Below are 72,089 nucleotides of genomic sequence, written 5' to 3' on the forward strand. Positions count from 1 at the left end.
TAAATAGACAAGACTCTAAGCTTTCTAAGAGTATATGGCATTGGGTGTACAGTCCAGCATGGTGGACTGTACACAACAAAGGGCAAGATACAACCTCTGTGAAAATGCACTGTGGGCCGTCCACACGGTAAGAGGTTAACTGTCAGCATACTGGTTAGAAACAATGATTCCTGTGAAACACTATACTGTGATGATATACCTTTGTAATTAAGCAATATACATATGTTATAAAGAGGTCAATGAGAGGTAACACAAAGAATGCCATAAGGTGAAGTGACCCTAATTATCCTGGTGCAGTACATCACCTTGTACATTAAGATTAAGATTTGCTGGCATGGAAAAAGTCAATCTGTCAGCAAGAACATGCAGGATCAAGATTCATCACTAATGAGAAGAGAACTTTTTCTATGTCACAGACCACATGACCTATTGCTTTGTTAATCTTGCCTGAGAATGGTCCTATAGGTCTAAATAAAATAAAGTGTAGATAGTTCATGAGATTTTGGTAAATATTTACTTATTCTTCCCATTCCTATACATGTCACTCAATTTAGTTTAATGCTGCACTAATCCTTATTTTATTACAAAAGATCAAATGACAACAGTATGTATAAGCTATATGGACTCTTTTAGCCTATATTTCTACAGAATAGTGAATATTGGATTTGCAGATGACCAACATATTCACTAACGGTTTGTAACTTCATAGGACTGACCTTACTGTCATGTTGATTAACATGTTCCCATCACTTGTGTTTTGTTGACAAAGGGAAAAAAAGCTGAATTGCAACTTCAGCTATACTCAACAGGGATGCACAGGATTCCATTTAGGACCAAACCAAACACTGTCATTCCTTTTAAAGGCAAGTTAAGGTATAACTAAACCAAGGAATTGGTTACAGTTCCTAAAAAACATTAATTAATAATTGTTAAGGTGGGCCCATCATTTTCTCAGATAGCTTTGATTTCTAAAAAATATTCTTTTGTAGTTACATTTTACTGCAGAATAAGGATGAGAATGCTTTGGCCTGCTGGAGTTCAGCTTGTTAGCCTTTTAATCATCGGGCCAGTCAATACTACAGGCCACAGTCATTTTGGTCCTTCGCCCCTCTACTGCTATTTGTTGTCATCTATATTGCACAAGCACACATACAGCACCCCTACTTTCTCCAGTACAGCCATAGAGTTCTATTGACAGTTCAGTTCTATGACACTCTGTCAACAACACAGCATAATGGCAGGTTTAAACGAGGATGTATTAATTTCAGGAGTGTTGTATTAAATTGCAATGCATTGTACTGTATTGTATTGCTTTGTGCTTTACTGATCAGCGTGTATTCTTATTTTCCTCAGCAGCTCTTAAGCAGACACCTGCTCATAAGAGGAAGCATCCTGGGTGAAGCTTGAATATATGGCAGCAGAGTTTATTCCTTTCCGTGTAAACTTGCATCCTCGTTATATTTAGCAGTCACCTTTCCTCCAGTTGATTTCATAACCTGGTTTCATTTTGCATAATTTATGCTCAAAAGGTGCATTACTGAATGTAGAGCAAAATGTCTAGCACAACTTTCTGTTGTATTGTGATGTATATTGTATTGTAAGGTGTTTATATATCTGTTCTATGAACTACAAGTCCTTACTATCATGAAAGCATGTTTGTGAGTGTGAGGATTTCAGTTTTGGAATCACGGCTGCACCTCAGCCTGTTAATGTGTATCAGGTGAGGATCATATTTCATGAATGTCACACTGGGCACGCCCCAACTCTACCTTACACCAAAGGGGGGAAAAAGAAAGAACCTCATACGTCTTTCTGAATCCAAAGGCCAGATTTGAAGTATATTTGCTTACCAGATGGACTCTCAGGCCAAAACAGGCAAGGTTTACCTCCAACCACACAGAGCTGGCAAAGTGAGTACATAACTAATTTGAACCTTGGATATGACATAGGATTGAATATACAGCCTTGTTTTCTAGCAGGGGATAATAATTGCTTTGTGGTATGATTACAGTTTTAAAAATAGAATCATATCAACCGCCAGAAAACTGACTTGACGCTTCGGTAAATAAGTAACTAAAAAGATAGATATGCTGATTATGTACCGTCATAATGGCTGAAAATGCTGCATGGCTCATTGCTTTGTGTACTGAACAGGTGAGACCTAATACCTGTACAAGTATTATTTTGTCCCAGGTTAGCTGAGGGAATGAAATTTGTCTTTTGGTAGAAAAAACTCTCAGCCTTTCTGTGTGTTGCTCAAAAGAGACTCCAGAGCAGGAATCCAAATCAACAAGTCGAAACACAACACAGTTTCCACGCTACACATTCCTGTGCAGCACTGACAGACAGCACACACTCTGCTACTTGGAATCACGGTAGAGGGTATTTGATTGAACCTCTGAACTTCAATCTTAAACTCAACCATCACACCTATAACCTGAAAATGGTATAGAAATGTAAAGTATCCATTACAAATCACTGTTAACCTGCTGTCAATGATCAGGGTTTAAGTGCATTACATAAAACATGAGACATATGTGACTTACGTATGCATTATATTTATATTTATATATATTTTTTTTCTTTTACATATATTTATATGTATATATATATATATATATATATATATATATATATATATATATATATTTATATATATATATATTTCTATATGTACACATATATATTATATTTCTATATATATATATATTATATATATATTATATATATATATATTATATATTATATATATATATATATATATTATATATATATAAATAAATAAAAAAAAAATATATATATTTATAAATATTTATATATATATATATATATTTATAAATATTTATTCATATATATACATATATATATATATATATATAAATATTTATGTATATATATTTATTTATATATATATGGGGATGTGGTGGTTTGACCTCAAATTCAGACTCTGCATTTGTCTAAATGGAGAACACAGTGAGGACATGTCTAATGTTTACCTGTCTGTGTCATATGAGGGAGAGTTGAAAGTAGCTGATGATCCCATTCACGGAGAAAATGTTTATTTGGGCGAAATGCATGTGTGTAGGAGTAAGAGGTGGACTTCATGTAGAGGAGGAAAGTATGTAACCCTTAAAAAATACTTGAACTTCTTTATGTGATGTAGAAATATTTACATGCTGGTGACATGGTTACGCTCGCAAGTGTAATCCTGTGCTGTCATAACCAGCATCTACTTTCTCTGTCCTCAACCATCTCTCGGACTCTTCTCTCAGAAATGGAAGCCAGTGTGGTTGTCTCTGTTTCCTCCCAGTACTGGAGTGGGTCGACTGGAGATCCAGGATATGGGAGGTACAGTTATCTTTCTTACACCTTATCCCTTTTTGTCCCAGTGTGGTGAAAGAATGTTCCCGGACATTGTACTCTCATTGTATAGCAGTTCTAGGATCTGGTGACATTGTGACATTGCTAAATACATACAAACAAATGATCAGAAACAGCTTTGAAGAGGCACCATTGATTTTACATATGAAGTTCAGTTCACTCATCATGGATAGTACTATTCAGTAGTAGGTTCTGGAGGAACTTTGAAAAAAGTCTTGAATATAATAATGATAATAAATAAACCTGATGATGACTTTTAGGGTTTAACAGAAAGTCCCAAACTGGGGTATGGAGTGTAAACTATTGTGTTACCAGACAGGGGAAATCTAATGAAAGATCCAATGAGTTGTATTATGGGAAATGTAGGATGCAGTATTTTTGGAGCCTGACCCATACTAGGGTCTAAAAGTCAGGATCTCAACCTCTGCTGCATTTGGTTTGACCATTCTTTTTTTAATTTATGTCTTGCGAACCTCCCAAATGTATGGAAGTGCAATGCAAAATTGCTGGAGAACCCTTTTAAACCAGCCTGATCTCCTTTTAAATTACGTTCTCATACAGTGAAACGGTATTGTCAACAAGGTTTCAAGGGAAACGTATTTTGTCCAGGATTGCGTTTGTTTTTGATGTATCACAAATATGTTTCTAATCCAAGTCTGTGCAAGGAGGGTGATGGGGTGACCCATGACCTATATTGTAATGGCCTGCACATTGGTTGCAAGGTGTCATAATATGGTACAGGGGAGGACCCAAATACAGCATGCCAGACAAAATGGGTTAACAAAAAGAGAGCTTTATTTAAGGGGCAAACAAGGCCAGGGAACTAAACTGGTCCAGGCAGGAAGTCAGGGGAGGCCAGGGAGCCGCTCTGGAGGCAGATGAGGTCGCTCTGCAGGACGGCAAGGCGGGTGGTGCTGCTTTGGAGGGCAGGCTGGAGGCGGGCGGTGCCGCTCAGGAGTCACTGGGGTCTCAAGAGGCCGGGTCGGAGTCACTGGGGTCTCGAGAGTCAGGAGGAACACTGGAACTGGGGTCTCGAGAGTCAGGGGGAACACTGGAACCGGGGTGGGAAGGGAGCGGAGGTTGGAGACAAGGCAGGCGATGTTGGAGATTCAAAAACCACTCAGGCAAAAGACTCTTTAGCCCGGGCTTCCTAGCCATTTCCTCTTGAGCCATGGAGAATGGAGATCATATATTTCAATGTCCAAAATATCTGCTGGGTCCATGCCTGGTTGGTTCGTTCTGTAACAATGTGGTACAGTGGAGGACCCAAATGCAGCAGGTCAGACAAAGAGGGTTAACAAAAAGAGAGCTTTATTTATAAAAGCTTAAAAATACAACACAAGCTAAAACATAAAATGAAAACACAAAGACACAAGGGAAGCACAGGGAACATGGGTGACGAACCAACAAGGAACACTGGGACAGACAGGAATATATACACACAGGCACTAAACGAGGGAACGAGACACAGCTGGGGGAGAAAGGCAAAGACACAAGGGCAGGGTAGATGGACACAGGAAGGTCAAATCAACAATCACAGGGGGAGGGAAAAAACACAAGGACAGCAAGTAAAACAAGACATGACACAAGGGGGAGTGAACATTTCAAAATAATACAGGAAGCAAGTACAACCAGATCGTGACAGCTAGGTAGGTTGTAATTTGATTAATAAGATAGGGCAGTAGAGATAATGTATGTTGTGCCCCCTAGCTGGTCACAGTTGCTCACAGTTACAAAAGGGGTTCCGCCAAATTATTGTTTGATAATGTTTTGAAAGTTTATGTTTGTTTTTTTCTAAATTTAAAATATCTTTGAGAATACACATTACAGGGGCATGAATCCAACATATAATTTGAAATATAAAACAAACTTTGTAAAGTTTGGTTTCTAAAAAGTTTCAAATAAAACAGAAACAAATACTTTTTGGTTAAACTGTTCACAACAGGAAGACATAAAACTTGTGGTAAAATGTTCATAAGAGGTTGCGTTGAAGAACTTTTTCATATCACTTCCTGGGAAGCTAAAAATAAAAAAGCCATACAAAACATGAGCAGGGAGAGATGAGGTCAGCCCCTGTCATATGGAATCATGAAAAAACAGCCCACAGGTGGATGCTGGGTGGTGGTGGTGAATGTGTGTGACATATAAACAGCAGTAGGGCGAGCAGCAGGAGCAGAACATGAGCAGCGAGTTTGACAGCTTAAATAGAGCCCAGAATTGTTGATGGTGTTATGTAAGCTCAGCATCCTGCACGATGTTATCTGTTTGATGTCACGTGCAGGCTTTAGTCGTGCACATATTGTATGGTGTGCACAACAAAAAATGTAAGAAACAAAGAGTAGCGTGACATTTAGTTTTAGGACGATAACTGTAACATACTTAAAATAGGGAAAACATGAATCAGCCATTAGAATGGAATGAAAGTCATGACACAGTATGTGTTGGAGAACACTGAATAACTGTAGACAGCTGCACAGTTATAGTCTGACAAGGCACTCAAGAATGTGTAGTGTGGTGTAGCACAGTTGATTCTAGACTGTCTCTGCTGTTATGAATGATGGCCTGTGTGTGTGGTGACCATGTGCCAGCTGAAGTGGGTCCCAGAGGACGTGATGAACATTGAGACAGGGTGTTCATGGGGACAGAAGGACTGCAGTCGATTTGGATGCTGACCTGAAAGTGTCTAAGTGACTGTCACAAGAAGAGCTGGTTGAATTAGGAAAGGAAACAAGGAAGTAGGTTCCATTTATTGTTTCCCTCTCCATCGTTTTTAGCCTAACACAGACAAACATCAAATAAGGTGTATGTTTTTAAAAGCCTTCGCTGAAGACATACAATTGAAAATGTTGACCTCTAGTGTCTGTTTATATGTTTGTAACTTTCCGACATCGGTTTGATTTTTCATTTGAGTACAACTTATTGAGGCCTATTAATGCATGCTTAATGTTTAATGTTTAAGATTTATTTTTTTCATTGTTATCTTTATAGATATTTGTAATATGTAATTCATTTACCAGATTGAACCTGAACAACATCTAATTTGTATCTCCTGATGTCAGCTCAGTTTCAGTCTCTTAGCACTGTGGACTTCTGGCACCTTATACATCTCTTAACATATTTTCCCAACCTAGAAATGTTTCTTATCAATGTCTGTGAGGAGCAATAAGGAAAAGATAAAACGAGGAGGTATAGCCCAGCAGGATTATCAACTCAATAGGATCTGACAGGCCTGAGGGCCAATCAAGATAAGCTACTGTGTTGGTTAGAGAGTTAATCCTGTCAAAACCTTTTAAGATACAGGTGTTGTTAAAACATATTCATGAGTGGTATGTGTGTCCAAAGTTCAAAGTATAACTTCAGACTTCAGAGTGTTTGTTATGTCGGGTTGTGAAGGTGCAATAATGTTCGAAGTTTCACTGGGAAAACACAACAGGATTGACTTTCTCCCAGATCTCAAAAATACAGTTATCATTATCAGTAAACATCAGCATTTTGAATGAAAAGAATTACAGTATACTTACTGTAAATTTGCACTTCAGATACAGTTAGTATATTAACCTAAATTCTCTCATGCTTCAGTGCTTTAAAGCAGGACCAAGCATGAAGTGTAAATCCACAGTAAATAACACAACAGAATATTATAAACTCTGTATATGCTGAAATAGGTGTGTTACACTAATAAAAAAAAAACAGTTATTGAATGTCAACAAATGTGAACATTTGAAAATGAAAAAATATTTATATATTTATAAAGACAAACCACGGACATTATGTTATGTTCATGTATGCAGAATCTATAGAAGGACAACAAAAATAATGGTCAAACATTACTTTACTGTGACACTGTTTACGGTGTGCTCACTTCATAGTCAGATTGCATTTTCATTCTAACATTCTTGATTAGATCAATAATTCTATTTAAATCAGTGAACAAATATGAGATGGGATCAGTGATTAATTTGTTTTCTTTTCGATTTTTCTTTTAAATTAATGACAGCTTTTTTGTGTTGAATTGTTTTAAGATTAAGTGTTTGTATTTAATATTCTTAATGTAATAATCCTGTGTCTGTTTGTCCATTATGTATCCTGCAGGTGGTGGTGCTGGAGGTGATCATGTGGCTGGGGTCAGGAGACACTACCAGCCTCACATGGACAGGAAGCTGAAGGTGGTCCAACTGTCCGAGCTTATCAGTGTCCTCAGACTCCCTCCAAACGCTGAGGCCTGTCCCATGGTCAGCCTTTCTGCCAGTGTATAATGTTTGCATGTATCAGTGTAAGTTAAATAAATACTACAAGCCACATTCTGTTTGCAGGACAATATGTCAGCATTTTGTGTGGAGACGCGGGACAGAACGATGGTGTTTTCTGCACTCAAGGACGACTGTGTGGAGTGGGTAGAAAAACTGTGTCACAGCACGTTTCAGGTGAGAGCGAAACAGAAATTACATCAATTGTTAGTAGCTTAATAATTGTTATTCCAGGCCATAAGTAGGCACCGTATTTTGCAGCTAGTATATAAATCAATTTGTATACATGGCCTCTTTTCTAATATACGGAATCGGTGTTTCCGGTGGAATCGCAATGCATGCTGGGGTGGCAAGACTAGAAGTGAGCACCAACTCCACAAGGGCTGCATATTGGATTTATTCTCTATGTGTTTACATTTTATTTAGCTTATTCTTCAAGCATGTTGTAAACAAATCTACTACTCTACAATGAGTTCTGAACTCCTTTCTTATGATGAGGTTCAGATGTGGAAAGACGAAGCTTTGAAAGTATTTTGCCGCAAGCGGAATTTAAAGGTTTCAGGAACAAAACTCGAGCTTATTGTCAGGGTGTTTGCTGCATCAGAGATGGGCATTGAGGAGCAATTAACAGCTAACGAAAGAAATTCAATCACAGAAAAAGAAAAGACTAAGCTTTTGGTTATGCCGTTTCAGTGCCTGATCCCTTGACATTGCAGGATGGCTGAGTCAATGAAAACAACAGCATGACTTCTTGGCCGCCGATATACCTCAGCGATATAACATTATTTTTAATGTCTGACCACCCAGGGAACGATGTCGAGTTTCATAAACGAACTTTGAACGAATACAAAGAAGGCAAAGCATTTAGACTGTTTGACTCTGGCTGGTTGAGACAAATATCTTTCAATCCTCTCGCAGATTCTGAAATTGTACTCATTCAATGAAAGTTTCCCATACGCCACATTCAGCATGGATCTGCGCAGTCAAGAAAACTGGCGATATCATAAGTGCTTATTGCAGTTATGTTGCAGGGTAAGCTATTATAAATATATACCTAACTTGTGTTTGTTAATTATTATAAAACTCAATATATAGAAAGTACATTTGTCAATATATAAATCAAGTAGATAGACTACATACCCCAGGTCGAGTTCAGGATCAGGGAATTCATTTGTTGGTTTTCCTTGCATGAAATGTTCACTGCAAATCCGCGAAGATTTCTTGGGCTTCTAAGACTTCCCATTGTAATCCTGCCTCTTTACAGCTTTGGTCTATGCTAGCCTTCTATCATTGTTCTTTAGTGTGGTTGGAAATGGAAATAGTTCGAACAGGGGCTTGCAGTCGCAATTTTTGCAATCGTGAAGCTCACAATGAGATTCTGCCCATTTATTTAGCTTTTTCCCACTGTTTAAACATCCTTTTACCACACAATTCCGGTGTCCAAATCCCATAACTAGAAGAGCGATGATTACACACTAAAAACTAGCCAAATAAAATGTAAAAACGCTTGAAGAATAAGCTAAATAAAATGTAAACACGTAGAGAATAAATCCAATATGGCAGCCATTGTGGAGTTGGTGCTCACTTTTCTAGTCTTGCCACCCCAGCATGCATTGCGATTCCACCGGATGCCCGAAACTCCGATTCCGTCTATTAGATTTAATACCTCTGTGCTTCTCTGTCCCTCTCTCAGAGAGGTGTTGACTCAGTTTCTAATCAGATTCAAATGGAGGAGAACCAGATGTATGCCTCAGTAGATGAAGGTAAATCTTCTTTTCTTATGCTTTTATCTTCTCTTCATAATTTTCCCTGTCTGGGTTTGATAACTGCTTCTCCCCTCCTTTCACTCAGTCATTGGTTACTCTTTGTTTTTGTAACACTTATCTTTTATCCCTTGAACTCTTTCTGTCCTGTATTGAATGGATTTGTTGTTCGAATGTGTTGTACTGTATATAAAAGCAAAGTAATTGAGCTCCACAAAATAATTTTATGAAATTGGTGTTAGGCCCCAGTGCGACAGTAAACACTTATAAAAACGTATTATTATTGATTTAAAATTATTATAAGATAGTAGAGTTATTTAGACCGACTCTCTGAGTTTCAGCAGTCTGCTCTAATGGACTTGTCTGTCTGTCTGTCTGTCTGTCTGTCTGTCTGTCTGTCTGTCTGTCTGTCTGGCTGGCTGGCTGGCTGGCTGGCTAGCTGGCAGACTGAAACAGGAGTAAGAAATACACAGTAAATATATCAACATTAGAAGAGAGCTGTAGAATACAATACACAATGTAAAAAATACATTAGAAGACTTTAAAACTTAGAATACAATAAAGAAGACAAACTACTACAACTAAAATATAAACAGGTTAACATACTCGAGTCTAGTTGTTTCCTTTAATAACTGATGGTTTTCATGATTGATGAATTTAGATCATATGGACCAGTTTACAGGGGAAATACTGCGCCCACATTGAAGCTTTTAAAGTACAATATTCCTTTAAACAACATGTTGTGTGCAAAGTTGATAATTTGACCTGACGATGGTGCTGTAGAAGAGCCCATGGAGTCACCAAAGGATTCATCCTATGGATCATGAATATCCACAGCAAATGACATGGTATGTCTTGTTCTAGATCAATATCTGTAACTCCTAAAGTAGATACTTCTGAGCAACCTTTTACTTGGTGTGCCACAACTGGGAACTTGAGAAAAACTTAAAGGTACCATCTGGAAAGACAGTCAGTATTTCTCTTTAACACTAGACATAAAATTACACAATATAATCTCATTCATAGAATATACTATACCCCTGAAATGGCTGTACGTGTCACCATGTCTAAATTCATACTGGACCTCTTTACTCAATGTGCTGAAATAACATGACAGGAATAACCATCCCTGCAGAACCAAGAGTTCTGCAGGGATGGTCGACACATCCATCATAAAAGTCAATAACAGAAAACCTAAATGTATTAGCCGTTATCACAGCCATGTATATCCATACAATAAAGATGAACATTCCCCTACATTCTCTTTCTTCTCTCCAGCCTCAGAGTTCTGGGTGATGGTTCAGAGGACTGACGCAGCGACACGTTGCGGCCTGAAGGGGTCTTACTGGCTGCAGGTGGGGCGAGAGGCGCTGCTGCTGAGAGAAACACAGAAGAAGAACATGGTTAAAGAATGGCCGTACGAACTACTGAGACGATATGGAAAAGACAAGGTAAGATTTTCAATTTCATAAACAATCCCAACTTTACCTTTAACTGCTCATAAGGTGTCAATTAAAACAGAATTATACAATTATACAAAGGCTAGGAAATAGAGCGTTGTATTGGATTGACTTTCATTCTTAGAATTGCTGGTTAAATGAAAATGCTTATGTGCTTCTGTGTGTTCTCTTACCAGCTGGCCTTAACCATTGAAGCAGGTAGACGCTGTAACTCTGGTCCTGGAACATTTACCTTTGAGACACAGCAGGCTGAGAAAATATTCTCCCTGATTCAGAGTACCATCAAACAGAAGACTTCAACTGTTACTTTAGGCAACCAAAACCAAGAGGGGGAGAAAGTTATCGTATCCCACATACAGGCTCATTCATCTCTCCCCAAAATACCAGATATGACCAGTATGGCTGCCATTCTGGTAAACAAACTGAGGACACAGGAAAGTAAATCTGCTGCTTTAGAAGAGAGTGCACATGCTATAGAAGATTTTGTTGGTTCATTAGAGAGCTTATCAGTGCAACCAGCTCCTATCACACTCATGCCTCTTCCACTGGTCCCCACACATGACAGTCGCTCTGGAGCTCATCTTGGTGGCCAATCAGAAGCTGTATATGCTGACCCAGCTGATTTCATCCAATCTGTACCAAAGGTGCAACCAACAATGGTCCTGTATGTAGACCCTGCATGTGTTCTCCCGCTCAAACCTCCCAACTCAAGAGGATCTGCAACTCCCTCTCCCAACTCATCTGCTCCACATCCCTGCTTTACCACCAATCATCCAGATTCTGTCTACTCGGAGGTGTACGACAAAATTGGTCCAGTCCAGAATACTGTCACTCATAGCAAAGGAAAAATTAAGTGTTTTGCAGATGATGAACCCATTTATACTGAGCCCATGAGAAAGAAGGAGGAAGTGTCTCATAAAAATGAAAGCAAACCAGACCCGTTTGCTCACCTTTATGCTCAAGTCTGCAAAACAAAACCATCATTTAGTCTTTCTTCATCCTCTAACACCATCCCTTCCTGCTCTGCTTCCTCTTCTTCTCTTACTGCCAGTATGAACACAACAAAGGCCACGGACCAGTCACTTGATGATGTCATCTATGAAAACCTGGGCATCATTTAATTTAGTTGTCTAGTGTAGCTTAATACTAAAATGCCTAAACCAAATCTATGTAGAGCCAGACATGTTTTTGTAAAATGACCACTGGAGACTGTGGGAGTTAATTGAGAAACGATATAACTTGTTAGCACTTAGTTGGACCACGAGACTAACCGTTCATGGGGGGGACATTTCTAAGCATTGTACATCTATAACATTGCTGTACTCATGGTGTACAGTATTAAAATTGCTGCAGAAGAACTAGATCGTTTTTCGGTTCAAACAGTCTTCTTCCTTGTCAAAACATGGGGCCTAAATTATCAACAATACAACTCGACTGCTGACAGTTCTGAGGGAGGTTTGTTTGCATAATACAAGTAGCCACTAATGTAGCCTCAAACATCTAGCATGCAGAAACAATGAGCAGCGGGCAACATAGGCTGGTAAGCTCATTTCTTTCTAATTCCACATCCCCAGATTTCTTTCATTTTCAACCTTGTAGTTTTCAGCACCAACCAATGGACTTTATACAACTTTTCCCAGATATTTTGCATTAATACTTCCCAACCGCCATAAAGAGACTTTACTGTGTACAATTGGTGAAATGCCGCATAAATAAATACACCACCAACTTAATAATATTGTTTTTAAATATTAACTAATATTTAAAAATAACAAGTTTTAGACTTCTGATATGTAAACCTAGTTTTTTTTAATGCTATACATGTTACAATATATTAAAATGTTTGTTGTTTTTCGTTAAACCGTATATAGTGCCGTATCTGTATAAATAATCACTTCCATAGAGTATTATTCAAAGTGTTAAAAGTTGTGCTCTCTAAGTCTTGTCCCCCTTTTCTATCTGAGTGACATAACTTGTACCACTAACACATACTGTAACTACTGTATATATATATATTTTATTTTAATGCATATTTTTACGTGTCAAAACAATTTCACACAATCAGACCCATTTTGTGCAGTGTATAACTAAACAAAGACTATGTAACTGAAAAAACTACTTTTTTCTTTTTTTAAATGAAAAGGTCACATGCAATAAAATTAACGGTTGGTCAATTCAATACACTCAGAATGGTGGTTTTTGTTACCCAATGTTTGCAAACTTCACAGATATTGCTGTTTTAAAGACATTTCTAAGTCAGTTCAGTAATTCCTACTTTTACCATAATTTGTATTTGCCATTATCACTTGTAGCTACAGAAAAAGTAACATAGTTTTTACAAGTTTGTAATAAAGTACAAAATATTAATATTTTAAATAACTGCTGGCAAATCTTCATTATTTCAAAGTCAATCTCTGAGTTCTTAACAGGATGAAATAGGATCAGTGCCAAATGATCTTGTGCATTGGCAACTGTTGCAGCATGTGAAGGTAATTATTAGTTTATTCTTTAAATACAAAATCTATGTGGACTTTTCTAATGACGTATTTACTTTTTCATATTACAATTTTTATTTCAGGCTATAAAAAAGCTCAGATTTTTGTATGTGCCCTCCCCAGAGTCCTGTGATGTTTTTACTTATTTCTACCAAATGCTTTTTGTCGTATGCTCATGTAAAATAATTACAGTACATACATGTTTTGTCATGATACGGTTTCCTTTAAGTGTCGATTTGCCTGCCATCTGTTTTTTACACTCCAAGTATGCAGTAGAGTATATGTACAGGGGGAGAAGACCATCATGTGATCGTTTTCACCTGTCCATGTTTAATTATTCATAGTTTTGATTAAACAATAATCTAAATTAGTTTAACTATTTTAGTGAAAATGTATCTTTTGAATTATCCACCAGATGGGGTTGTTTATTTGTAAAATCATGTCTATAGCAGGATAATGGCAGCACTAGAGGATATTTTGCTCACACTGCAAACTCTGTACCAGTGTTGTACTTGATAGTTTAAAATAAAATAAAAAGTTTTTCAAAATGTGGCACAGAGCAGCATTTCACTCCTCTCAGGGCACCGCAGCACCTGGATTAAATGTTGGATACATAGGATACACTTACCTTGTTAACTATTTGTTATAATTACATTAACCAATCAATTGAATTGTGTAAAATGTTAAAATGATCTACAAAGCCTTTTGGACAACAGCAAAAGGGTTATAACGTGAAATGAAGACGCAAACTCAAGATATTCCCTTATTAAGTACACAAGTGTATTATTTCATTTTATTTATTTATGCAAGCAAGTTTATGTCTTTACAAATAAAAAAGCCACTGTCTGCCCAAGCTGTTGGCACAGATATGTACAAAAAATGGAGGTGTGAATCAGATAAATGCTACTAAGCAACCAGAGTGAAATACAAAAAGTTCAGAATAATATGGTGACAAAGAAAAAATCTACTCCCAACGTCCAAAATGTCCAACCTGACATAATGCATGGATCTGCAATATGTGATGTTCCGTCTAAAGTCACAGACTGACATCATCAGCTTTTAGATCTGTGCTTCAGTTCATTGAAGACAGGAGCTGAATTTCTTCAGGCACAGAGGATCAGATTTTTCATCCTGTGATACAAAGCTGAGCTTTTATAGCTGCAAAAACATATCAAATCTTTTTCAAAGAGGGTAGAATTAGATTTCATGTTATTGAAATGCATGCTTTATTAGGCTGACATGGTCATTTTGCTGAATCCTGTCACAAATGCATGCGACCAGGATCATGGAATGGTAACGATAATCTTTGTTCAGCCGTGGTCAATGGGTAGACAAGAAGGACGCAGGATTAGTAGGTATCAGTACACATATTCATCTTTACAAGGAGGCGTGGGTTTAAGATAAATAAGGAGACTTAAACAAATGGAGAGCAAGTAGCTCACATCCTCTTACTGATTACAACAGTAGTCTTATATTTGTGGCAGTTAAAACTGTAAAAATCAGAGTTGAGGTGATTTGTCTTCATTTAGGTTACATTTACACCGCCTGGCAAAGATGACCTAATTTGATATCTTTGCTTAAATGAAAAATGACATGTTCTTTGATCTATTTTGGGCAATATCCATATGTAGAGATCTAATTCAAGAGGAATCTAATATATGCCAGTGTTCAGTTACTAACCAGGCTTAATTCTTCTTCACCTTGTGATCTCTAAATATGCTTTGGAAGTTATTTGCCTTGTTAGTGTCCATTACAGATGGTGATTTGGCTCTGTGAGCTGGCCTACTGCGCTTGTTGCTAGGATACATGGAGCTTTACTTATGCATCCATGACTCTTTACAAATGCAGGTTGTTTCAAGCACACGGAAAACAGATGGTTTACTTTTAAAGTCAAAGTTGGTCAAATAATCTGGATTTGACATGCAGAGCTGGGGTTTGATTTGAGCCTAAATCAGAATGAGCAAGAGGATATGAGCAGAGGGGGGAGCAGAATAATGGATGGCCAGAACAATACATTAAACCAAATCTGCAAATCCCCTTTATTAGGATCAACAATAAAGAACACCATGATCATATCACCTAAGACTTGCAATCATAGATTCATGCACTTGTTTGCCAGAAATTATGGATTTCTTTTTTACGTCTTGATTTTTGTCAAATTGCTACAATATATTGCTCTGGTGTTAAACAATTGAGCAAGTGAGCTAGCTTAGCAACACCATTAGCAACAGGAACCGCAATATTGCACACTGAAAAGTGGAAAACTAAACAAAAACAGCAGAACAGCGCCAGTGGAAAATAATGATTTTTTTTGTATTGTTTTAATCATTGAAATTATGACCATTGAATGCATAACCATGCCACAAACAACAACTAGATTCACTGTCTTTTTTTTCTTTTCTTTTTTACCAAGTATAAGATTATCTTCATTATTATGAATTCATTCATTTTCATCATTGTTATTTCTTCAGATTATAACCAATGCTGCAAGACTATACACAGATCCCACAAAGGAGACCTCAATGCACTTACACACCAAGAATAACAGAGAGGGGGAAAGAGAGAGAGGGTGGGGAGAGGGGGAAAGAGAGAGAGGGTGGGGAGGGAGAGAGAGGGAGAGGGTTGGAGAGAGAAAGGGGGGAGAGAGGGGGAGGGAAGGTGAGAGGGAGGGGAGAGAGTAAGAGAGGGGGAGAGAGAGAGGGGGGGGAGAGGGGGAGGGAAGGTGAGAGGGAGGGGAGAGAGTAAGAGAGGGGGAGAGAGAGAGAGAGAGAGAGAGAGAGAGAGAGAGAGAGAGAGAGAGAGAGAGAAAGAGGGGGTAGGGAAGGTTAGAGGGAGGGGCAGAGAGAAAGGGGGGAGAGGGGGAGAGAGAGGGTGGGAGAGCGGTCACAATGGTCAATAAGTGCACAAAAACGTATTTTTTTCATTTAAAAACACTGACAAGACATCCATTGTCAGGCAATGAAATGATAGAATACTGTTACTGTAAAACTAGACCCTTAAAAATACTGACTGTATGCAGCCGAGACACACCTGAACAGGAGACGAGTCTGGTGGAGTCTCCCTTAATTGACACTGATGGCTCTTTTTTTTATTCAGCTGCACAAAGAACAAAGAACCAGATTCAAACTCTGTTTTACCAAATGAACCCTGGAAGAAATTATATTCCACATGGTTTGGGAGAAAATCCCAGACAAGCAACATTTAGTGCCTGTATGGACACTCAGCCACTAAATGTGTTATTGCATGTGCACTGGCCATCTCCATCAGTCTACTATTTATAAGTGTGAAATCTCATAGGTTCTGCTTGACACATATTAACTTAAGTATCAAACATTTTTAAGAGTCACATAGTCTAACTTTGCTGCAATTAACATATTTTGTGTTGTATATTATTGCAGAACTTTTTCCACAGTGTAACATTAGTTTTATATATTTCAATGTTTATACTACCTTTAAATCAGCCAAAAATATACACTACCATGTCTATCTGATCTTGCAGTGACTTAGACTTTACTGTTTTGTGGCACACATCTGTTCTTTCATGTAAAAGTTTAATTCTCCAATTTCAGATAACCAGTGTGTTGCAAAGACTTGAAAATCTCATATCCTATCATATCATGTGTGTGTTAAAGCAGCTCTCTGAGGGAGTAGAGGCTCAGGACATTGGGACTGAGCCACCTCCTCCAGACTCTGTCACCAATAGGAAATCATTCTCCCGGTTGTTCACCTCAACTGTTTCACATATATGTATATCTTTTTACAGAGTTAATGTAGGTACAGTGCTTAATACTGCCCACAAAAAAGAAAAAGAAAAACACATTTACTTTTTTTCTAATAAAATGATTTCACATTTAAAAAGTCTTGAAGATTAAAAGTTGATAATAAAATAGTGAAATGTTATTGGTGAAAAGTAAAAAAGCAAATAATTATGGTTCAGAATAATGGCGGTGGTAGTGTGTGTGTGTGTGTGTGTGTGTGTATGTGTGTGTGTGTGTGTGTGTGTGTGTGTGTGTGTGTGTGTTGCTGGTAGTCTCATCAAATCAAACCCTTTATGACTGTCATCTCCACCATCTTCATCATCAGTATAGTAATCCTTCTGAATTCCCTCTCAGTCATCTCTACTGGCAGATAGAGAGTCATCACTTTCCTTTACTGCTGGCTGGCTCAACTAAACTTAAAATATAATATAAACATAACAGCCCTGCACACTGGTGATCAATAATCATTGATTATGCTGGAATAGAAAATCATAATTTCATGAATGAATGGTGATACTTTAGTTGCGCTCTTTTGAAAATCTAAATGTTAAGATCCCATCAAGCAGGTTACCTAAAGTTTAATTCCAGCAAGTGTAGTTCTGCCTATCAAAAATATATTCAGCCTTCAGTATAAAAGCAAATGAGGAGATAATTGAAAGACCAAATATGAACAAAACACCTATCCAGTAAAGCAAATCCCTCGTAAACCGTGAGCTCATTAGCTGGGACATCATTCATCTTGCTCTTCATTCCTAGTAACACTACTCAAGTTCATTCAATCCCTGCAGCCACTAATGGTGAGTTTTATCTTCCTTCTTGGTTCCTTTAGTGCCTCCAGGCCTTTTTTTCTTTTCTTTTTTTACAATTCAGTGTTACACCACTCCATCCCATGCATTTCAAACACCTCACAAACTCTTCATAAGAGGGAAACAACTCCACAACGTTTGCAACCTTCAATGATGCCACTCTTGCACCACCAACACAACACATACTTCACAGTAATCAGCTGTTCATATCACTAATGACACGTTGACTATTAGAATCAGTGATTTCTCAAATTCAACTTACAAATAAATGTTAGTTTTGGTCACATCAGGGCAAATATTTAAAAAAGAAAACAAGAAAATGAAAGAATTGAAACTCTCAATATGATTGGTGTATATCCATGTGTGTGTGTGTATCGTGTGTCTTTGTGTGTCGATGCAGAACCACTGAAATATATCATTATGAATCATTACATGAAAATGTGAAAGTGATATAACCCCCCCCCCCCCCCCCCCCCACACACATACACACACACATACCCCATTTAAATACCTCAAATGCTAAAATTACACATAAATAATACTGATAAAAATGTGGCAAAATTCCAAAAAGTGAGAAAAACATTATTTATCAGACTGATGAGAACATGACAGACTCATGTTAAAAAGACTTTATGCTGCTAAGATGTGCTGTTTCTGGTGACAAAGGGGGATGAAGGGGGAAGGACAAAAAGCCACTTTTCACTAGGTGTTAGACATGGTCTCATTTAAAATCCAAATCTTAAATGCTTTTACTCTGAAAGTTCAAGTGAGCTTAACGAGCCCGACATGAAATATAGAGTAAAATAAAGCAATATTAAGGGAATTGTGAAAATAAGATCATTAAGATAATGACATCACCTTCATCTGCGTCTTTTCTCAATCAACATATTGTTTCATTATTATTACAATGAACCTGGATTTATTTTCTTTGTTTACTCCCTGCGCAGCAAGGTTTCACATATAGGTCTGTATGTGGAACAAGAATATGTGGAACAACTAATGAAACTGGGCTCAAGATGAAGAGGTCACATAGTAGAGAAAGAGGATGGGTATTCAGCCACATCTATGTTTGTGTGTATGTAAGTAACTGTGTGGATGAATCTCGTGTGATGCAGGTATTTAGGCTGTTGGACGGGCCTCATTTAAAGGATGAGCTCATAGACACCAAACTCTGATTGTGTGTCTGCTGTAGATTGTTAACTTTAGTGTGCCATGCTAACAGCTCATAGCAGTTCTGCAGCAAGCTGTGGTGATCACCATATTATATTATATATATATATATATATATATATATATATATATATATATATATATATATATATATATATATATATGGTTTAGCATAATGACTGATGGTAAGCCAGTAAAACTGACACAAAGAAAAGTGTTCAAACCAACCTTTAGGAAGATGTTGGTATTTTTAAAAGAAAAAGCACAACTGGCCCAAACATAAGCAAACTAGATGCTTAAGGCCACAAACAATCAAATTAAAATAACATATTTCTTTGGGTTTTTCATTGTTTGTCTCAAAGTGTTATTATCTTGTATGTTTCTTGTGCTATGTTATAAATGGACTGACTTTCTTTGTTTTGCAAATCTTTTTGTACCTTTTCCATGCTTATTTTGGTTACTTTTTGTGATTTTAGTTTTAGTTGATTGTTCTGCACATTCACACACTGCAAAGCTACTTTGGGGAATTGGGCTTTGAAGGGGCTTAATTTAGCTTAGCTTAGCTTAGTTTAGCTTAGCTTAGCTTAGCCTAGTTTAGGGCCCAAAAGGTCTTAGGCCGACCTTGGTACATTTTGTCCTTAATATAAGCTTCAGAGTAAAATATCATGAACTCTTTAAAGTTGATGTAGCCAGATCCTTTTTTGGAACAATATTAATTGAGTAACAATGTGATCATGGAGTCTTCAGCAGCAGCAGCACTTTCTCTGAGGAGGGAAGTGGTTTTACTTTTAAGTTAAAGCGTAAGGCTTCCTTCCACTCAAAAGTCAAAGTCAGGGTGAATAAGTATGGAGCAAACCAACATGGCAGTTGCTAAAGTGTTAGCATAGATCACCTGAGCCAATGATCTACTGCATGGTGTCTGTGTTTTCATCATTTTTATGTTATCAACAAATTTCTGCTTACTCGTCATAATTTGTGTCTTTGAATGTATGTTTGTGTTGTTTTTTCAATCATGTATGTACTGTATGTTTAGGCTTGTGTGTGCGTGTGTGTGTGTGTGTGTGTGTGTGTGTGTGTGTGTGTGTGTGTGTGTGTGTGTGTGTGTGTGTGTGTGCATATATCAGCTTGTGCGTGTCTGTTAGGTTAGTGTGTGTTTATGTGTAGGCATTGAGACGTTCTTTGGAGCGTGTAGAGTGGATGTCATGCAGCTCCTGCTCCTCCTTTGACTTGATGTCCTCATACTTCTGCATCCGGCTGGCGTCCTTCAGATAGCCCCAGTTAGCAGCTAAAGCCATCAGGAAATGGACCTGAGGGAGGTGAAGAAAAGCCAGGGTTAATGAAAGTACATATGAAACAACCCAAATAACAAAACACTGGTTTGTTTTGCTGACAGCTTCAGTCCAGATGGTACCTGAATGAGACAGATAGAGCGTAGTTAAAGCCTGCTAAAGCAATAGATACAAGGTGTGTAGAGTGGATGATGAGTCTATCAAGTGCATGCAGTTATATTTATATTCAAACCCTTATTAAATGGTTTACAGTTGAATAAAATATCCGCCATTCTCTTTATAATGAATTCATTTAATTCATTAATTGTGTCGAAATTATGTGACTGTCAAGTTTCCCCCATTAGATGTGTAAGATGTGAATCTTCTGTTAGTCAGAGACTACTCCATTGATGATTATCGTGTAAGAGTCCTCTCGGTGGACACAAATAGAAAGAAACATGTAATACTTCACGGATACGTTGGTTTAGTCTTTTATGAAGAACCTAAAGCAGACAGAATATTTCAGCTCATCTTTTTGTTTTCTGGCGTGTTGCTGTGGCTCAGGAGGTAGAGTGTGTTGTCCACTAATTAATTAATTAATTAATCAGTGAATGAACATTAGATTACATGATAAGCAGTTTGGCACCATGTACAGCAGCTCTGAGATCAGTGTAGGAATGTGTGTGTGTGAATGGATTGGCATACACTGTTAAAGCGCTTTGAGCAATTGAAAGACTAGAAAAGCTCCATATTATATTAGTCCATTTACCATATTATAGTTTTCAGCCAGAGCAGGTAGCTGTTTTCAGTTAAAAAGCTCTAAAAGCCAACTGTACTGTATGCTAACCGCTTAGCACCAAACAGCAGACAGTCGAAGTCAGTGACTGGTGAACATAGTGCACAATTCAGCAGCTGAAGAGCCAGATAAAGTAATTGATGGAGAATACAACTGAGCTAAAAGGACTGAATATTGGACACTCATCAGGTAGGCACACTCACAACTCTCAATGAATGCTATGTTACTATGTATCTGCTAGATGTATAAATAAGCAACTCTTTGCTATTGAACGTTAATATGTCACAGATGCTGTTTCCAACTTGTTACTTCTGCCCAAAGTGGCCAAAACAATTCACAATAAAAAAATTGTATTACACACCCGTTTGAACAAACCTGCATTCTGAATGATTTCTCTTCCACAAATCAAACATGGAGACAGGTTAGTAAACATCCTCTGAATGAATACAGTGTGGAGAGAAAACATCCTCTCCACACCACTGGTACCTGAATTACTGTGGGTCTCTCTCTCTCTCTGTTTCCATCTATAGGTGGCTTTGAGAATGAGGCCTGTTTCTACCCTTTGCACTTCTAATGATAAAAACAACTGTTCCTCTCAACAACATGTTTGTTTTGTTGAGCACAAGAGGTGTTCCAGTTTCAATGTTTTCCTATTGTGAAGTTGACCCATAGGTTGGAGATCATACCAATCATGCCAAGTACTACTCCAGACCCATAACCAATCAGATATGAGAATAATGGTCCTCACCATGGCGATAACAGCAGCTCCTGCTCCTGCCAGTGTGCACACGAACAGATGGAAGGTCAAGTCCAGCTGTAACACACAACAAGTTTAGAATTTTCTGCTCTTGGTATTGACACAGGTCACAAATCATATTTGCTATCTGTATCATTCAAGTGTTTTCAAACTTATCTCCCTGTTTCTTCTTACCTCATTTGATTCACACATCTTGAAGAACTTCTCAGATCCTGTACACACCTTCCTCTCCTCAGAGATGGTCACCACTCCTGATAAACAACAATATTAAAAACACAAACTCTTCTTTACTCTGCACTGGACATTACATCGACTTCACACGTCCATATTTTGCAAGAATGCTGATGAATGAACTGAAGAACCTCTGGATATTAACGTCCTGCAGCTCTGAAAGAGCCTCTGTATGTATTTGATTAAAATTGTCTGAGATTAATGCTTCACTGGTACTGCACTGTTGGCCACTGGGAACTGTCTAGTATGACCACAATGTGCTGCTGGTCGCAATGCACGCATGGTAACCTCAGAATTGTCATAGTGTTGAATCCAAACCTTCATGAACCAGCAATTTTATTTGAAGTGAAATGCTATATTTATTTGATGTATTTCCCTATGTGAAATGTTTAAAAGGAAAAGTAATTAGTTTGCTGACAGGAGGCCAATGGACAGTAGATGGCAGTGCTACAAGAGACTCGACAAAATGCCTCTACTCTACAAAACATTGTTTCATTTGACACCCTGGAGAACAACATGGTGGATAGAGCTGTGAATGCATCGTTTATAATAATATATAATCATTACAATAGCTGGTTAAACAGTATTGTTACCATGTATAAAGGTACTTTATAACTAAAATGAATCGTTCTTATAACTGGATGGTTGAATATGGTGTCAGAAGTCATAGATAGTCAATTTAAACATTAACCACTGTTTTCTCAATTTCAAAGAACGTTAAGGTTATTAATAGTGCTTATTATATATATTTTTTTAAATGTAAGAAAATCAAACATTCTACATTATGTCGTGGGAATTTATTGTGGGTTTATGATGAATGCTTATTTATTTGGTTTTATTTTTGTTCTTGTTTAAATAGCCCACTGAAAAAAATAAATGTCCCCATAAAATCTGTTTTGGTTTATAATTGCTCTTTTTGAACTTTGTACTGCAGTTAAACAGGGGTACTCTACCCAAAGTGTATGAACTCAATTAATTATTTTATTAAAATTAGTTAACACTTGTTTTAGGGTTTTACTCCTTCTCATGTCTGTTTTTACAGACAACATAATCTTATATCCAAGCAAAGAATTGGTTTTGTCTGAAAACAGACGCACGTGTAAAATGACAAACCTTTCTCAGGGTGTCCAGAAAGTGCCAAGGGCACCTGAATAGTGAGTGTTGAGGAAAGGGAACTGGAATAACACTACCACAACTGAAATAAACACATGTTACTGTAGGTACACAGGCCTTCTACAAACATATTTTAATAAACACAGGTACACAGACTGGGGGCGATCCATGTCATTAAACCACTAATAAAGTCCAGCTTAGTTCCGCCTAATTAGTCTTTTTGAGTAGGAAGAAGATTCTGGGCTTTATTGTGGCATGGTGAGTTTTCTAATGGCAATTTGGCAATTTTGTCGAACACAGACAGGTATTTTATTTTATGTGCCAGTAACTTGCCTGCACTTAGTAGGAGGATACACAAAGTATGCGTTTTGTCAGTAATCAGGCAGTGCAAGGAACATTTGATCATGAGAACCTTTTTTTTCTTACTGTCATTCTATTTAAAGATGCATGGACAGACTGTATTCAAAAGTTGACCAACAACTTCTGTGAATAATAAGAAAACCATTTCCACTTTAAACGAAACAGAAATATTTATTTCTAAATGTATTTCTTACTGTTGTGGTCTGAATTATATCATTTGTTGACTGAGCTTGAACTCAGAAAGCCAAGAGAGATAGTGGAATACTAAAGCCCTGTGGCATGTAAGCACATATATTCTGTGTGTCTCTTACCAGATACATTCTTTCTGACTGTCTTCCTACTGGATTTGACCATTTGCTCAACATACTGTAGGTAAAGGTCGTCAACTGGCATAATCTTAAGAACATTGCACAAGATAATGCAGGAATGGTTACCTCACCATTTCAATGATAATCTATTATTGATTATGTATTTTAGAGATATTTTATGTCACCATGTCACATACCAAACTGACGCAGGTCCAGGCAGAGGTTCGCTCCTTCTACCAAGCTGGTGTTTTGACACATGGACCAAATGTTGAAGTACATGAAGACGGGCAGGCTGGTGAATGCTGTCACTCCGAGCCATACCAGGAAGAACAGGTAGGCCAGGAACATCAGCTGCAAACACACAGACAAAATGAGTGGCAGAAATGATGTGTTTTGCATCAATGACATGTTATTTAACAGCCTTAGAAACACTATTAAACAATTACTAATGATTTAGAAAAAACCTTTTAGGTAATAATGTTGTTTATTGACAGTTTATCACTGATTATTAAGGACTGAATATCAAAGGTGTGAACACATTTAATTTACTTTATGAATTCAGTATGTACAGTAAACTAATTTGTTCTCATTATGCAAAGAGTACAATAATAATACATTGCAATCTTAACTTCCCAATATTCCATTCGCACTAATTGTGTCAATTCATAATAACACCTTTTATACAACTAACTACTATCTCTGCTCTTCTTCTGCTCAGTCATGTCCTTTCAGGATTGGAGGTAGCTGCACTCAACGGTAACATCTACTTTGAACTGCCTGATGTATCATACAGTGTAAAATGCCTTTGACTCGTCACAACGTTCCACGTCAATTACTTTATTACAGGTCATTTAGCAGACACTCTTATCCAGAGCGACTTACAGTGAACTAATCACAGGGACAGTCTCCCTGGAGCAACTTGGGGTTGTATATACAGTTAGGTCCATAAATATTTGGACATTGACACAATTTTCATAATTTTGGCTCTGTACACCACAATGGACTTGAAATTAAACAATCAATATGTGCATTAAGTGCAGACTTTCAGCTTTAATTTGAGGGTATTTACATCCAAATCAGATGAATGGTGGAGGAATTACAACACATTTTATACGTGGTATCCCCTTTTTAAGGGACCAAAAGTAATTGGCCTTAAACAACTCTTTGGTTGCTTGGGTCATTGTCCATCAGCACTGTGAAGCGCCGTCCAATGAGTTCTGAAGCATTTGGCTGAATATGAGCAGATAATATTGCCCGAAACACTTTAGAGTTCATCCTGCTGCTTTTATCAGCAGTCACATCATCAATAAATACAAGGGAACCAATTCCATTGGCAGCCATACATGCCCACGCCATAACACTACCACCACCATGCTGGTACCATGCTGGTACCATGCTTCACGTTGGGCCGAACCACGGCCCTTAACTGTGACTACATACCACGGCCTGTCGTGAGCTATTGCTCAAAACGCAGCGCAGGCAACTTTCAGATCTGACTGTGACACACCCACGCCCGTAACTATAGCAACAGGTCTGACTGTGGCACACACCATAACTACAGAAACAGGTCTGACTCACTGTATTGTTCTGTTTTTACTTATGATATGCATGTATTAATTAAGAATTCAGTTTACAATGATATAGCCAGCTATTTCCTCCATGTTGGTATGTCACAAGATATTGTGATTTTATGAATGACACTGCATTCTAAGGGTATAACTTACTATTAACCTGAAGATGTTTATTACCTGCAAAAGTATTACTATAAGAGGAGGGAGGTGCTAACATTACTCAACATTGGAGCATCAGGTTGGTTTCTTTTTTTCTCCATTGAAAACACCAAAACCAACAATATGTTATAATTTCCTAATACTGACTTCCCTACCCTGTCTGTGGCTCTCAGCTCCAAGCCCATGGGTCCCTACTGAAGATGTGAATCTTTAAAAAGTCACACAAAATATTGTTACATTTTTTACAAAAGGCTCAGTAGTTTCCTAATTAACTGGTCACTGTAGTTTTTAGCAAATGTTACACAAACACAAGGAAGTATAGCATTTGTTGGGGACTTTTTCAGCCGTGGATTAATACACATTTGGTTCTCTAGTGAGTATTTCCAGCAGAACTAAACTACAGTGTGCATGTTCAGGGTAATGAAGTAACGTGTCACCAAGTGAAACAGTGAGGCTCATTGATGAACTTTTCAACAATGGAGCTCTAACCACAGAGGAAGAAGATAAATTAGGCTTTGATACACTTAAAATACTTGTTAGTGAGATCAATTCATTGTTGGTTTTGGTGTTTTCTGGTATTTGTTGACAATAGAAAAAATATGATAAAATATAATTTTACCAGCTTATCCTTGAACTACATAATCAGTTACTTCCAACTACCTAAGCGCACTTTATCTGAAAGTGTAACACTACTAATACTTATTTAAAATGTCAGTGTCTCACAATAAATCCACTAGTTACAAAGATTTCTTACGAATGCAGTCAGGCAGCGTCCGCAGGCAGTGATCTTGAACTCTCCATAGAGATCCCTAATTGCTCCAGTGGTGAAAAAGCCCTCCACCAGCAACAGCACTCCAAACACAAAGAATCCAGCTGCAAGGCCATAGATGATATACTTCAGAATGTCGATACTGTGGAGAAAACACACATACAAACACACCCACAGTATCTAATTGAGTAATTCAGTGATTAGTCAGTATTTGTTTATGTTCATGCTAGATTGCATCTTGAAGTAGACTTAATAATATATCTTCAGATAAATCACCATGTGTACCCGCCATAAACAAGTCAGAGATAATTGGTGAAGCTGGAGGATGAGCCTAGACCTGGGATAGTGAGGTTGGCTTTAGCAGTGGATGGAGATACCAACACTGTTCCTCTTATAATGTGTGGAAAACGTGTATCACTGTATGATCACTCATATTCACAAGAGAAAAAAACACTCTATAGCTAAAGGTGGCAGAAATAGGCTTCCATATATCGGTGGAATGCTCCCAAAAAGGTCTGAATCATTCTGGTCTTGTACATGAAATAAAAAATATATTTATTTAGAAAGATATATATATATATATATATATATATATATATATATATATACACATGTATATATAACTGTGATGAGTCTCATTTATATTTATTATGCTAAAATATTAAAACCCACAGGTTTAATCTTCCAGAGAAATTAACGTAAAAACCAATCACTCACATGGTAAACACATCCAGTGTTTCTCCTGGGGCTCTGATGACTTCAAAGTAGTTCTGGAGGATGGTGACGGTGCCGCTCAAAGCCTCGTGGCCACAACCACAGAACAAGGCCACACCCATGTAGAGGAGAATAGTAGCAATGAGCGAGGCCCAGGGCAGACTGCCCACACATCGCTCACAGCACTCCTTACAGCCTTAACATACACAAAAAGATAGAATTGTAATGCTGACAGTATCTTACTAACATTTTCAGTATGATGAAATAAATACATTTAGTTGAGTCTAATCTATAAATGATCACAGGAGTTGACAGAATGTTCACACGTACTAATAAGATGATTCAGAAAGTTGATGGTGAAAACTTTAAAGCAAGTATACACACAACGGTAATGATGATCCGGCACATACAAGTTCTGAATGATTAACAATTCTGAGAGAGGTACACAGCTTCAAACTAAAAATGAACAAATCAAATGGTGAACCTAAAACATCAACGAGAACCAGTTTCTAACAAAGTAGAGGAGGTCATTCAAATGAATGATGCAAGCACCCGCCCCCTGCCTATGACCTTTCCTTTGAAAGACGACTCACATCTCTTAAGTATTCTCTGGCTCTAGTTGATTAGCGTCCTTTATGTCCTCTATGAATACTACAGTAATATTAACCCAAATGATTTAATACATACATACACTTAAGCACTGCTGACAGAATGCTAAGACATACACCAAGCTGTGGCTGCTGCACATGAACTGGTACTGAAGTATCTCACTTTCCAGGAACACTCCAACTTTTTGATGGAAATGTTTGTTGTCATCCTACACAAAGTCAGCTGAGAAGCTCAATATGTTGTTTGAGTATATGTCTCTGTTCAGTACAGAGACACATCTTGGATGCATGCACTGTATCTTAGTTTAGCCTAAAGACTCGAATCATGGGCAAATTGCTAGCATAGGTCTGGTACAAGGGCGAAAAACGGTTTCAATCACACTGGTTGGGTACTGATCAGAGAGGTTAGACAAGAAAGCTGTTAGAGCAGTACTTTCCATCTATGGAGGCAGAATATCAAAATCTGGTCACATATAAACAAAACTAGCTACATGGCTAAATATTGCAGCTTATTAATATTGCTCTCCCAGTATGTGAGAAGAAAACTGATGAGCCGCTCCCTATGTAGATATGAAGGGCTCATTCTATAAGTGACGAAAACACAACCATTTTCAGTTTCAAGTGATTATACACTAATGAAAACATAGTTATAAATATTATATTCGCTAGCCTTTTAAGCCTATAGGTGCTGCTAGATGCTGCCTTCAAAAATATCTTAGCTATACTGAAAAAAATATTTAAAAGTCCTAGCTTTTAGAACTAAATACAGTTAGTAATGGTTTCCCACAAGAGTCTCTAGATTTAGTTTCGTCTCTTAATGTGTTCAGATATTACGGTTAAACGGTATGTTTCGGTGTTTCTTTGCTTGATGGACAGGTGTCTCTGCCTATCTCAGCCAGCTGTGTTGTCGTGTGTTGTGTATGTGTGTGTGTGTTTGTGTGTATGTGTGTGTTTTGGAGACTTTCTCCAAAACACACACATACACACAAACACACACACACATACACACATACATACACACACACACACACACACAAACATACACACAAACACACAAACACACACACGTACACACAAACACACACATACACACACACACATACACACAAACACACACATACACACAAACACACACACATACACACACAAACACACGCACACAAACACACACAGATTCACACACACGCACAGTCTTTAAAATAACCACACATGAAGCCTTCATGTACACAGAGCATTGATCCTACAGAAAGCAAGAGAAAACCACACACATATCGCTTCCTACTCCAGCTCCCTGTTGCACAGAAAAAGGTTTGTTTATTTGTGTGTGTGTGTGTGTGTGTGTGTGTGTGTGTGTGTGTGTGTGTGTGTGTGTGTGTGTGTGTGTGTGTGTATGAGAGTCATCGCACTGCTCAGGTTTAATTGACCACCCCCTTGTTGCCATGCCAACAGGGGTGTGGCAGGAGCCTGCTGACCCACTTTGCCTGTAGCGTTGTCATGGCAACAGTGCGGCTCTGCAAGCGTTACAGTCACACAAAGTCTGTCATTCTCATGATTGTCTAAGTTTCTGGAAATGATCTTTGTACAATTTCAGGATGCTTCTTGACAAAATATGAGCTGGTAATGCAAGAACAATAATGGCGGCTATGCCAAGAAAGGTACCATTTTGCACTGACTGACTCACTAATGTGCTGCATGCTAATGTTGGTTCTTTATACACACACCTGAGTCATTTCATGTTCATAAAGCCATAAAAAACATCGATAAAGAATCAGAATCAGGCCACATCAGTGATAACTGATGCAGATGGGCAGGCACACAGAGATGTGTGATATTGTGATTTAAATGTGTTAGGTTAAAGGTGTTCTGGTGTGTTTCTGAGACAGGGTTTTATGAAATGTGTTTGTGTTTTGCATCAAAATATTTTCTTATCTGCATGTTTATGACTATGCAGTTCTGTTTCTGACACTGTGTTTGCATGTGTTTGTGAATGTGTGTCCTGAATTGAATCCATGTTATAATCCTTGCCATATTTCCATATTTGGGCTTTAAATGCAGGAAAGACCCAGTGACCTGGTAAAAACTGGGACAGGCTAAACACAAACGGCTGTGTACTGCATCTATATATGTGTGGCTGTTTTTTTAGGAAGAGGTAAATATTTTCAGACGTGATATGGCAGAAAGCATCCATTTGGTTAGAGTTAACCTCTTCCACCCACTTTTGACACCCTGACAAGCTGTTGTTATATCAATTGAAATACATTAGATGTAAATGTTTCACATTGAAACTTATTAGGCAACAATTTGTAACTCGGACAGTGCTGTCTAGTCTGATTGTTTAACAGACTGCTGTGTGTGTTTCTGTGTGTGTCTCTGGATCACTGTGTCTAGGTCTAAAGGTCCTGTCACACATATCCGTATGGCAGAAACGTATGCGGGCGTATATGAAAAGTCCAAAAACGTCCAACTTTTCATCGGATCGGAAAAGTGAACGTATACAGATACGCATGTCTAACCTATTGATAGAGTATCACTTACTTATACAAAATGTATCAGACGAATACCCAATGAATGCATAACGTATACAAAAATATGGCATATACAAAGTATCGGCAATACGCTGGTGTACGTTGATATAAGGTAAAGCATAAGTAGTATTCGTTAAGAGCATGCGGTGTTACGCTGGGGTGCGTTGTTGAACGCTGATGTTTTGAGCATGTTCAAAATTACCGGACGTACCCAACGTGTGCTTCATAAATTATGCAGACATTACACATAAGTTACGTTACGTTAGACATACGTGAATACGGAATACGTACGTGAATACTTACCTACGTAAATGCAGTACGTGAATACTTACCTACGTATATATAGTACGTAAATACCTACATGAATACCTACGTGATTACGTCAGAGGTACGTTAGATATAGGCTACGTCGGCTGACGTGAACCCTACAGCCAACTTATTGATAACGAGTGGATAATCTATTCGTAACCTATAAGCTTATCCCTGACGACGGAGTAACTTATTAAACGTGTTTCTACAGTACAGCTAGCATTCAGCTAGCATTTTGGGAGCTTATTTGGGTTTGAATATAATATATAGGGTCCCTGTGAGTAGCTCATCCTCACTTTTTCACAGCACGTCTTGATGAATACATCAACCCAGCATCAGAGAACATGGAGGCTGCTGAGAAGCTGTGACAAGAGTACATTCTAGCCCTTCTCCAGTATCAGCATGACGTGAACCAAATGGCACTTTTCCAGCTCCGTTAGCCAGACACTCTGATACGTTTTGTATAAGTAAGTGATACGCTATCAATGGGTTTGACATACGTATAATAATTAGTTATGTCTATACTGGCCTAGAGCCGGGGTTGTGACAAATCTGACACATTTTTAGCTAATTTTCATATATGCCGGCATATGCTTCTGCCATACGGAACTGTGTATGTCTGGCGTGTTCGGCATAACGTCTGCGTCCTTCAAAAGATCACAACTTACCCTTAATTTATATCAACGTATTGCCGATATTTCGTATAGGCCAGCATACGTTTCTGCCATACGGATATGTGAGACATAGATATATATATATATATATATATATATATATATATATATATATATATATATCAGCCTAACAGACATACACACACACACACACACACACACACACACACACACACACACACACACACACACAGTGGCCTGAAGATGCACTCAAGAGTTAAAGGCCTGTTCTAATGGAAAATGAAAAGTTCAGCCCCACTGCACCATGTACAGTGAGATGCAGTTCAGCATGGTGGAATATAACGTATTTGTACATTGAAAAGGACAAAACTGACAACATCTGTAGATTAATTTTCTCTTCAGGTGATTATGAAAAAATATTTAATACTGTTGACACACACACACACACACACACACAAACACACACAAACAAACACACACACACACACACACACACACACACACACACAAACACACACATACACAGACTTCTGGCTGTCAATCAGATTGTCTGTTCATCCACAAGTCCCTCCTTGCTTCTCCATCCCTTTGCCCATCAGTGACAGCGATGCCATAGAGACAGATACTCTCTCTTTTACTTTATTAATTATTTATCCTGTATTTATTCATGACAATTCAGTAAATAAACCATTGTAGGACTCATTAAAGCAACCAAGGAACCAGTCGATAATTTGGGGAGATCTATTTTACCAGGAGTCCATTTAGAAAAACAATCTCAATCTCAAATCCTGTTCCTGTTGTGGCCCTGACATGACAAGATTATTAGAATCTTAACCTGGGGTGGGGGACTTTACTCGAAAATACGAAAGATACCTACAAACGAAATACCCAAAGTATATTATAAGCTGCTCTTCAATCATTTGCACCAGATGCATGATTTTGGTACAAATACATTTCTTGTAATATATTTGTGTTTTTTTTATATTTTGCAATTAATAAATACAATTATGAAAAACATTACAACATTTGTAAAAATAAAAGCATGAGTTCCACATGTCTAAAGATCAAGCAGTTCATTGGCTACACAATAAAAGAGTCCCCGTGAGACTGGACTACTGCAGACTCTATAAACAGAAGAAGAGGTCTAGCACTTCCTTATCAGGTTGACACTGATTGGCTTTGATGGCTTTAGGAATCGAATGGAAGCTCCGATTGGCTCAGACCAAGTGTCGCTGTTCAGCTACAGCTGACTGGGCACAGCTGTAGTGCCTCTTAACGGGTGGACGGCTAAGAGGTTAAATGCACTAAACATTACAATTTATCTGGATATAATTTGTTGTACTGGATGACTTTCCCCTATATTCACACAGTAGACGGAGATTAGTACAGAAGTGCTGACTGGTTGAATAATTGGTTCATCACCAAGAAAATGTTTAACTGCCTCAGGAATCAATACTAGAAAAGAACAAGTCCAGCTAACAAACATCTTCAGTTTCCACCAGTCTGTCAAACAGGAGATTAGCCGTCATGGTCGCAGCACAACATGTCAACAGTTACGGTACACATGAGAAAGAGGATATAGGGCAGCAATATAAGAGAAGGAGGAGGGGGAAGCCCCAGAGAGATCAATCACATGTTGGTGATAGATGCTTTTCAGACATGCAGACAGTACCAGGCAGGCTACAAACATCAGAAATGATTATAATCATTAATAAGCTGATATTGTGAAAGGGAACACCCTATTGGAATGGTCATGTACTGCTCATGTTTACCTGCAATTTAAAATGCATTATTACATTTACAGGTTACATTTAAACGGGAACTGTGGCAGTGGGGTGTGGTTAGGGTGCCGGCTGCTGGGGAGAGACAGGAGTGTCCCAGCTGGAGGCCAGACAGCTGAACGGAATCAGGTAATCAGTCACATAATAAATGCACGGTGATGGCCTGGTTCTGTTCTCTTGCAGTAGGCTGGGTTCCAGAGGAGACGGAGACGCTTGGTGAGCCAAGACGCAGCGCAGCCTGGAGAGCGACGAACAGCAGAGTGACCGACTGGAGAGCGACCTGTTAGTGTGCTTGTGATAGAAAGCTTACCTGTGCTGGTCCACAAGTCCGACGGGTCAATTCGGTTCTGTGTGGACTATTGCAGGGTTAATGAGGTGTCCAAATTCGACGCGTACCCAATGCCCCGGGTTGACGAACTCCTGGACCGGTTGGGCACGGCTCGCTTTTATACGACACTGGATTTGACCAAGGGTTACTGGCAGATTCCCCTGTCTCCAGAGTCCAGGGAAAAAACGGCATTCTCCACTCCGTATGGCTTATACCAATTTGTGACTCTTCCGTTCGGGTTGTTTGGGGCCCCAGCCACCTTTCAGCGGCTCATGGACCGGGTTCTGCGTCCTCACTCGGCGTATGCTGCTGCCTACTTAGACGACATGATCATACACAGCGAGACGTGGGAGCAGCATATGCAGCAGGTGGGGGCAGTGCTCGAGTCCCTGAGGAGCGCGGGGCTCACAGCCAACCCGAAGAAGTGTGCGGTTGGGCGGAGGGAGGTACGGTATCTGGGGTACCACTTGGGTGGCGGGCAGGTGCGGCCTCAGCTGGAAAAGACTGCCGCCATTTCCGCCTGCTCGGCACCTAAGATGAAAAAAGAGGTCAGGAGGTTTATGGGGCTGGCCGTCTACTATCGTCGGTTCATTCCGGTGTTCGTAGAGCTGACCTGCCTACGGTCAAGGGGCAGCTGACCTGCCCCTTGACCGACCGACGAAAGGGTGCTTCAGATCCGGTCCAGTGGACGGAGCCGTGCCAGCGGGCGTTTGAGAGGGTAAAGAAAGCCCTCTGTGGGGAGCCACTACTGTTCTCTCCTAACTTTGCTCTCCCTTTTTGTTTTGCAGACAGACGCCTCGAACAGCGGAGTGGGAGCCGTTCTGTCCCAGGAGGTGGAGGGGGTCGACCGCCCCGTACTGTACATTAGCCGGAAGCTGGCTCAGCGGGAGGTGAACTACAGTACGGTGGAGAAAGAATGTCTCGCCATACGGTGGGCGGTCGACGCCCTGCGTTATTACCTCCTGGGGCGCTCTTTCACTCTCTGGTCGGACCATGCCCCGCTCCAGTGGCTCCACCGCATGAAGGATGCCAACGCCCGGATCACCCGTTGGTATCTGGCGTTGCAACCGTTCAACTTCAAGGTGAGCCACAGGCCGGGTAACCGGATGGTTGTGGCTGATTTCCTCTCTCGCTCGGCGGGGGGGGGGGGGAGTTAGCTTGAGGCCGGCGGGCTCCCGGCCTGAGTCGGGCGGTGGGGGTGTGTGGCAGTGGGGTGTGGTTAGGGCGCCGGCTGCTGGGGAGAGACAGGAGTGTCCTCTTCCACCCACTTTGCTGCGATACACTCACAGGCAGCAGAATGGACCTTGTGTTAAGGTAATGAAATTAGCCCCCTATATTTCACTGGCTTCCTCCTTTGCTTGTGTCCCTCTCCAGTGTGTTTTTCTCCCTCTCCCCTGCTCTCACCCTCTGTTGGCCTGCTAAGTCAATTTGTATTGACGTATTCCTTTCTCCATTAAATTCCTTTCTATTAGTGGTCATAATAATGAAATGCATATGAGACAAATACACAAAGTCCAGTTTCATCTATGTGACTCCTGTCAATTTCCCCATTGACTTCTATAATAAATAAATAAATAATTTTGCAAACTGTCCTGGGCAAATAATTATTGCCTTTTATGCAGGTTTAGGAAGTGGAAAACCTCCTATTCATATGAAGTGTTGTGTTTTATGTCTCCTGTAACCAATAACTGAATTGTCTCGACCTGTGTTGGTGTCAACTGTGTGGTCAGACATAAAAAAAAACTCTCCGTATTAGTGCTGCTTCATCACTCTAAATGGTAAATATGTCGGCTAATATATGCTGTAGAGGACTGAAATCATCTGCCATTTCATCTGAATCATGTAAGGAGAAGATCCAATTAACACTGCAAGATCAGTACTGTAATCTGTTACTGCAGCATGTACAGGATAAAGTAAATAAACACATCATAAGAAATTCTTCTGTAAGATGCAGCTGATGATGAGTTTTGACACAAAGATCCCATTGATCATAAAATTCCATCAATATTTTTATTCTAAGAAAAACCCAGGCTAAAGCCTCATTTGGATTGGATTTGTTTATTTAGTGGCGGCGGCGGGATTTTAACATTACCTGCACTGGTCAGTGATTTGAATTCCATCCGTAATAATTACAGCTGTAATTACCTGATTTTTTTCTGTGAATTGTTGGTCTTCCTGTAATTTAAATCCCTTCGAGAGCAACGTTGTTGTATCTCCCCAGTGGATCTTTCATGGGAAGAGCTGCTACTTTATTAATTATTGCGTGAAAATGGATGGAGTCAAAAACACTTGGCTAATCTAATAGTTAGAATCATGCCAACACAAACATATCTGGGAACTAATACAATTATGGATAGCAAGACCTCTCAAAAACTCATCAAATGGGCTGTTTTAGTCTATATTTGTTCACATTTGTCAAATTGCCGCCATTAAAAGTATGCCAATGATATCAACATGTGTTTTAAGTCTGTGTTTTAAGATTTGACTGAGTTATGACTCTGAGAAGGAGTACAATATTTGGCTCGAATTGAGTCATGCTGTATCTTTACCTCTCCATCAACTCTCCTGCCCCCCTTGACCTGCTGATTGTCCATGCAGACCATTTCCTGCAAGATGCCGTCTGGAACTATGAGTTAGATTACAGAGAAACATGCTCAATATATTATTCCCCATCTCATCCTGTAATATTAATCCCGTCAGAATGGATCTTAAAATAAACATAGCCACACAGAAAGCCCCTAAATGTTTTGCAAGAACAATTTTTGCTACATTTGGGGAACTTTGTCACAGCAACAGTACACATACAGCAAACTGCATCTGAATGGCTGTCAAAGGGATAAATAGCAGCAGTAAAGCGGTTCCATGATACCACTTCAACCAACACATGTGGGACCACTAACAAACACTGTATGGAAAATACACATATATACAGTATGTGGATGTGTAAATTATTCCATTATTTACAACATGTACTGCATACTGTTTTTTCATTGGTGCAATTCATGCCAGTAACCAATAAAAAACTCATAGTGCATCTAGTAAATAACACTTGTGATCATTTTCAGCCTTCATCACTTGATTACCGAATGCAGCAAAAGGAGAGAATCGAAGGAGCTAAACACCAACCAGCAACACACAGTTTAGGTCACGAGACAAATTCAAGTGTATATATGTTTGTCAAGTGTTGGGATTAAGTTTAATTCTAATTGATTTGAATAATTACATTTTCAACTGGAATTAAGTTTACCTAATTGAAGATCATTAATTGAAACCATTTGTAATATTAAATTGGACTTAGTTGAGACATACTCAATGGGTATGCTGTATAATAATTAGTAGACTCTTCAGAATTAGGGTCGCAATGTCATATGTCACAGATTATTTGTTTATTATTAAGGATATTAGCCTGCAACACACCCTCAGTCACCTGTTCCAGTCATGTGTTTAGCCAAGTTCAGCAAAGTAATCAAAGAAAGAGCCAGTTATTCTAAAATGTCAGCGTTATCCCAAGTTCACATTTTCCTCCTCACCAAACCATATACACACACACACACACATACACAAACACACAAACACACACACACACACACACACACACACATGTACACAAACACACACACCTGTATTTGGTCAGCTGCATACATCCATAAAACTAGAAGGTTAGGGAGCGCGAGAGAGGAGGCCAGTGACAGCTAAACTAAACGAGAATGTAAAAATAAATAAAATGCAGACGGAAAGAATGACGCAGATGTAGAATAGGAACTAGTTGAAAGGATGTACCGAAGGAGTGGGGTGAAAAAAAAAGAAAAGAAAGTAGCTGGAATGAAAAATAGTGTTTGCTTAACACATCATGCCTACCCACTTGGCTTTCTGACTGGCTAAAACAGGTTTCTTCCAGAAAGAATACATTAATCGGCATATCACACAACAGAACACAATTCCATAACGATGTAACTATGGATACAATGTTAATAAATGTTAATGTTGTGATACATGCAAATAATTGCTTATTTTTCATCAAAAACACCTCCATTGTTGTTTACATTTCTATATTATGGTAAGTAGCACTGCTTAGGTCTGATTTCAGACTGAAGGTGCAATGAAGAAAATGGACACGCCCATTTTTACCGCCAACAGCAACAACAATAATATAGGAGGATACAAGAAAAAACATTAATAAACTATCTGCACACCCCAAAACCCTACACATACAGCAAGAGATATCCTATGATTTAAACGGAATGTGTAAGATTAGAATAGGCAAAACATGGATGTAGGAGGAGAGACATGGAGGTGAGTGAGAGATGAGTCAAAATAAAGGGTTAGGGAGAGAGAGACAGAAAGAGACAGAGAAAACAAGAAGCAGAGAGCTGCAAAGGCAGAGAGACAGACTGACACACCAAGAAAACCCAGTTGGAAAAATAGTGAATAAGAATGGGGTGAGAAAAATAGGAAAAGGCCAGTGATAAGAAAATTGGAGTGACAGGGTAGGGAGCAACACAGACAGCAGAAAAAAGGGAGACATGCAGAGCGAGGGAAAGAGCAGAGGAAAAGGCGTTCAGACAAGCGTGAAGCATCAACAATGGAGGCTAACAAAGAAGATCCCAATGGATGCATCAATCACTGCTCCACTTATCCCTCCTCCCTCTGATTTTTATTCTTTATTGGAAGGTTTTGCCCCACACTCTGTCACCCTCTTCTACCCCTTTCCTCCCCCCTGCCACTCCCACCTCCTCCATACATTCATCCATCTGTCCATCCATCTGTCTGTCCAACCCCCAAAACAACACCAACCCTCCAGTGTCTGCCGTCTCCTCTCATCCTCAACCCAAACAATCTCCTTATTTATGCATCCATTCATCGAAACACACAACACAATTGGGTTATATAATCTGTGGTATTATCATGATTAGAAATATAGATGGCACGGTTAAAAATCCCAGCCTACGTTACATTTCTGTTGTGATGAAACGATGAGGAAAATTGTGCCAAGGAAATATATGAATTAAATGTACAGAAGAAAAAATATGCTTTGTTTTTTGTTCTTCTTGTCTCTCTCTGTCCACAACACACACAAAGGAATCCCATTATACCGAGAGGAATGGATGAACAGAACAATGGCACGGCTGATTAAAGATAGATATTAACAAATTACTCTTCTGTCTTACCTTTCTGGCTTTGAGATTCATCCATGTTTTCTTCCATTATGTCAAGTTACAGTCCCGGTGTCTCTATTTAGTATGAAGCTGTTTAAAGCCCCTTGCTAGCTCTGAGCACAGTGTGTGTGTGTGTGTGTGTGTGTGTGTGTGTGTGTGTGTGTGTGTGTGTGTGTGTGTGTGTGTGTGTATGTGGGAGGCTGTGTGTGTGTGAGTGTTCTTTTTCTCTCCCTGAAGATGATGGAGGCTCAGGGAAGTCCCGATTTCAATGCTCTGCTCTCTCTCTCTTCACTCGGCTGTGCTTCTCTAGCATCCTATCTCTGTATCTATCTATAGCTTTATCTTTCTATACAGATATTGATTCAAACAATGTATCAAAAATAGAAAACCTAAATGTAAACTGATTGTAAACAGCTCTGGATACTGCAGCTGGACTGTAAAAGAATGATCAAAGTCATAAAATGTTTAATGTGATTTAATTTTAGTGAAACATGGCTGATAGAAAATCTATTTGATGAATGAGGAGATCCTACTCTATTAAAAAACATGTGTGAGAAAATATACTTACACAATCAATAATGTTTTGATTGATCATAATTCATAGTCCTTATTAGTGGTTTGTGCTGCATGTGTGGATCTATAGGACACTGAATTTCAAACAGTTCGTTAAAGGATATATGCGATGATACAGTACATTTATCATTCTTCTGCTCTATAAATTGAACTAAAATTAAAAGACAAGAGCTTAGCGATCCATCCAATACGAAAGTGCATCTTTAAAAAACCAAGCAAACATAATGATAGATCCATTAAACCCCCAATCATTTTTATTATTATCATCATCATCATATACATGTTTCTATTAAAATGTATATTTCAGACATGAAAACAAATAGCTACATGACTGAAAATAATACATTGAATCTCATGAATTAATAGAGATGGATGAATTAATTTCAATAAAGATGTAAAAACTCAATTGTACAGGGACTACAGGATTTCTTTTGAGAGAAGCCCAGGGACAGGTGATACGGCTGTGCACACATCACAAGCATACCTGTCAACCCTCCTGTTTTTACCGGGATTATCCTGTATTTTTCCTTCTATCCCGCTGTCCTCCCGTTTAAATATTTTCCCGTAATTATCCCAGTGACTGCTGAAGGTAACAGACCAATGACGCCATCAGGACCGCATCATCTGCAAAGACCAGCAATGAGATCCTCAGGCCACAAAACTGCAACCCCTCTCCTCCACGCCTCGATATCCTGTCATTGAAAATCACAAACAGGATTGGTGATAAAACGCAGCCCTGGCGAAGGCCAACATTCACTGGGAACGAGTCCGACTTATTGCGCATTCTCCAGATCCACAAAACACATGTAGACCGGATGGAAATACTCCCAGGCCCCATCCAAGATCCTTGTGAGAGTGAAGAGTTGGTCCGTTGTTCCACGACCGGGACGGAATCCACATTGTTCCTCTTCGATCAGAGGATCGACTATCGGCCAAACCCTCCTTTCCAGCACCTTGGAGTAGATTTTACCAGGGAGGCTGAGAAGTGTGATACCCCTGTAGTTGGCACACACTCTCTGGTCCCCCTTTTTAAATAGGGGAACCACCACCCCGGTCTGCCACCCCCTAGGCACTGTCCCAGACTTCCACGCAATGTTGACGAGGCGTGTCAACTAAGACAGCCCCTCAAACCCAAAGCCTTCAGCATTTCTGGACGGATCAACCCCTGCGGCTTTGCCACTGTGGAGTTGTTTGACTACTTCAGTGACTTCCAACAGGGAAATTGACGATGGTCCCCCATCAGCTTCCAGCTCTGCCTCTACCATAGAGGGCGTGTTAGTCGGATTCAGGAGTTCCTCAAAGTGCTCCTTCCACCGGCCGATAACCTTCTCAGTCGAAGTCAGCAGGGTCCCAGCCTTGCTGTACACAGCTTGGATGGTTCCCCGCTTCTCCCTCCTGAGGTTCCGGACGGTTTACCAGAAGCACATTGGTGCCGACCAAAAGTCCTTCTCTATAGCTTCTCCGAACTTCTCCCACACCCGCTGCTTTGCCTCTGCCATGGCAGAGGCTGCTGTCCTTCGAGTCCATCGGTACCCTGCAACTGTTTCCAGAGTCCTCCCGGATAACATAACCTGGAAGGACTGCTTCTTCAGTCGAACTACTTCCATGACCACCGGGGTCCACCACGGTGTTCGAGGGTTACCGCCGCTTGGGGCACCTAAGACCTTGAGACCACAGCTCCTCACCGCAGCTTCAGCAAAAGCGGTTTTGAACATCTCCCATTCCGGTTCTATGCCCCCAACCTCCACAGGGATTTCTGAAAAGCTCCGCCGGAGATGTAACTTGAAGATCTCCCGGAAAGGTTCTTCCTCCAGACGTTCCCAGTTCACCCGCACTACCCGTTTGGGCTTACCAGGTCTGTCCAGAGTCTTCCCCCACCCCTTGATCCAACTCACCACCAGATGGTGATCAGTTGTCAGCTCCGCCCCTCTCTTCCCCCGAGTGTCCAAAACGATTACGGAGTCCACTACTGGAGCTCCCTGCAGGGCTCCAAGAAGGCCGAATACTCTGAACTGCTGTTTTGGGCATAGGCACAAACAACAGTCAGAGTTTTCCCCCCATAACCCGAAGGCGTAGCGAGGCGACCCTCTTGTCCACCGGGGTGAACTCCGCTCAGCCGGGGGCTAGTGAGTATCCCCACACACGCCTGCCGCCTCACACCTTGGGCAACTTCGGAGAAGAATAGAGTCCAACCCCTATCCAGAAGTACGTTCCAGAGCCAAGACTGTGCATAGAGGTAAGCCCCACCAGATCCAACCGGTAGCGCTCCACCTGCCGCGCTAGTTCCGGCTCCTTCACCCACAGAGAGGTGATGTTCCATGTCCCCAGAGCCAGCCTCTGCTGCCCGGGTCTGGTCCGTCGAGGTCCCTGACCATCTCTGCCACCCGTGTGACAGCGCACCCGACCCCAGCGGGTCTTCCTGTGAGTGGTGGGCCCACAGGATGGATGGATGGATGGGAGGCAACACATAGCTTCTTCGCTGTGCCCGACCGGGCTCCGTGGCAAACCCGGCCACCAGGTGCTCGCTGTTGGGCCCTCCCTCTGGGCCTGGCTCCAGACGGGGGCCCCGGGCTTCCTCCGGGCAGGGTCTCTCCTTCTCCTTCTCTTTTTTTCATGAAGTCGTTTTGAAGTTTTTATTATAATTCCTAATAATAGTCTAGTATATTATATTTTATGAGACTATTTTAAGAGACTACATACTGTATACTGGCTTTAGTTTTCCTTTGACAAAAATGTGATGCCCCCATTAAGAGGCCTGTTGCAGCTGTGGGAAGTGTATTGTGCGCAAACTCAACCCAGATGAGGTGGTCGCTCCAGGTGGCCTGGTTCTGAGCGATGAGACAGTGTCGGTTGTCTCCAGCTCTTGGTTAAGCCACTCTGACTGCCCGTTTGAGGATGGTAGCCAGAAGACATGCTAACGGTGGCGCCCAAGAGTCGGAAAAACTCTTTCCAAAAAGTGGAGACGAACTGTGGACCCCTGTCGGACACAATATCCCAAGGAAAACCATGAATTCTGAATACCTGGTTCATCATGACCTCTGATGTTTCCTTTACAGAAGGATTGTTTTGGGTTTTTTGTCAAGTGGTTCTGGGTCATAAAGACGGTTCTAACAACCTGAGGGAAAAGAGAGCGTGAAATGGAACCTACTAAAAACCTACAAAGTCCACCTGGCCTGGTGAGAGTTCAATTCAAATCAAATCAAATTTATTTGTATAGCCCAATATCACAAATTATACATTTGTCTCAGTGTGCTTTACAGACTGTACAGGTTACGACACCCTCTGTCCTTAGACCCTCGCATCGCACAAGCAAAAACTTCCTAAAAGAAACCCCACAATTAAAGGGGGAAAAATAGCAGCATAACTAGGGGCTGATCCAGGGCAAACCTGAGCCAGCCCTAACTATAAGCTTTATCAAAAAGTAAAGTTTTTAGCCTACTCTTAAATGTGGAGAGTGTGTTTGCCTCCCGAACACAAACTGGAAGCTGGTTCCACTGGAGAGGACCTTGATAGCTGAAGATCTTTAAGATATGCTGGAGCCTGACCATTAATTGCTTTGTAAGTCAGGAGAAGGATTTTGAATTCTATTCTGTATTTTACCGGGAGCCAGTGCAGAGCAGCTAATACAGGAGTAATATGATCCCGTTTCCTTGTTCTTGTCAATACACGTGCCGCTGAATTTTAGATCAACTGAAGAGTCTTAAGCGACTTTTTGGGACAACCTGATAACAATGAGTTGCAGTAATCCAGCCTTGAAGAGAGAGTTGAGGCGTTTAGCCTTTCTGATGTATTCCAGGTTCTTATGGTCTGTCCAGACTAAGAAAGGCTGCTCTGCCCCCTCTAACCAATGACTCCATTCATCGAGTGCAGCTTTCACCGCTAACCGTTCTTTATTCCCCACATCATAATTATTTTCTGGTGGTTTTAGCTCACGCGACAGGTAGGCACACGGGTGCATCTTGTAGTCCTCAGCTGATCTTTGAGATAGCACCCCCCGATGCCCTCATTGGTGAGTATAGGAGCTGTGGTGAACCTCTCTTTGAGTCTCTAGAAGGCAGTGTCGGCCTGGGGGGTCCATTTGAAGAGAACCTTTGAAGATGTAAGAACATGCAAAGGGACAGCAATGGAATTGAAATTTCTAATGAATCCCCTATAGAAGTGAACAAATCCTAAGAACTGCTTAACCTTTTTCCTCAAGTCTGGTGTCAGCCAATTGGCCACCGCACTGACCTTGCAGGGTCCATTTGTACTTGATTCGCTCTATCCTAAGAATGACACAGACTCTGCGTGGAACTCACATTTTTCTGCTTTGACATATAGCTGATGTTCCAGAAGTCTCCATAGAACCTGGCGAACATGACTAGCATGGGTTTCTGAGTCTGGGGAGAAAAATCTAAATGTCATTCAGAAACATAAATACAAATGTGTTCAGGAATTCCCTCAGAACCTCATTTACAAAGGTTTGGAACACAGCTGGAGCATTAGACACTTTGGCAGACTGAAGTATTTCAATGGCAGAGGAGATGCGTGGCAATGGGTAACGGTTCTTTACCGTGATGTCATTAAGAGGGCCATAGTCAATGCAAGGTGTCAGCGACCCCTCCTTCTTACCCACAAAGAAAAAAAACCCTCCTGCAGGGGAGGAGGAGGGATGAATGATCCCCGACTTGAGCGAGTAAGAGATGCATTCGTCCATCGCTGGTCTTTCTGGTCCCGAGATGGAATATAATCGCCCTCTGGGAATGGGTGCTCCCGGCAGCAGGTCAATGGGGCAGTCATAAGGGTCGGTGAGGGGGTAGCGACATGGCTTTGGCTTTGTTAAACACCTCTCTTAAATTATGGTAACATGAGGGTACTTGACAGGTCAGGATAATCGAGGTGATCTACATCACATTAGGTTTAACAGGTGTGTGAGAACCTTTGCATCTGCCCTGTCAGGAGGTGTATCTGCAAGGTAACAGAGACTTGGAGCTCTGTTTGACAATCTGATAGGTCCTTCATTTCTCAACTGACTGATACCAGCTGATTCTCAAGCTGGTGGATCATGACGCCCTGGAGTGATAGGGCGTCCTAAAACTTTGTGGAGTTGACTGAGTCCATTCTGGCCAGTTTGTTCTGTAATGACCTCGGACACAGGGAAGGAAGACTCAAATGCACGACACAGGAGACTGATGTAAAGTATGAAAATAAAATACTTTACTCACTATAAAAGGTAGCACAAACTCAAAAGACTGTATACAGGAGGATACACCAAAACAACTGCTGAAATGCTGGTTTAATACACAGGGAGATGACAAGACGAACTGGCACAAGACAAGGGGAGACAGGACTATTTATACATGAGGTGAGTGGGCACAGGTGGAAACAATTAGGGGCAGGGCATTCGCTGACGATGGCGGGAAACCACACAAAAGCAGGAAGTAAAGGGATCTTGAATGAGAGACAAGAGGTAGGCACATAATAAAACAGGAAGTGAAATGACAGACAGTGACTGACAAACTCGACAAAACATAATACATCATTGTAGTGCAACATTATTATCAACCCCTTTTTATGATTTTATTAATAGTTTTATTGATTTTAATTAACATTTGTATATTTGTATATTTGTATATTTAATATTTACGACAAAGAAAACACAAGACTGCGGCAAGCAAACTAAATAAAAGGGCAGTGGGTGGAGCCAAATCAATGACACAATAAAATAACAGGATCACAGCAACTTTCCTGACAAAAAGTAAAATAAAACAAAACCTGACTGACATCACCAATCTTACCTGTTACAACAAAACACAGAGGAAGCTACCAGATCCCAAAACTCAAACTTATGGCTGTGGTCTTCGCTGATCGAGTTGACAAGATGCTCAGGAGAGAGCTGCAGCTTGATTTGACACCATCCATTTTATTGACCGACAGCATGGCCGTGTTGAAGTATGTCGCAAATGAAACCAAGAGATTTTATACAGTCCTTTTATTTTCATTAAAGAAACATTGCCAAACTTCCTCTTCTTTCCAACAGCTCAAACTAACCATTCCCTATCTTGAACATTGTAATGCACTGTATCCATGTTTAAGCCAAAAAAGCCATTAACATCTACAATTAGCTAAATATTCTAGTGCACAGTTACTCCACGGCATCCCCATATAGCCCCGATACTGGCTTTTGTTACACTGGCTGATGAATTTAGGAGTTATTCTAAAATCATTCAAATTTACGGTGGCCCTGAAGGTCAAAACACAATGACATTTCATAAAACACAGCAACATTTCATAAAACACAAAAACATGTGAAATGTTGTGTTTTTATATTTGTGTTTTATATTTATGTCACAATCTCAATTGTGAAATTGGATATTTGATATGGAAGAAAGCAGGTTGACAAGAAATATATTTAAATGGGATAAACAATCTGTTCGCTCTTGGCCTAGACATGTCTGCACATTTTTCTATAACTAGGGGGTTTGGTGAGGCATTTCTCCAAAAGGCAAGTTTCAGTATAAAGATCAATTGGCTTATGATATATGGCCCAAACCAAAACTGTGTGTATTTAGGGTGATAAAATATATAAACATAGTACTGAGAATTTTGTTGTACATATATAATTTATCTAAAAAGCAAAGATCCTTATGTGCCCAGCTGAGATCTGGTATTTTGCCACTTGTTGAAACTGCATGGTGTGTTTAAGTTTAATTTTGTTTTCTTTTGCCCTTTTTACTTGGAACTGCGCAATAATTTGTTTAATAAAATAAAAATATATATTGATTTTGTAAATAAAGATGGTGCCTAAAGATTGAGTTTAAATATGAAAAATTGAGTTTAGCTAGTTACTCTAGGTATGTAGCAGTCCTTTTTAGTGTCAGTTTGAAAAAAAAAACTTTTTTAAATCAACTGTGTCTTGTTATCCTATTGCCATTCTTCAAGAAAGAAAAGGATAACTTCTACACCCTGCTCTCTTTCAACTAAAGTCGACTATCGATGTTTTCTTCTACTGCCATACAAGGACCTGCCGCCCTTAAACCCGCCACTGACGCGAGACAACGGCCCCGTTTTTGTCTGAGCATGAAGAAACGGCAAATGTGTGAAGACAGATTAGATGGACTAATCACACACTTAAGTTTGTTTAGTTGTAGTTTTCATAACTGCTTCTTTGCTGTAGTCGTAGAATATAGGTTTATTGATTGTAGTCTTATTGATCGTGATTGATATTACTAAAGTTAAATCAACTTTCTTGTACTTAGCAGTTGAGCAATTGTCTGTGATTATTTGTGTTATGATAATAGCTGGTTGTGAAAAACGTAAAGAAACTGGAGGTTGTGCGTACAGTGGGATGAGGTCTGGATGAAATATAGTTTGTGTTCAGTGTCAATGACAAAACAATGAGAAGCTTTCTTTTCAATTTTGTATGCACTTTTGACATGGCCCCCAACTTTAGCTCACTATTTCACAATCCTATATTTGTATCAGAATACTGTACTCATACCTGAGTATATCCCTATGTCCATACACGTGCTATATGATTAAATTTAGCCTAAAGTATTTTTTGTAGTTAAGAAAAATCCATTTAATTTAACATGTTGTGCTCTGATGGACATCAACCCATCTGTAACTTCAGAAAGCCAATTGCAAATTTGAAAAAATAGATAGCAAAATAAGCTTCCAAAGACTTATACTTTATTAAACAACTTCATACGTAAAGAGTACTCCTAAACATACAGGATTAACAAATCACTTATGCAGTGAGGTAGACAAAATAAACATAATTAAAATGGACTGACAGATACATAGGCTACTCACAAGCGGGCACACACACACACACACACACACACACACACACACACGACCAAACACATCTCCTTTTAGGTTTGCGCCTGGAAGAGATAATTAGACAATTCTAATCACAAAACTACATTTGAAGGCATCAGCTCTGAAGTAACCCTCCCTCACCTATCAACAGAACAACGTAATATAAATGTATTGTGATGTTGTGGTTTTAGCTGACTAATGTTAGCTAACATTAGCTTGATTATTAACGCGAACAAATTGGTAGCTCGTGTTGAGTTCGTTGTTTTGGAGATGGAGTTTCTACATTGAATCAATTCAGCAAAACCTCTCAATGTTCTCGAAGCATTTATTAAAGTGATAATGACTGCATAGAAATTACACACAGTCATGGACAATTCAGCGTCACTGTTACGCTCCCTATTAGTCTAGGAGGGTGGGGAAGTAACAACTAGAAATTGATAACCCAGGTGAAGAAAGGGAGAACGAGGCAACCAATTTGCAAAAGAAAACAAGAGCATTTAATTCATATACAAAGAGAAAAGCTCCCCAACCAATACACAAAAGGACAACTGAAAACAACTTTCTTAACGGAAAGCGACACACCAGATATGGTAAAGCTAAGTCAACAATTCTGCTAACACAGCTCCTTAACAACTCCAACACAGTAGAGAACAAACACCAAAATCCTGCAACCAGGCAGAAGGAGAAGAGAGAGCTTGGCCCTTTCCCAGCCTTTTGTGCAGGCACTGATTTCGGATTGCTGGCACCTGAGGGAGATGCACCTGGGGAGAGTGTAAGCAGAGGGAGAGAGAGAGAGACACACCCACACACACCACAGCACGCAACACACACCACAGCACGTAACACCCCCTCCCTTAAAACCAAACATGTGTTTGGCCACAATTAAACAATACCCCCACTCATTTTGGAAATGTACGATGAGGATCTCACCCACGGAAGAGTGCATCCGCCACCAAATTGTCAGCTCCCTTCTTGTGTTTTATTATGATGATAATTTTGGGCCATGTGATATAATAAACTTCTAAATGTATTGACATGTATTTGTTTACCTCAAATATGTAATAGTCACCTATTTTATGTATTAGTATTACACTGAATAGTATTATGCGTTTGTAGCTAGTTGCTAACTTAGGACCAAAAAGTATTAAGCACTGAATGTATTCACAAGTCAGGTAAAGGTTTCCCTAGAGTGAGTCATACAGGAATGTCCTCCTGTCCTTCTTATTACGTGGGCTTTAGAAGAATTTAGGGATGACATCAAACAATGAGATGAGGACATGAGAAGTCAGCTAACGCTTTAATGTGGACTAAGGACTAATGAAACTGATAAGACCGCAGCTGTGTGTATTCTTTATGCTGCTATTATCAGTTTGAATAAATACTTTAAGATAACTTAGAACTAAAAAGTTTGCTGGTTTGATTCAATGTCGACAGCCCGTTACAGCCAACAGGGCCCAAGGCATCAATCGCTGATTATGGTTGAACATCTGAGAGACAAGTGGGTTGGGGTCTGTGTACACCACCACCGACAATGTACTGGAGCCAACATACACTTCAAAATGTTGCAGGGCAAGGAGTATGGCCAGAGTCTCCTTCTCAATGGTGGAGTAGTTTAGCTGAGTTTTATTTCATACAAAGGATGATCAATAAAACTCACACAAATACAGGTTTGTAAGGTCTGCTGTGCTGCTCCCAGAAGTAACTCTCCCAGCCTCCGTATTTATACATATTCACAGGATCAGGTCTCAGACTTGCTAATTCAATAGTCTCCGCTATCAGATGTGCTAATTTACCAGTCTGAGAGCCTGTTCTTTAGAAAGTGCAGTTCACCTCCTGTCCCCTGCTGGGCTTAACACTTCTTTGTTAACCCTGTCTTGTCTTCTGCCCTGTCTCCTGTCTCATGCTGTGCTTTACACTCGGTATTACAATAAGTATGACCTGTATTTTCCTATCACTTACCCAAATAGGTAACAGTTGCCTTACCAAACTCACACTTGGCAATATTTAATGTCAGCGAAGCCTCTGCAAGTCGCTGAAACACACATCTAAGACTGGCGATATGATCAGACCATTCATCTGAAAACACCACAATATCATCAAGGTGCGCATTACAGTGGGGCACATCCCCTAACACCAAGTGCATGTTGCTTGATTGTAAAAGCACTGCCAACATCAATATCGTGTTTTAGCACACTAGTACAAGACGGCACATCACTAAACAAGGTTTGGTAGGAGTGAAACAAACCAATTATATCATCTCTTTGACCTTCTGGGAGATACCCAAGATTAGAATCTACACCCAACAGAAACTCTGAATTTGACAACCTACCACACTGCTGATCACCCGATAGCACTGTCAGACCATCATCAGACATGGGCACTGCACAGATTAGAGAAGTAGCCTCCTTGGGAGCAGTTGCCTCCATATCCATTTTCTGCTCCCCCTGGGTAGCTTCTCTGGAATAATAGAGCTTTCGCATGTTAATATGGCACAACCGGGTTTCTCTTCTATGCTCAGGTGTATGAATGAGGTAATTAGTGTCGGACAGTTCTCGGTCAATCACATAAGGACCTGCGAAACATGCGTTGAGGGCAGAACCAGGCACAGGCAACAGAACTAGCACTTTCTCACCGGGCTGGAACTGTCGCTCAACTGCTCTTCTATCAAACTGCTTCTTCATGTTGTCCTGAGAAGAAGAAATGTATCACTTTTAATGGGCCACGAATAGCAAATAGGACGAAAGGCACACCCTCATCCCAGTCCTTTCCTGTGTCATGACAGTACTTCCCAAGCATCAACTTCAACATCTGATGCCAAAGCTCAAGTGCACCTTGTGACTCGTTATGGTAGGCACTAGAGACTGAATGGGAAACACCCAACGACTGTAAAGTCTGTCTAAAGACCTTGGAGAGGAAATTGGTTTCCTGATCTGTCTGCACAATTTTCGGTAACCCAAAGGTGGTAAAAAACTTGGTCAACGCTTTAGTGATGGCGGGTGCCATGATCTTACGCAATGGAATGACCTCAAGGAAAAGGGACACACATTACAGTTAGCAGGAACTGATTACCAAATTGGTCAGCAATGGACCAACACAGTCTGCAATAATATGTTCAAAGGGCTCACCAATAGCCGGAACGGGACACAGCGGTGCTGGGGGAACTACCTGGTTTGGTTTACCCACAACTTGACATGTTTTACAGTAACTTATCACATCATTTTTCATGCCTGGCCAAAAGAAATGCTTTAGGATCCGATCATAGGTCTTAGTGACACCCAAATGGACGGACCATAAGTGCTCATAATGCCATAATTACTACCATAATGCTAGTAAATGCTGCCGACAAATAACAGAAACCACTATCTGATAAACGTTGCTCCAGTATCTGAACCAACATCTGTATCACATGACTGTGCAGCCCAATAATGCATCAACATACCATTGTTCACAAAAAACAACTGCTTTCTATTACACTCACTAGACTAAACTATCTTCCACAGAGAGAGACGAGTAAGCCTCCTGAGCCTTTCCAATTAGCTTGCACTGCAATAGTATTGCCTACACGTCTTCTGGCCAGCGCAAAGCAACAGCAATGCGCTCAAATGCACCAAAGTAAGACTCGACTTCCGACTCACGAACGGGGACCAAATTAATGTCCATCAAATAATACATCAAATGAGGCAGCCAAACCAGAGGAAAATTCTGACACACAGGGGTTACCCACCCAATTTGTTTGCAGCTCCAACTGACGCATTCGAATGGCTGTGTCTGCTTCAAGCTTCTTTAATTCCAGCACCCTCCTGAGTTGAAACTCACGCTCACGCTCCTTCTTCTCCAATTGGAGACGAGCCAACCGCACCTTTAGCCTAGCATCTAACTTCGAGCCTGTAGGAGAAGCCTCTGCAGAAAATGCGTCAAACTGAGGCAAGGTGAAAGGTTTTTCCTGTGACCCACCACCCTGAATAACAAGAGTAACTTCAGAGCGGCCCTCACCAGGAGATACTGCTACATGCTAGGAGATTCCACAGAATCATGCAGATTGCACCTGTTCAATTAGTCCTTTGACAAATGTAGCTTTCAAGTCACTTTTAACAAGTTGTTGTATTGTAAAAATTGTATAATGGTCAGCAATTAACTGTAAATCAACTTTCCTACAGCAGTCTAGCTGACACAGAGTAGGATTGGCCACAAACTTCTCCAACACAAAAGAAGCCATCCTCAATCCGCCAAATTGTATTCAAACACTCTTACAGTAAGCAAAAAAGACAACACAAACATTGACTCCAGACTTTCTAAAACAATCTTCCCCAGATCCTACCTTACTGATAACCTTCCTACCTATCTTCTGGAGCTTGCCGGGCTCGAGGCGACTTTAAAGGCACACATCAGCGGCCGAAACCCTGAAACGCCTACCTCCAACAGGGACTTAATCCCCACCCAGGATTACCCCAAAAATAGAAAATAAAAATAATAAATGAGTGCCTGAAGGAAGAACTGATACAGTCCAGCTAGACACCCCCTTGACTAAACTGAGGAAGTTGTTAACACACAGACTTTAAGACAATGTTGCACGTTCACACACCAGTACACCTGTACACACCTGTGTTCATAAGGCACGCCTGTGTTCATATCCTCTATAACATATAGTATCACTGTTATCACTCTGTGAACATTTATTTAGCCTAGTCCTTGTAAAATAGATATTCTCGTTCAGACTAGCAGAGACCCTTTGATGTGTCACACTCTAATATTTCCCACCATGCGTAAATGGCTAAAACTGGTTCGCTTTGACATATTTCTTTTTTTTTTGTATGATTTTATTTTAATATTTAGGCCAAAGCATATAAGATTTATTGTTTCTATATTTTGAAATAAGTGTGTAGGACAAAGTACCAATAAAGTAGTGTTTCCCTGCGCTGCGCAGTTACTGTCTATCGGTTCTACTGGATTGTCCTCTTACATGCATGATACATTCTGGTTAGTTCAATTCCTGGGGTGTTGTCCCTCCCACTTGGTTAGGCGGAGACCAATTCCTATTGACCCCTTGTTGTCACATTGGTCTCTTTGTGCGGACGTCATTTTCAGTCGCCTTCTGGAAAGGAGGCTCGTACATATATTGATCCTTATTACCGTGTTTGGTATGCATTCCGTGCACAATACTTAATTAATAGAGGTAGACAAAAATACATATAGTAGCTTCTAAGTGGAGATCAATACATTCCGGAGTTATTTATATCACACTTGCCGTGTTAGACCACTGCAGCTGGTCCATATGGCAGTCATTTTCTGTGTGTCCGGCTGGCATACAACACAGCAACATGGACACACACTGCCGCTATCACGGCCTTCTAAACACTCTAGATCAGACGTGTTTGTTGTGCAGTGTGGCACAAGAAGTGAAAAATTAAAACACTGGAAGCTGATTGGCATGGCGTTAAACTCAAGTTATTTATATCACACTAGCTAACATGGCAAAATACTGTCTTAAGTACAATAATGCATCCAGACTCTCGGGATCTGGCTGGTAAATTGTCAAGCTTGCCATTTGCAAATGACTGTATCAGCTAACATTATGAAGCCACCAATGTCGAATCTATGCATAACCTCAGCTTACTTACTTGCAAACATTATCGCTAGAAAAATACTATCTGAGTGGATATATTAGTAGGCTAGCTGGCCAACTTCACCAGCTAACATGATCCATATAGCCTACTAACTTGTGTATTATGACAAAAGGTCTTGATTTTAGCCAATAATAAATTATCTTACAGTAGCCTATAAAGCAGGGGTGTCAAACATACGGCCGCGGGCCGGAACTGGCCCACCAGAGGGTCCAATCTTGCCCGCGGGATGATTTTGCAAAGTGTGAAAATTACAGCGAGCACATTAACTTCAAATTTTCAATACAAGTAACTGCAATTTCAAATGTGTCCACTGGGGGTCGCACACAACGCTGCCAAGCAAGCAAACTGTTCATGCTGGAGCTGCCGGTAAAATAACTTCTGGAGCTGGCGGGTTCTGTCAACATTACACTCGCAGCCTCATTACCCAAAATGTCGTTGTCAAAAAAGGAGAAAAGTGGACACGGAGTGTCGAATTTTCCAAGAAAAATTGACCTTTTCCTATTTATTCACAGAGGTGAGTGGGAAAGCTGTGTGCTTGGTGTGTTCACAGCAGGTTTCAGTGCTCAAAATATATAATATTTGGCGTCACTATGAGACTCATGACAAAAATACAACAGCTTGCAAGGACAACTGAGGAGATAAATGAATTATTAGCGGGTCTGAAGAAACAGCAGTCTGTTGTTACCCGTAGCCGAGATATCGGCGATGCAGCAGTGAAAGCTATTTACCTTATTGCTAGCGAAATAGCATTAGCATCAAAGCCATACTGCAGTGTTTTGCTCGCCTTTCACGGTCAAGGCTTCTGATCTGCCCGTCGACATCCAACTTGAAGTAATCAACTTGCAGTGTGATTCAGATTTGAAGGACACATTTGCCTCGGTGGGCTTGGACACCTTTTATCAGCATCTCTTGCCAGGGTAGCCCAAATTGACAGCCCTCGCTGCAAAGGTTTTGTGCATGTTTGGGACTACCTATCTTTGTGAACAACTTTTCTCTGTAATGAGCATCAATAAAACAAAGCTGCACTCTAGGCTCACACACAAGCACTTAAATGACATCCTGAAATTGGCTGCTACTCAGGATTTGATGCCTGATATTGATGCACTTGTGACGCTAAAAGATGCCAAGTTTCAGGAGTAAACTAAACAGTGAGTAAGCCTACTTAATGTAAAACGCTGCTTCAGACACTTTTGTTAGATATTTCTGTGAAAATGAATACTTACTGTGAAAATATTTAAAGACATTGAACAGTGAAATATAATGTCAGTCAGCAGCTGCAGTACAAAGAAACACAACCTTTATGTATTTTTCATGTATACATTATATACATTTACAAGGCAGGGGGATAACTTAACCTTCTTTCTTAATAGTTGCCACTTTAGTTTGTGATGTGTGGTGTTTTGATCATAAAGTAAAATACTATATTGTTCCAGATACCTGTGACTAAATGTTTTGTGCCTGATAAACTGTGATCTGTAAGTTGTAATGCAACTAAATGATAAACTGAGGCATAATATTGTTGAAATTGCACTTGTAGGTTGTTTATAATGTTTTGTAAAAAGATAATTAATTAAATGTGAAAATCAAATTGGGCTGCATGTGGCCCCTGAACTAAAATGAGTTTGACACCCCTGCATAACTGTCAACATTGGAATTTCAAAATAAGGGAATTTTTTTGCCGGACTCCGCCCATATTTTATAACAGCTCTCAGCCCCCCAGCCCCTACCCATAGATCGTGTGCATGTGACGTCACGCTTACGTCCCAATCCGTAAATCAGCCATGTTGGATGATATACACAACCAAGACGGCGCCCGTTCGCGTGTGAGTTGCTGCAACGCTTCGTAATTTTCTTTCTATTTAAACGTCTAAGATTGAAAGAAATGCCAATCGTGTGCGCAGTGTATAATTGTGGTCATAACGCTACTCGTGACCCAGAGAAACGGTTCTTTAGATGTCCTACAATCATCAAAAACAATGATCCACAAAAGAGTGATGAATTGCTGTCTACCGAACGCCATAAGCTATGGTTTAGCAACATAACTCGTAAGGATTTAACAGAAGAAAAAGCACAATTCACTAAAGTGTGGCGTCCACTTTATATCTGGTAAGAGCTCATGCTAAAGCTATGTTTGCAATGTTTACGTTAAACATGGGTGCTTATGATATACCCGAACACTGTAAGACCTTACTTCTCCATATCACTGACTGGTAAATGAGGCACTTTCTTTACATGTGATGGCAGCCATTTGCTCTTTTCTTCTGTGCATGTTTTTGTTTGGCTTATTCTTGAGACTACTTCACTTGCGAAAAGCAAAGCACCAATGTGAGAACATGCTTCGCTTAATCCCGCCATACAATCACAGTGTGCGAGGATAACATCGCTGCTCTTCTCACTCACATAACACGGCTTGAGCTGTGTATCTCAAGCTCTTTGAGAGTGATTTACACAGGCATGGACGAGCACCCTGTCATCTTTCAGTGGTTTGGTAAGAAGACTACCAACCCAGCCAGAAACAAAGACATTATAAGCATCTAAGCTCTTGTATGCCTTCATTTGTGCGTTGGTTGCCCACAACGTTTGTAGCACAAGGTAGTTCACAATATCCGGATATTCAATCGGCGGTAATGAAACTAAATCCTCAATATAATCCGACGGTTTTAGCGTGTACGGGTCACGGCCGCAAATTTGGACTTTTTCCTCTGAATCTTGCCTTTGCAGAGGACTCCAGAGAGTCAAAATACTTTGAAGAAGTCGGAGTTGTATTGCTGTTGTTCGCTTTAGACGCCATTGTTGATTTGTATATCATCCAACATGGAGTCGCACGCATACGTCACACAGTTTTGTCTATACAATGTAAACGTAAACACATAAGGGACAGGTATATACATTCAGGAAATACATGTTTATTTAAAGTATGTATTACTTGTACAGACATGTTTATAATATTTATGTATTTTATTTGATGAGTTATCATCAATTTATTTGATGATGGATGAGTTGTGTGGCTTTTGTTTTCCCTGACGAGTACTTCCTTGCGATGGCAGAGTCGGGAAACATGTCCGCTACACTGCGACTGAAATCAACGCAGAAGCTGAAGGCTACATTATTTTTAGCGCAAAGCATCGACATCTTTCCCTCAGCTTTGGTCACCTGGTCTGCCTCCGACACAGTTCTTGTCACAAATGAAGTCATTGACAGTGAATGTTTTTGTGCCTCTTGGCGTGCTTGTGCTTGGACGATTTTTCTTGCTGGCAAACATCACTTATTCTGCCGTGTGCGATCCTAAAATGGCACACTTTACAAAAAGCACGAGTTTGCCCGACTCTGCTTTTAATAAATAAGGGAATTTATTTAAATACCCATTTGGTACTGTCAGGTAAATAAATCCTGATTAGTATTAATCCACACTGGAAAGACTATCATATGTATTTGTCTACCTCAATCAATATATATTACGACACTACGAATATGTTTCTGCACTATTATGTATTTTCTGCACTATTATGTATTTTCTGCACTGAATGTATTACAAACATAATAGGGGCACTTCCCCTTTAAGAGTAACAGGTCAACAAACCATCACTTCCTGACTGCTGACGGAGGAGCGTGAGGGCGCCAAACTGGGACCAATGAGGAGAAGGTCAACGCCTACTCCATGTATTAGATGAGATGTTTACAACCCTTTGTGCACACTTGGAGCGGGACCGTCAGACAGTTAACTGGGGCTTTTAGAGCGTTCAGTCTGTGGAAACGGCGAAGTGAAAAGTGTCCTCAGCTGAGAGTATTTTCTATGTTTGACTTATCACGTTAAATAAATATATCGATTGAACTAGAGGATTGCTGTTTTGATTCGACATTCAAGCTCCGAGTTCTTCAGCTTTTTCCAAACCCTTTAATTGGCGTCCCTGGGTGGGCCCAGAAAGGAGAAGTGAAGAACGATCGCCGAGTATCGTTGACTGGTATTCATTGCACGTGCAAAAGATCAGGTGAGAGTGAACACCGGTTAAAACAAATATTCACTACAGGTAGATTAGGAAAATTTATTAATGAATGCCAGCAACAATGTTCGACGGTCATAGCTAATACAACTGCTGTTAAACGATAGAAAGCAATCCTGAATGTTGAAATGCATGTGATAAGAGCAAGCATTGAAGATATTAATTGTGTTTCACGATATTTATAATCACTAAAAAGCCTACGGAGGGTTCCAGCGAAGATCTGGTTAGGGCAGGAAAAGCTCATATTAATCACTAAAAAGCCTACGGAGGGTTCCAGCGAAGTTCTGGTTAGGGCTCACGGGGAGCTCATACTTAATCAAAGAAAGCCCGTAATGGGTGTCCGGTCTGGTACCGGATAAAGCTTACGGTAAGCTTGAATACGAAAACACCTACGGATGGTAGCTAAGAAATCTTAGTTAGTTTAATGTTAAAGAAGTCCTATGGAAGGCAGATAGGTATAGTTTAATTAAAAGACTTAAGGGAAGCGTGGCTTAGAAGCCAGTGTTGTTTACCAAAGGAGAATAGTGATTATAATCCTGAATTACGTGAGAACCGATGACGATCGCCTCATAGTCTCAGATGTTGTATATCATCTCCTTTGGGGCAAGCATAGTGTAAAACATGTTAAGATTTGTTGTATTGTTGTATTGTTGTGAGTAAAGTGTGTTTAAAGCAGGCCTAAGGCGAGGCTAAACTAGCGCTGATATTTGGCTAATGCATTGGAGTTTGTAAAACGGGTGAAAACTGTTCAAACTGACTGGTAGACAGTTGTGAAATCAAAGAGAACCGTGGAGTGTGTGTGTGTGTGTGTGTGTGTGTGTGTGTGTGTGTGTGAAGTAGTTTTGAGTTGGAAAAACGTGAAAGCAGGAGACGTTTTTGTGAGAGGCCTCTGAGATTAGGACCAGCTAACTGTGGCCAAGTGATGCTGGGTCGCTAATTCCGCCTGCTTGATGTTACGAGGCATGAGAAAGTAAATTGTGATAAACTAAACCTTGAAACTTGTGCTGGAGCAGTGTGTGTGGAAATAAAATGCATATGTGATGTAGTGACCGAGTGATTAAACCAAAGATGCGAGTTTTCTCCAAACTAGGAGGAGAGAAAATTTAGAACAAAGAAACCTCCATTTTCTATCCTTCTTCATCCGGTGGGAATTCAAAAAAAAAAAACCCCACATCCGGTTGAGAGCTAAAAATGCCTCTGGTGGACAAAATTGAGACTACAACTAGAAGTTTATAGAAACTTTACAAAATTTAAACACCTCCACCTGTAGGACGGCAAGTGAAGCGCACCTAAATTTAAAAATCGGGCAATAGAAATTCAAGGATAGAGTAGATGGACTTTTGAATTCTTGATTAATTTTTCTCTGAGTGACCAATTGAACATTTATTTTTTCAGTAAATTTCTCGGTTCATTCATTTTTATTACAGTTTTATATCTTTTGATTAAAAAATATTTTTGCATATTACAGTTTTTATACCTTTTGATTAAAAAATATTTTTGCAAATTGGCATTTGTTTAAAAAATAGAAACATTTTGATTAATATTTTTCTAATCAACAATTCATTACATTTTTTATTGCAATTTTCATTAGATTTTCAGATTAACATTTTGTTCACTTACATTGATTAATTGAACATTTATTTTGATTAAAACGTCGCTTTCATTTATTTTTAGACAAAATATTAGAAAACAAAAAGATACTTTGATTAACATTCATTATTTTAGTTTTTGAGCTAAAGTTTGTTTTTGTTTAACCCAATTTTAATATTACAAATTTGTTTTTAGATTAACATTTTTAGGAAATCCAGAAATTTAATACATATATGTTTTATCAAATTTTGTTTTGTTTAAACCATTTTATTAAAGTTAAACATTTTTTAACATCTTTAGAAATCCGGGATTTAACAAATAAACAACATTTGTCCCTTAGTGGGGTACTGCGTACATCAGTTACAATGGCGGACAAGGGGGACTCAAAACCAGTCAAGACTGTAACCACAGCGGACTTGAAAGTGACGATGTTCAAAAGGCTGGAAGCCTCCACTGAACCTACTGAAAGAAGGAAAGTCAGAGAAAAAATGGAAGAGCTGCTCCAGCTGTGGCAAACAAGAAAACTCATCTCAGAAGATGACAAGCCAGGTCTTACTGTAAAACAACGAAAAGCAGTTGTTGACTATGAAAACGGAGAATATCTGCAACACGCCACAGCCTGGGAGAAAGCGGGGAAAAAAGGATTCGGCACTGCATATAGAGCATTTCAGAAAGCTGAAAAGAGGAAGGCTCGTGCCACGAGTCTTCTTTTCCATCTTAAATATGTACCACCAAATGCGGAGGGTACAATCTGCGTGGTCAAGAAAGCGGGAGAGACAAAAGATGACAGCAAAGATCAGAAGACACACATCTCTCAAACTCCTCAGCTCTACCCAGATTTGTCCCAAGTGGCCGACACTCCGGCATACTTATCCAATAGCAATCCTTTCCCTTCCACTTCCATTCAAGCACCCGTGTACAAGGTGAGTGGAGGAGTTTTGGAACTCGAGGAAAATGAGAGAAGCGCACGTATGGGATCCGTGCTGAAACAATTCACAAAACTCTCAGACGAGGAACAGAGAATGGTGGAACATGGCATGAGGGAACACAGCATGAGGGAACACAGCATGAAAATGAAAGACAGAGGGTTCCAGAAGGATGTTCTCTCAACCCCAGTTCCAGCACACTTGCCCCACAGTATCTTGGAGGCTGCCCAGACCTCTCATCCTGTCCAATCGCTATATCATCCCCAGTCACTTCCAAATTCCTCTGGAAGACTGGAGAGCATGACCATGGACAAAGAAGCAAGACAAATGAGTGGGGACGGAACAAAGCAAAAGGGATCACAAGGAATGGCTGAGCTATTGACCCGAACAAACTATCATGACTACGTGGGACAGAGTGTGACACAAGGGATTGGATCATCAAGGGAGAAGGACTGGGGAGGACAGAAGGGCGCATCACAAGCGGGAGGATTCCAAGGGGATGCAGAAAAGGATCCCAGCAGAAAGAACTCAGTTACAGAAGACGGCCGAACGAAATTAACCATACTGGAAGGAAGCATGACAGTGGCTGAAGAAGCCTCCATCGCCAGCAGAACCAGAAGACAGGATCAATTAAGAGAGGTGCAGGCCCCCCTCATGACAACTCAAGGAGGGAACATGATATACCAACCATGGAGTCATCGAGACTTGGAGGGTTTGGTGTCCAAACTTCCTCCCCTCAGCGGCGGAGGACAAAAGTGGATTTCGGAATTTGAAAAGTATACTGCAGGAGACAGAGTGTGTGTGGGTGATTTGAGATGTGTCATTGCCAGACTGGAAGGAAGTCTGAAGGCGAGGGAAATTGACACTAAAACAGGATGCAGTGGGGCGGATGATGAACTGTCGTTCAATGCATGCAGGAATCACTACTGGACTGCCCTGAGAGACACCTACCCCACCACTCGCAGCCTGACAGCTATGTCCAGCCTGAAGAAAGGAATTGAAGAAGACATGCATCTTTTCTTAAAAAGGAGCGAAGGCGTCTGGATAGACGGCACTGGAGAGAGACATGACTCCACCCCAGCAGTCACCATGCTATGGAGAAATGCAGTGATAAAGGCCCTGCCTCCTCGAGTTCGAGAACAACTGGAGGATGTGGTGGGACTAGACACAAAGTCTAATGAGGAATGGAGAGAATACCTTGTACACCACGACCTTAAGAACAGGAAAACGGAAGGAGATAAAAACGAAGAAGTGAATGCGCTTACCAAGAGATTGTTAAGGATGCAAGTGGCTGAAAAAGACAGCGAGGCTTCAAGGCTTAAGAGAGAGAAGAGACAAATGGTGATGGGTTCTCCAGCTGCAGTGGAATTCGGAACAGAAGGGCAAGCGCAGCAACAGGCTACACTGGAGGTCAGTGCTCAGCCCTATTACCCTACAGGGCCGTTCAAGGCTCATCCCTATAATAGAGAAGCCCAGTTTAGTGCCCCGCCTTACTACCCGACAGAGCCACGCGGAGAACAGTGGAGAGCGGGAGGAAATCGCTACAGAGCCAGAGTACAAGACCAGTCAACTAGGTGCTTTGGTTGTGGAGATCACAACCATTGGCTCAAAGATTGCCCAAATTATCAAAGTGCTCAGCGGTATGGGCCCCCACAGTACATGCAGCGTGGGAGGGGACTCCCTAACAATAATAGAAGAGGAGGGAGAGGACAAAGAGGTTATGGGAGAGGTGGCAACCCACCAAACACCCATCAACTGCCCCTCTCTGCTTGGGAACCGCCCCAGCAGTGGGATGGCTCCTACCAATGAGGATGCCCAGAGGATCCAACTGCAGGTGAAGCTATTCCAGCTAAAAATGAACCAATGGTCACCTGTATAATAGAAGGAGAAAAGATGGAGTTGATGGTGGACACAGGAGCTACAGCGTCCTGTCTGACTTCCCTGAAGGGAAAAGTACCACCTCTCTCCTCTAAAACCCTTCGGATAGTTGGATACTCGGGAAGATCAGAAGAGCAAAAGTATACCGTGCCATTGGTTACTGCAGTTGGTAAACAATCCCTACTACATCCGTTCCTATATTCCCCAAAATGTCCTGTAAACCTAATGGGCAGAGACCTGCTGGTCAAGACAGGAGCAAGAATTCTGTGTTCTTGTGATGGGTTGGTCATACAGTTCCCAGGACAAATACCCCTGCATGGACATTACCAGAATGATCAAAGAATTATGGTAATGGCTGCCAGCCCAAATCGTGAAATGGAGGAGGCCACAACAACAGTGTATTGGAATCGACTGTTGACTGATGAACAAGATGCTCCGGGAGTTCAGAAGGCCTACATGGAATGGAAACCCTGGATCAACACTTTGGGTCCATATGGTCCTCCGCTTGACCCTCTGCATTGCACCTATAACTACCTACGCCAACCAGACGAAGAATACCAACAAGCCTGGGAAGAAGAAAAAGACAGAGAGAGAGAGCAACTGATGGTCAAAGACATTTATATAGGACCTCAGGGTGTGGCTGCATATTGTGCTCTCAAGACAGAACAGCAACAATGGTATGCACTGTCGACTGAAGCCGTGCCACACATCACACTGGCACTGGCAGTAGGAGCTGAAGCAAGATCTTTAGGTCCCATGGTCAAAAAAGCCAGAACAATGAACTGGCTCCCTACCAACATTGCCCGCATATGGAAATCAGACGACGAGACCATGTGGAAAATAACTCATCACAGTATGGATGTTGGCATCTTGGAACAACACGAACTGGAAAGGGATCATGGGAGAGAACACACCAACCATCCTGACACCGAAGAAACCCTAAAGACAGTACCACACTATCTGTGGGCTACTGGAGACTATGATGTAGGTTATGTACCTAATCATCAGGTCTCAGTCACTCTGAGACCTGGGCAGATGTCATGTTGGTTGCCACAATACAACCTCAAGAAGGAACAGATTGAAGGTATAGGAGCAACAATCACTGGACTTCTAGGTGCAGGAGTAATCAGACCCTCAAACTCCACCTGGAACACTCCTATTTTGCCAGTCCCAAAAGCAGGCAACAAAGGCTGGAGAATGGTTCATGATCTAAGAAGAATCAATTCAGCCACCGTTTCACAACACATCCCTGTACCAGACCCCTATGTGGCGCTACAAAATCTGAACCCTGAACACAAGTACTTCACTGTGATAGACTTGGCAAACGCTTTCTTTTGTTTACCATTGGATCCTGAAGTACAGGACCTGTTTGCATTCACATACAGAGGACAGAGATACACCTACAACAGAATGCCACAAGGGTACAAAGATAGCCCAGGGTTGTTCAATCAAGCGCTGAAAAAGGATTTAACCATGTTACACTTACCACAGGGTGTAACTCTGATCCAGTACGTTGACGACTTGCTGCTTGCAGGTACTACTGCTGAGTCGTGTCTAGAAGCTACAGCTGATCTCCTCGCACTACTTGCTAGAGCAGGATACAAGGTGAAAAAGGAGAAAACACAAGTCGCTAGAAGATCAGTCACCTTCTTAGGAAGACTAATTTCTGCAAACAGTCTGACCTTAACCAATGCACAAAGGACCTCAATCCTGTCACATGGCAAACCAAAGACTGTACAACACATGCTAGCATTTCTCGGCCTGACGGGTTATAGCAGAACTCATGTACCAGAGTACGTCAATCTGACCCAACCTCTCAGAGACATGCTTGCGGAAGCAGGAAACAGAAACCTCACCGCTGAACTTATCTGGACCATAGAAGGCGAGGAAGCCTTCACCAAGACCAAGCAAGCCTTGGGACAAGCTGCCCATCTCTGCTCCCCAGACTACAATGCGGACTTTCATTTGGATGTTTCTGAAACAGAAGGGATGGTAAATGGTGTTCTGTTCCAGAAAAAAGGGGGAGAGAGACATGTACTGATGTACCACAGCTCAAAATTGGACAGTGTGGAGCTAGGACAAACAGGTTGTGCAAGACATTTGGCTGCATTGGCAAAGACAATCAAGAAGACGGCACACGTGGTGATGTGCCATCCACTCAAAGTAAACACTACGCATGGAGTAGTGGCTTTTCTAAACTCACAAGCTTTCACCTTTTCACCAGTCAGGAAAATACAAATTGAAGAAGTGCTGACTAAACCACACATCACATATGTGGCAGAGACAATTAACATGGCAACAGGACTGAATTCAAAAAACCACGACGCTCATGACTGTGCATTCGTCTCACAACAAGACCTCAAGATAAGGTCAAATTTGGAAGCAGAGCCACTTCAAGATCCAGAGCAAACTATATATAGTGACGGTTGTTGCTATAAAGGAGAAGAAGGAAATGTGGCTTCTTATGCTGTGGTGCAACAAAATGGAAAAGAGATAATAACATTGGAAGCTTGCATCATTCCACAACCAGCCTCTGCGCAACTAGCAGAAATAGTTGCGTTAACACAAGCGTTAAAACATGGAGAAGGCAAGAGAGTAAACATATACACAGACTCAGCCTATGCTCATGGAGCAGTCCACATTGACGGACCTCAGTGGATCAGAAGAGGGTTTTTGACTTCATCCAAAACTCCTGTTAGACATACTGAAGCCTTAAAAGCCCTACTAAAAGCTGTACTACTGCCATCACAGGTTGCTGTAATAAAGTGCAAAGGCCATCAGAAAACAGATACAGCAGTAGCAAAAGGCAATGACGCAGCAGATAAGGCAGCTAAACTAGCAGGCGGCTACATACAGCAAATGATTTGTCTAAACAGTGAGAGAGAAGGAGAGCTGACTTTGGAGAGCATTAAAGAAATGCAGAAACTAGCAGGTCCATATGAACAAACGCAATGGGTTCAAAAGGGTGCCGCCCATACAGAAGGGCTGTGGAGAGCACATGATGGCAGGCTAGTGGCACCAGCTAAGTTATGCCACATGCTGATAAAACAAGCCCATGGCCCCACACATGTTGGAAAATTAAGAACAACAAGAGATGTCGAGGTACAATGGTGGCATCCATACATGAAAGAGATGGTGGAAAATTTTGTGACAGAGTGTGACACCTGCAACAATTTTAATGACAAACGAACATACAAGTGTCCAATGGGTCGGTTTCCAGTTCCAGATGCTCCATTTAAGGAGATATGTATTGACTATACTGACATGGGAGCAGACAATGTTGTGAGAGGATACAGATATATCCTGGTGATGGTTGATCGTTTCACCAAGTGGATTGAAGCCATCCCCTGTAAAAAAGAGGATGCCAACTCTGTAATCAAATGGTTACAAAAGGAACTCATACCAAGGTATGGAGTGCCACGCTGTATAAGATCAGATAATGGAACACACTTTACCAGCCACAAGCTTGCAGAAGTAGAACAATATTTCGGCATAACACACAATTTTGGCTCAGTCTACCATCCGGCATCTCAGGGTCTGGTAGAGCGTGCAAATCAAACACTCAAAAGAAAAATTGCTAAAGCATGTTATGGTAACAAGCTAAAATGGGTAGATGCTTTACCCTTGGCACTCATGTCCATGAGATCCTCACAAAGTAATCAAACACATTTGTCTCCACATGAGCTGTTAACAGGGAGACCGATGCCTGGCCCTCCAAGAGAAGGAGGGCATGGACCTGTTTTAGATCTATGGCAAATTGAAGTAGATGAATATGTCAGGGAATTGACTAAAATCATAAGCGTTTTGTCTACACAGGTGCAAGCAGCAGCAGAGGTACCTGAGGAACCACCAGAGACTCCTGTTGGACCAGGTGATTGGGTAAGGCTCAAGGTCCACAAAAGAAAGTGGTCTGAACCTAGGTGGACGGGACCGTGGGAGGTGATAGAACGCACTTCACACGCGCTCCGAGTAAAAGGTAAAACAGGAGCTAATTGGCACCACCTCACACATTGTGTACCCGCACTGGCGCCTGCTCGCACTCTGGCAGAAGTTAGACAAGATCTGAGCCTGTCAGAACAAAACGCTAATGAATAATATAGTGTGAGTCTAGAAAAAGCATCAGAGGACAAATTGTCTTTAGATTACCCCCACTTTACACCTGTTACGACAACGTGCAGGTTCGTTTAAGCAAGCCGAAAAAACCAGCCAACATTAAGCGATATAGACAAGATAATGAAAAAGAATATCACTCTGTGGGGAAGCACTTCGGTGTTAGCCGGGATAGCGTTGCTTGCTGTCCTTATAGTACTCCCCTTGACATGGGGGGAGTTTGACCCGCATGAATCACGTAAAGAACCAGATAATCTAACAACTAACCAATTCCAAAATGAAACTTCACCCCCTAACAACCTACGCATGAAACGCATGAAACGGGACGAAACCGTAGATATTAACAAAGAGGGAATTACTGTAACAGTAGAGGAAGGCAAGATCACCTCGTTTGAATTTGATGTAAACACCATGAAGTCTGTTAACGCTTTCCAATGGAGCACACAATGTGATTCCAATAAAGCCAAGTATCTATGTACACCTCCCTGTTATTTTGGCGATGTATTTTCACACTCGAACGGAGGATGGATTAATCTAGACCATCGCTTGGTTGAAAAATGGAGAATCATAAAACGAAGCCCATGTCAGTGCGGTGTGAAAGAACCACCAAATACTAACCCTGATCCAAGAACTTTGCCTGGTAATGGTCATCCGACAAATTGTAACCCTGTGGTCATCACGATCTTCAATCCCGATTCCACTGATTCTGGCCTGTACTATTTAGGTATATCAAAGAATCCTAAAGACCCACTTTTCAGCTTCACGTTAAGGGTAATCGAGCCTAGGAAGACACCCTATATATTGCATGCTGATTTGGAAAAGAAAAGAACGAAAGTGACTTATCTGAATGTCAATAGTCTTAAAGATACAATGGCAGCGGAGACAGGATATCAAGAGAAAAATGCATGGTTGGATTGGGTGAGATATTCGGCTGCACATAATTATCAGCCAAACTGTGTTGCATGTGCCACGGCTAGACCTAGTTTAGCAACTGTGCCATTCCCATTGAATCTGAGGAAAGACCCAACAGGTATTAAGTGCATGCTCGCATTGTACACATCTCTTGAACCAAACGGCTGCAAATCATTAGCATTGTTGTATCCAGTGACTAGAAAGGACATCATTCCACCCCCATTCAGAGCCTACGAGGGCGATTATGAGTGCATCAAGAGAACCAAGGGTACAGGCACTGAAGTAGGACATTTTAAAGGGTGTAATTCTACCATAGAGGTCACCCCACAAGGGATAGTCCTGGAAACACCTATATCATTCATGTTATATGCCAGAGCTGATGTATGGTGGTATTGTGGTACACATATCCTGTATCCAAATCTACCAGCAGACTGGGTAGGTACCTGTGCATTAGTGCAGTTGGTAATGCCTTTCTACATAATGCCATTTACTCCAGAAGAACTTACTGATCTGGCTAATGGAGAGACTCTCAAGAGTCGAGTTAAACGTTCTGCTCCCGGTGGAAGTTTCAGCTCCACAATTTACATAGACTCCATAGGAGTACCACGAGGTGTGCCCAATGAATTCAAAGCTAGAAATCCAGTATTTGCGGGTCTGGAGTCCATTTTCGCTCAGGTCACTATCAACAAAAATGTAAATTGGATTAATTACATTTATTACAACCAGCAGAGATTTGTGAACTTCACCAGAGATGCTCTAACTGGGGTGCATGAGCAGTTAGGGCGGACTAGCCTGATGACTCAACAGAACAGAATTGCATTAGACATGTTGCTAGCTGAAAAAGGGGGTGTCTGTAAATTGTTTGGATCTATGTGTTGTACTTTCATCCCAAATAACACAGCTCCTGATGGATCCTTTACCAGAGCTTTGAAAGGACTTGACAGACTGAGCAAAGAGCTAGCATCAAACAGTGGGGTAGAGAATTACTTCACAGACTCCCTGGAGCGTTGGTTTGGTCAGTATAAGATGTTGGTATTGTTCATACCGATAATGATAGGCATAATAATCCTATGTGGATGCTGTGGCATTCCATGTATCCACACCCTGACCACTAGATTGATCACCACTGCCCTGAGCAAAGAGAAAGAAACTGAGAAAGGTCAGTTTTTTATGCAAGAGCAAACCAAGTTACTCATAGACTATGATATAGAGCAGGAACACGAAAACCAGGAAGATAATTTCGTGTGAATAACTCTACAAAGTGTTTTTTGCTGCCATACCGAAGCCACAGACTTATTGTAGCTACAGTCTTTTATTGTAGCCACAGTCTCTCAGTCGTATACAGATATTACAGTCTTTTACTGATGTTAAAGTTTACTAATATTTACAGTCTTTTACTGATGTTAATGTTTACTGATATTTACAGTCTTTTACTGGAAGTGTTTTTTATTATACTGAAGCTAATTGTCTTTATGCTGGAATAAAAAGTGAAGTTCTTTGTTATTATACTGAAGGTGTTCTTTAGTACAGTTGATGTTTTATACAGAAGGTATTCTTTATTAAAGTTGATGTTTTCTACCAAAGGTACTTTTTATGACTGGAATAAAAACAAGTGCAATGTGAATGTATTCTTGTATACCATATGCTGAATTTGTACACCACTCGGTGCCTTATATTTACTGGAGATTATACACACCATAAATGGTGTGTAAAGGGGGAATTGTCAGGTAAATAAATCCTGATTAGTATTAATCCACACTGGAAAGACTATCATATGTATTTGTCTACCTCAATCAATATATATTACGACACTACGAATATGTTTCTGCACTATTATGTATTTTCTGCACTATTATGTATTTTCTGCACTGAATGTATTACAAACATAATAGGGGCACTTCCCCTTTAAGAGTAACAGGTCAACAAACCATCACTTCCTGACTGCTGACGGAGGAGCGTGAGGGCGCCAAACTGGGACCAATGAGGAGAAGGTCAACGCCTACTCCATGTATTAGATGAGATGTTTACAACCCTTTGTGCACACTTGGAGCGGGACCGTCAGACAGTTAACTGGGGCTTTTAGAGCGTTCAGTCTGTGGAAACGGCGAAGTGAAAAGTGTCCTCAGCTGAGAGTATTTTCTATGTTTGACTTATCACGTTAAATAAATATATCGATTGAACTAGAGGATTGCTGTTTTGATTCGACATTCAAGCTCCGAGTTCTTCAGCTTTTTCCAAACCCTTTAGTACTTACATAAAGTTTTAACTTGTTTGGCAGGTACAACTGCATCTCCATATATCTCCCGTTCACTGTGACTCTCATCCATATGTTGTCATCTTCTTCTTCTGTGTTATTGTTCCTGTTTTCTCCTGTGTGTTTACTGGCGGATAACGTTTTTCAGGTAAAGTTAAACATAATACTGCCATCTGCTCTACCGGAGGCCACTTTTTTATTTTTTTTTGAAAGGTTAAAAATACGGGAAAATATTTAAACGGGAGAAAAACAGGATGGAAGTAAAAATACGGGATAATCCCAGGAAAAACGGGAGGGTTGACAGGTATGCACCCCTGCTATAAAGCAAAGGTGTATTGATTGCTATTTAGCCAAGAGCGATGAAAGACAGGCCAACTAACAGTTAGCCAACTAACGGTTAGCCAACTAACGGTCAGCCAACTATCGGTTAGCCAACTATCGGTTAGCCAACTAACGGTTAGCCAACTAACAGTTAGCCAACTAACAATTAGCCAACTAACGTAACCTAGTGGTTGCCAAGCTAGCTGTAACTACACTGCATGTACCATTAACCATTAGCTGCTACACTAATTTGCAATAAACAAACGTGACAATCTTACTTTAGCAAGCCAGCTAACGTTAGCTAACAGTACTATATTAGGACCTATAACCTATGTGTGGACTCTGTGTTGGGTGCCGATCAGTCATTGAGGCTATGGTCAAAATTAAATAGGCTATAGGAACATTACAGACAGTAACATTATTCTAACTATGATTGTAATTTATTTCTAGCATTGTAGCATTGAAGATCTTATCAAGTGAAATGTACTTACTGCACTGGCAGACAAATTTGATTGTTTTAATCTTTAATCTTTAATCTTGGAGTGACCAGCAGATCATGCCTGTATTTCACAGAAATAACGCACCTTCCAACAAAGAAAAGTTATTTTGGAAAATGTATGACAAGTTAATAGCCAGACAACATCAATAAGATGAAATCATTCAATTCATGACACGATGGATTCAGCAAAAATACAGAAGAATTCTCTTGTTTGTGTGGGTTCATATTAACTAAATCTACATCAATCCAAAAAGGGTGCATATGTAACATACTTGAAAAGGTTATGGTTAAATCCCGCTAAATAGGAGAGGAGAAACCCCGGTTGTTTTAGATGGATGGATGGATGGATGGATGAAATACAAAAAGGTATAAAGAAAAAACTGTGGGAGCAGGCTATGATAAAAAGAAAGAACACGAAAGAACAAACCAGGATGGAACAATGGTACGAGAGAACACCAGGATTAACAGAGGTAAACACATCATGACCGACCACACCTGGAAACATAGAAGACGGACCGACAAGGAATCAGAGCAGGGCAAACGAAGCAAAGAAGGCGGGAAAACACAAAGACAGGAAGTAAAACTAATAGCCAGGTAATTAAGGGGGTAGCTGGACAGGGCAGAGGTGGGCCAGGGCAATTCAGGGGGATGGCTAGGTGCTGGGCCAAAAGTTCTGACCAGGAGGGTGATCAAGAGACGGGACCAAAGGGATGGAGTTGCTCTGGGGTAAGGGCAGGAGGAAGGCAAGATGACCAAAACAGCTCTGAAGGCCGGGCAGGATGTCGACCGGACGAGCATAGCCACTCAGGAGGGCAACCAGATGTCCAGGACCGCACAGGAGATTGGCGACGGAGGAGCCCCTCTAGAGAACGATTGGCCGAGGTGGGACCGCCAACAAACTCAGGAGAGCGCAGGAGTAAGTCGGCACTGCTGCAGCTTGACGGAGGGAACCGGAACGGGGTATTGCCACAGCTCAGCAGGGGTCTCCTTCAGCTCTGCAGGGGAAAGCAGAGTCTGCCGCAGCACGGCAGGGTGAACTGGAACAGGGGACTCGGCGGCAGGATCAGATGACTGCCGCAGCTCGACAGGAGAAACTAGGAACTGCCGCAACTCGGCAGCAGCAGGAAAAAACAACAACACAGGGATTGTCGAATATACTGTATTCCAAAATACCTAACTGTTTTTTCATCTTTATGCTGTAAATCCTGAAGCTAGACTATCTATAAGTACCCAGCAGTAGCCCTGACTGGAGAGGAGTAATTGCTCAGGGCTTTGAGGAACAGTAGCAAGACATAAACATAGCCTAAACATAGCCTAAACAGAGCCGGTCTCATTTTCGCAACTACAAGGGCACCAATCCACCTGTTATGGATGGATGCAGACCTAAGATTCATCTATGTGGATATGGGCACCAATAGCGGTCATGGTGGTATATGGAACAAAACCAACCTTGGGACAGCTCCCCAGAGAGGAACCCTCCAACTAATTCTCTAAAAAACTAAAAACTCCTAAACCTCTGCCATCAAGGAACCCACCAGTATCTTAAGTGGTAGTCGTAGTATACGAAGGGCTGGGCCACTCATACTTTTGAGATATATTGCCTAAAAAACAAAATCAAGGGGGAGAGGGGGTGAAATGAGGGGAAATGGGGATGAATATATTTCAAGCTTGTTAAACATATAAGTTATTGGGCTTGTCAACACATCAACTAACGTTAGTTAGAAAATGTTATCAACTTTAATTGACTGAATTTATTGCAAAATTAGGCTTATTAACATGAATACTTTGTAATATATTTTTTAACTGGCCTATAATGGGAACAGCGTTGCACTCAGTAGGACCAGTGATGCTGAACTTAGTAAGTTTGGTGTTTGAGATACGAAGGACATCACAGAGATGGCTGTCGGTCATTTTGGTTCTCAATCTGCTTTTGTTCAGAGTTAAAGGGCCTACGAAATTATATTTCGTCAGTGTTATTGGCCTTGGTATATGATAGAGGTTGCATATCTATTGTGAAATGTGCCATATATATTTTTTTAATATTGATGTATTCGTAATAAATCACGATCATAGCATAAAAATGACTGCCGCTAACAACAATCGATCGCTGCGCCGAGAGCATCCACTTCGGCAATGTTCGGGCGATGACGTCACAAGTATAATACAGCCGTCGCAAGTAGCATACAGCCGCCGCCAGTGTTCGTCTGCGTTACAGCCGCCGCCAGTGTTCGTCTGCGTTGAAGCGTCCAGCAAAGACTGCTATCAATTATTACGAGAACGAACGGACAACAATCGATCGTCAAGGATAATTGTGAAGCAATGTGTTGTATGGGGATGTGGGACCGTCTCCAAATCTAGCTTTCTGTGGCCAAAAGATGATAAAATGTCGCGTTTATGGACAAGACAAGTGCGTCGATGAAACCAACGATTTGTGGGCAGCACTTTGAGAGATCGTGTTTCGAACAAGCTATGCTCGCCAAGGAAATGAGATTCAAAAATAATTTAAAACTGAACGCAGGGCAAATGTATCCATGTTATCTATATTGCTAATGCCAAAAGGGGGGGGCCGCCACGCCAGTCTGCTGGTAGCGCTTGTATCATACTGCCGAGACCCCAGCCAGCACAAGCCAGCACGCCGACTCAAACACGTCCGCTGGTGCAGAGTCCTCCACCAAAGAGACCACGAAATGCATTCGCCAAAAGGGAGAGAGCAAAGGTAAGCCGTGTTACTTGTTTACTGTATTTATTGTTTCAAGCATAAAGCCATAGTCGGTCTAGGCCTACTGTATGTAACGAGTTGACATACAAATGTAAATGTTTCCTAAATTTCCCTCGGGATGAATAAAGTATCTATCTACACCAGGCCCTAACCAATATCTGTGTGTTATTGTTTGTAGTATTAGTAACTTTAGCTAATTACACTTCATTAGATTAATTAAGTATAGATTCAATGTTTATAACAGGCTTCCCCATTTTATTCTGTAGTTTGAGTAAAAGCGTGAGTCTATTTAACTTTTAACTATCACCCTATTATTACAGAGGTATTGAAACATTGTTGAATGAAGCCACTGACAAAACTGAGGATACCTGTATGATCGGCGACCATCTATTGGACATCCACACTGGGGAG

General features: G+C 40.7%; 1 protein-coding gene across 1 annotated transcript; it reads right to left on the bottom strand.

The window, feature by feature from the left end:
• Nucleotides 1-20,113: 20,113 nt before the first annotated feature.
• Nucleotides 20,114-38,681, bottom strand: LOC115009183 (neuronal membrane glycoprotein M6-a-like). Its single transcript, XM_029433007.1, has 7 exons — nt 38,481-38,681; nt 27,130-27,322; nt 26,398-26,554; nt 24,111-24,264; nt 22,076-22,152; nt 21,893-21,958; nt 20,114-20,387 (listed from the first exon to the last, which is right to left on the bottom strand). Exons 1-7 carry the CDS (start codon nt 38,515-38,517, stop codon nt 20,235-20,237), a joined length of 837 nt encoding a protein of 278 aa, XP_029288867.1. The 5' UTR covers nt 38,518-38,681; the 3' UTR covers nt 20,114-20,234.
• Nucleotides 38,682-72,089: the final 33,408 nt, after the last annotated feature.

Source organism: Cottoperca gobio, chromosome 1 (genome assembly GCF_900634415.1).
Source record: "Cottoperca gobio chromosome 1, fCotGob3.1, whole genome shotgun sequence".
In the NCBI taxonomy this organism is placed as follows: domain Eukaryota; kingdom Metazoa; phylum Chordata; class Actinopteri; order Perciformes; family Bovichtidae; genus Cottoperca; species Cottoperca gobio.

What these genes read in the sequence shown, in the direction of transcription:
- LOC115009183 (XM_029433007.1), bottom strand. Translation starts at nt 38,517, where the DNA reads ATGGAAGAAAACATGGATGAATCTCAAAGCCAGAAAG. An exon ending in TGAATCTCAAAGCCAGAAAG is followed by an intron (nt 27,323 to 38,480) that starts GTAAGACAGAAG and finishes GTGTATGTTAAG; the next exon opens with GCTGTAAGGAGTGCTGTGAG. An exon ending in ACACTGGATGTGTTTACCAT is followed by an intron (nt 26,555 to 27,129) that starts GTGAGTGATTGG and finishes TTTTCTCCACAG; the next exon opens with TATCGACATTCTGAAGTATA.